Source organism: Bufo gargarizans, chromosome 1 (assembly GCF_014858855.1).
Source record: "Bufo gargarizans isolate SCDJY-AF-19 chromosome 1, ASM1485885v1, whole genome shotgun sequence".
NCBI lineage: Eukaryota > Metazoa > Chordata > Amphibia > Anura > Bufonidae > Bufo > Bufo gargarizans.
The window spans coordinates 189,296,176-189,368,264 of NC_058080.1; positions in this window are offsets into that span (position 1 = coordinate 189,296,176).

Sequence of the window (72,089 nt, forward strand, 5' to 3'; positions counted from 1 at the left end):
TTTTCTCCTGATTTCAAAACTCATAAGGAACACTTACGTCAGGTCTTGCTCATCCTGCGGGAGAATAAATTATACGCAAAACTGGAAAAATGTGTGTTTGCGGTTCCAGAAATTCAATTTCTGGGGTTTCTTCTCTCCGCTTCTGATTTTCGCATGGATCCCGAGAAGGTCCGCTCTGTGCTTGAGTGGGAGCTTCCTGAGAATCAGAAGGCGCTGATGCGTTTTTTGGGGTTTGCCAATTATTACAGGAAGTTTATTTTGAATTATTCCTCTGTTGTTAAACCACTCACTGATATGACCAGAAAGGGGGTAGATTTTTCTTCCTGGTCGGTAGAGGCGCGTAAGGCCTTTTCTAATATCAAGGAGAGTTTTGCTTCCGCTCCCATCTTGGTACAACCTGATATTTCTCTACCCTTCATAGTTGAGGTTGATGCTTCTGAGGTGGGTGTGGGTGCGGTCTTGTCTCAGGGTTCCTCTCCTGCCGAATGGCGACCGTGTGCCTTTTTCTCGAAGAAACTCTCCTCTGCAGAGAGAAATTACGATGTGGGAGATAGGGAGTTGTTGGCCATCAAGTTGGCTTTTGAGGAATGGCGCCATTGGCTAGAGGGAGCCAGACACCCTATTACCGTGTTTACTGACCATAAAAAATCTGGCCTACTTGGAGTCAGCCAAGCGTCTGAACCCGAGACAGGCCAGATGGTCTTTGTTCTTTTCGAAGTTTAATTTTATTGTCACGTTCCGCCCTGGGGTTAAGAATGTGAAGGTAGATGCCCTGTCACGTTGTTTTCCGGGAGGTGGGAATTTTGAAGACCCGGGTCCCATTTTGGCTGAAGGTGTGGTGGTCTCTGCTCTTTATCCTGAATTGGAGGCAGAGGTGCAGGTAGCCCAGTCAGAGGCTCCAGATCTTTGTCTTCCTGGGAGGTTGTTTGTGCCTCTCGCTTTAAGACACAAGATTTTTAAGAAACACCACGATACGGTCCTTGCTGGGCACCCGGGGGCAAGAGCCACAGTGGATCTCATCGCTCGGAGATTCTGGTGGCCGGCGCTTCGTAAGTCGGTTGAGGTTTTTGTGGCAGCCTGCGAGACCTGCGCTCGTGCCAAAGTCCCTCATTCACGGCCATCAAGTCCTCTCCTTCCCTTACCCATTCCTTCCCGTCCTTGGACACATCTGTCCATGGACTTCATAACGGACCTGCCTCGTTCCTCGGGGAAGACTGTGATTCTGGTGGTGTTGGACCGTTTTAGCAAAATGGTGCATTTCATCCCTTTTCCTGGCTTGCCCAATGCTAAGACGCTGGCGCAGGCATTTATTGATCACATTGTCAAATTGCATGGTATTCCTTCAGACATAGTCTCTGATAGGGGCTTGCAGTTTGTTTCCAGATTCTGGAAGGCTTTCTGTTCTCGCTTGGGGGTTCGGTTGTCATTCTCTTCTGCTTTCCACCCGCAGTCAAATGGCCTGACAGAGCGTGTCAATCAGAATCTGGAGACATATCTGCGCTGTTTTGTGGCGGAGAATCAGCAGGATTGGTGTTCTTTTTTGTCCCTTGCTGAGTTTGCTTTAAATAACCGTCGTCAGGAGTCCTCTGATAAGTCACCATTTTTGGTGCATATGGGTTTCATCCGCAGTTTGGGACATTCTCGGGAGAGGGGTCTTCTGGTTTACCTGATGAGGACAGATTCTCCTTGTCTTTGTCATCTATTTGGCAAAAGATTCAGGATAATCTAAAGAGCATGAGTGAGAGATATAAGCGTGTGGCGGATAAGAGACATGTGCCTGGTCCGGACCTGAATGTTGGTGATCTGGTGTGGTTGTCTACTAAGAATATCAAATTGAAGGTTCCCTTCTGGAAGTTGGGTCCTAAGTTTATTGGGCCTTACAAAATCTTGTCTGTCATCAATCCTGTTGCCTACCGTCTTGATCTTCCTCAGACTTGGAAGATCCATAATGTTTTTCATAAGTCCTTATTAAAACCTTATGTCCAACCCATTGTACCCTCGTCTTTGCCTCCTCCTCCGATTATGGTTGATGGTAATCTTGAATTTCAGGTCTCTAGGATTGTGGATTTTCGTGTTGTCCGCGCTTCTCTCCAGTACCTCGTTCATTGGGAGGGTTATGGTCCTGAGGAGAGGATGTGGGTCCCAGTGGCGGACATTAAGGCCACTCGTCTCATCAGGGCTTTCCATAGGTCCCATCCTGAGAAGGTGGGCTCTGAGTGTCCGGAGTCCACTCGTAGAAGGAGGGGTACTGTCACCACCAGACATCTGAGAAGCTCTGACAGATGCCTTTCAGAACCTCCTCCTTGAGCTTCCTTTGTTTTGCTTTCAGTTCATCATCTCGTTAGCCTCTCTCAGCTGTCATGTAGTTGTACTGATTGCATCCCTTTAAATTCCTCCCCATAGAGCATCAGTTTGCGGTTTATATTACTTCCTGGAGTGTGTGTGCATGCTGATCCTACTTCTCAGTCTTCTACAAGATAAGTGTTGTGCATTCATTTGTGTTTTTCTGTTTGCTGACTCCCTCCGTATCTAGTGTAGGGAGCCGGTGGTCGTGTCCCCTCACTATTATAGGGTGTTCAGGTGTTATACAGTCGAGGTACGAGGATATGCGATCATCTACCATTGGGATTTTCGCATAAGCTGAGCAGTCAGGGAGAGAGCCAGGTCTGATGCAGGAGTCTCCCTTTTTGCTCCTTAGTTTTGGATCCAGTCAGTCGTTTATTCATTTTGTGTTTCCTGTACACCTTCCGTGACAGTTGGAAGGACCTTTAACACTCAAGGAGATGGAATTGGTCTTACAATCATTTCCCAATGAGAAAGCTCCGGGGATAGATGGATTACCGATATTTTTTTTTTTTTAAGCATAGTAGTGTCCTAATGCCCCACTTAAAGAGGACCTTTCACCGATTTTTACACTGTTAACTAAGTATACAGACATGTAGAGCGGCGCCCGGGGATCTCACTGCACTTACTATTATCCCCGGGCGCCGCTCCGTTCTGCTATTCCCTCCGGTATCTCCGCTTACTAAGTTATAGTAGGCGGAGTCTGCCCTTGTTCTTCTGTAGCGCTAGCCAATCGCATTGCAGAGCTCGCAGCCTGGGAGAAAATAACCTCCCATGCTGTGAGCTCTGGGCTGCAATTGGCCAGCGCTAGAGCAGAACAGGGGCAGACTCCGCCTACCATAACTTTGGGACTGAAATCTCTGCCTACTATAACTTAGTGAGCGGAGATACCGGAGGGAATAGCAAGAGAACGGAGCGGCGCCCAGGGATAATAGTAAGTGCAGTGAGATCCCCGGGCACCGCTCTACATGTCTGTATACTTAGTTCACAGTGTAAAAATCGGTGAAAGGTCCTCTTTAATGTCAGTTTTTAATGATTTCCTTCAATCAGGAAACCTTCCTGCTTCTATGAAAGAGGCTATTGTAGTGGTCCTGCCCAAACCTGGTAAGGATCCCAGATCCCCTGACTCGTACAGACCAATTTCATTGTTAACATCTGATATTAAGATTCTGGCAAAAGTTTTTTAGCGAACCATCGACAGTCCGTCATTTCCACTATTATTCATAGTGATCAGGCGAGTTTTATGCCTGACATGTCTACTTCGGTTAATCTTAGATGATTTATTACTCAGAGAAGAGTTGAGTCTGCCAGAGGTCGAGCCATCCTTTCATTGGACGCGGCTAAGGCCTTTGATAGCGTTGAATGCAGTTATCTTTGGGAGGTGTTGCGAGTCATGGGGTTTGGGAAGACCTTTATCTCCTGGGTTCAGCTGTTATACAACTGCCCCACAGCTAGGATACAGGCGAATGGGTGAACATCGAAGTCATTCAGATTGGGAAGAGGAACCCGTCAGGGATGCCCATTATCCCCCCTTTTGTTTGCTATTGCAATTGAGCCACTTGCCTGCTTGCTGTGTGCATCTGATAAGTATGTAGGGTTTCCCTGTGGGACTTGGGAGGAGAGGGTGTCCCTTTAAGCTGATGACATGTTAATCTATTTGGGTAATGTGGAAAAGTCTTTAGGTCCTGTCATGACACTTATACGGGAGTTTGGTGATAGGTCTGGTCTCCGTATCAACTGGGATAAGTCCACTCTCCTACCGTTAGATGACTCTGCTGTAACGCTTGTCCCAAAATCTTGTCCATTGCAAATTGCGCATCAGGTCAAATATCTCGGAATAATGGTTACAGCAAATCCTAACAGTTATATTAAACTTAATATAGAGCCGCTCTTAATCACAATGTTGGATAAAATTAAGGCCTGGTGCAAGTTGCTGCTATCTGAAATTGGGAGGAGTAACCTTCTTAAAATGATTCTCATGCCCAAACTCATGTATATATTGCATAATTCTCTGGTATGGATTCCTTGCAGAATATTCATAAAAATTGATAGGTTATTTAGGGATTTGATTTGGCGCCACAAAAAGCGCGGATTAGACTAGACACTCTGCAGAGAGGGAAGGAGGAGGGAGGGTTATCAGTACCGAATGCATAGCTTTACTACATCTCGGCCCAGCTGCAACAGTTGAGGGAATGGGGAGGACCCCTGGAGACGTTGCCTCAGCCAGATTGGTGGCACACATTATCGGTCACAATTCTCCGGTGGCTTTATTGGAAAATAGTGGAATTGTTGGTAAGCTGTTGGGACATCCCACACTTTTTATGATGCACAAGGTTTGGCAGAAATGCCGGGTGCTGTTATCAGTACAAGGGTTTACGCAGTTTTCCCCTATCTGGAGAAATCTGCACCTTCCTGAATTATTACAGTTAGATGGCTTTTCACCCTGGGAGCGCAAAGGAGTGAGATATTTATGTCAACTACAGAGCGCCGATGTTTTTAAGTCCTTTGAACAGTTGAGAAATGAATTTGGTCTCCCACACATGGTCTTCTATCAATTTCTCCAACTACGGCATGCCTTTCAGACACAGACTAAATCCATATCGTTGAAATGCACTATGGTCCCGTTGTTTCAGCAACTTCTCACAACCAGTTCCTCGAGCGGTCTGATATCATCTACCTACAGGAACTTGTATGTGAAATCACTGAAACAAGAGGTTTTAGCAGTCAAATCTAAATGGGAAAGTGAGGTTGGGCCGATCTCAGAAGAGCAATGGAAATAGCTCTTAGCGCTCACTCCGCAACTGTCAGTTTGTGAGGGGCAGCGTATGTCCCAGCTGTTTTTAATACACCGGGTGTATAGGACTCCAGAGTTATTATGCCAGATAGGTGTTCGGGAAGATGCAGATTTTCCTAGATGTGGCATAAGCCTTGCATCCTTGTTACACATGTTCTCGGATTGTGCGGAGCTCAGGAACTTTTGGTCCGCGGTTCTAGCCTTAATAAAAGACGCATTTAATATCACGGTTCCGCCTGGACCGAGAGCATGTGTGGTCGGGATATTAGACATTAGAAATCGTAATCACCGTCTGGGAGTACAGCGTCTGCTATTTCAAGCTAGGAAACTAATAGCCAGATTTGGCTTAGCCCGCAATCTCCGACTAGGGGAGAATTCCTCAATAGAATGTCAGATATAATACGCTTAGAGAAAGGTGTGTATGTTAAAAGACAATGTGTAATAAAGTTTAATAAAGTATGGGATAACTGGGAGAAATTTAGGATGCAGTGTCCGGATTAGCTTCTCTTCTTAGATGGACTAGTGGGTGGGTAGAGGCACAGTTCTTGTGTATGTGTGCTTTCTTTCTCCTTTATCCTATTTAGTTCTGGATGTATGCCGTATGAAGGTGGTTTAGTACTACGTAGGATGGATGTGAAGGGGACTGCTAAACAGATAGGAGAAGTACACCAATGGCTATGCTTTTGTTATATTAATAAGATAACCAATTTTGTAGTCCGGATCCGTTCCATCGCTCGGGTAGGGGGGGAGGGGGGAATTGGGCTTTAGTTGGGTAGGGAGGGATGATCTTATGTTTATAAATTATAATGGATGGGAAATGTAGTTCTGTACCAGGTATACTGTGTAACTAGATTACTTGATCCTGAGTTTTTCTAATATTATGTTAGATGATACGTGGGGTACCCACGACAGTAACTTTTTGTCCTATCTCGTAATGCCATGGTATTATTGTCATCAACTGTTGCATGTATACTGTGCAGACTATTTTCCTTCTTTGTATTTTTGTGATTTTCAAAAAAAAGTCTAATAAAAATTATCTGATTCAAAAAAACAAAGGAAAATGAAGGAAAAGGACCTCAGTTAGGGAGGAAGACTAATGAATCTTTTGATGCATGTGTCTTTACAGAGGAAGAGGTTCTAAGTCAACTGTCTAAAATTAATACAAATAAGTCACAGGGGCCTGATGGGATACACCCAAAGCTTTTAAAAGAGCTTAGCGCTGAACTAGCAAAACCATTAACAGATTTATTTAACCAATCACTGGTATCAGGAGTCATCCCAAAAGATTGGAAATTAGCAAATGTTGTGCCCACTCACAAGAAAGGTAGTAAGGAGGAATTGGGCAAAGATAGGCCAGTAAGCATGACATCAATAGTGGGGAAATTAATGGAAACCATACTTAAGGAGAGGATTGTGGAACATCTAAAATCCCATGGATTGAAAGATGAAAAAACAGCATGGGTTTACTTCAGGGAGATCATGTTAAACTAATCTTATTGATTGGGTGACTAAAATAATAGATGGCGGAGGTGCAGTAGACATCGCTTATCTAGACTTTAGTAAGGCTTTTGATACTGTCCCACATAGGCTTATCAATAAATTGCAGTCTTTGAGCTTGGATTCCCATATTGTTGAATGGATTAGGCAGTGGCTGAGGGACAGACAACAGAGGATTGTAGTCAATGGAGTATATTCAGACCATGGTCTTGTTACCAGTGGGGTACCTCAGGGATCTGTTCTGGGACCCATATTGTTTAATATCTTTATCAGCGAAATTGCAGAAGGCCTCGATGGTAAGGTGTGCCTTTTTGCTGATGACACAAAGATTTGTAACAGGGTTGATGTTCCTGGAGGGATACACAAAATGGAAAAGGACTTAGGAAAACTAGAGGAAAACTAGAGGAATGGTCAAAAATCTGTCAACTCAAATTTAATATTAATAAGTGCAAGATAATGCACCTGGCGCATAAAAACCCAAGAGCAGAATATAAAATTAGTGATACAGTCCTAACCTCAGTATCTGAGGGAAGGGATTTAGGGGTCATTATTTCAGTAGACTTAAAGGTAGGCAGACAATGTCATAGAGCAGCAGGAAATGGTAGCAGAATGCTTGGGTGTATAGAGAGAGGCATTAACAGTAGAAAGAGGGAGGTGCTCATGCCGCTCTACAGAGCACTAGTGAGACCTCATTTGGAGTATAGTGCACAGTACTGGAGACCATATCTCCAGAAGGATATTGATCCTTTGGAGAGAGTTCAGAGAAGAGCTACTAAACTAGTACATGTATTGCAGGATAAAACTTACCAGGAAAGATTAAAGGACCTTAAGGGCTCTTTCACACTTGCGTTCTTTTCTTCCGGCATAGAGATCCGTCGTCGGGGCTCTATGCCGGAAGAATCCTGATCAGTTTTATCCTAATGCATTCTTAATGGAGAGAAATCCGTTCAGGATGCATCAGGATTTCTTCAGTTCAGGACCGGAATGTTTTTTGGCCGGAGAAAATACCGCAGCATGCTGCGGGTCGATCTTAAATCTCTAGGCCTACATTTAAAATCTTCCTTTATGTCCCTGAAATCCTCTCCGGGTATAGAAACATTTGTAAACCTGGTTAATAAAGACATTGCGGCGCTTATGGGAAAGATGAAAAAGGACGAATACCAAGTCTCACCCAACCTTACAAAATTCGAATGGCAAACTCTCATCTCACTTACCAATAATAAAGGGCTTATCATAAAACCAGCGGATAAAGGGGGAGCTATAGTGGTGAGTAACCGCTCGGACTATATAGCAGAAATTTACAGACAACTTAATGACACTGAAGTTTACACTAAACTCACCACCAACCCTATCTTTAAGATAACAAATAAAATTCAATCCATACTTAACTACCATCTTACACAAGGCACCATTAATGAGGAAACTAAATCATTCCTGACTAATACACATCCCATCACTCCAGTATTTTACATTCTAACAAAAATACATAAAACTCTGGATAAACCACTGGGCCGCCCCATAGTCGCCTCTACAGACTCCATTCTTGTACCTTTGTCTATCCTTCTGGAGAAAGTACTGACCCCCCCCCTAATTAAAACCGCCCCCTCCTTCCTGTTAGACACGTCATCATTTCTCAATCTCATCAGACAATTAGGACCTCAGCCCAATACCAGCAGACTAGTCACATGGGATGTCAATAGTCTTTATACGTCCATACAACACAACAAAGGCATACGAGCAACTAGACTAATGTTGCAGGAAGCTAATATACCATCGAATCTCATAGACTTCTATATAGACCTATTGACGCTAGTCCTACAAAAAATTCCTTCATGTTTGAAGATTCCTTTTATGTTCAGAAACAAGGGACCGCGATGGGGGTCACATGCAGCGCCCCCTTATGCCAAACCATACATGGCCAGAGTGGAAAAAGGACACATATATCTACATATTCTCTTTGAACAACATGCAAAAGTCTGGAAAAGCTATATCGACTACATTTTCTGTCTATGGGATGGTCCTCTTGACTCCCTCCTTCTCTTTCACCAGCATCTTAACTCCATCTACCCCGAACTTCAATTTACAATACATCATGATACTCATACTGTTAACTTCCTTGATACCGAAATCACTAAACAAAATGATGGCTCACTAACTACCGATCTCTAACGCAAACCTACAGATCAGAACAACTTGTTACACTACAGCAGCTACCATGCACCCTCTGCAAAGAAGTCACTACCAAAATCAAAATTTGGACGCAATAATAGGTTATTCACTACCGAGAATAACAAACACAAAAGAAAAATCGAAATGACATCAAAATTCCAAGAAAGTTGCCGAATGAGATGCTTATAATGTACCTTGTTACGTTACTTTTTATAAATAAAAAATTTAAAAAAATAAAATAAAATTCCAAGAAAGGTGGTGCCCACTTAAAGTTATTGAAGAAGGCCTAACACATACCACTAGACAGAATAGGCAAGCTAACAAAAGACTACCATTTGTCCACTCATTTTACCCCTACTCTCATAAAGTAACCAATATTATCAAAAAACATTGGAACATCCTAACAAAATCACACCCAAACATCGAAGAGTTTAAATCACCATTTCTACCATGTACCAGACGACCTAAAAATGTAAGAGACTTTTCTAGTCAAAGTGAATATAGTGAATGTACTGAGTGTACCTTATTGTAGTTATTTAAAACATGACATTTATTTCATTTTATTTAAAACAATACTGTAGGTGCACTGCTTTACTAAAAGGGTGTCGTGTATGACTGTCAGCTCTAGTACCATATATGTCAAGCGGCACTTTGTCAGAGGGGGCGCTTGAACAATATCTTGATGGGGGATGCTCGGCCTAGGTTCTTTCCCTATATAAGCTAATTCAGGAAGCTGGGAGAACTCTAACAGGCTGTATTCCGGGCACCCGCCCTGAAAAGGGTGACCCCCAGCCGCTGGAACCTTGGGTCTATTGCTGTCAAGCCCTAACAAAAATCCTTCCTATTATGCAAATGTCCTTTATGACATTTGCATAAGTCAGAAGGGTGGGGTCAGACTATAAAGGGTAGAAGTGATGACCACTGAGCAACAGCTGAGAAAAGGGAAGTGGTCATTAGCCCTAGCAATACTGAATCAAGAGAAATGGAGGCTGTCAGATTCCTCTACGCTCAGCCAATCTCCTTGATTTCCTGACATTAGTCACCTGAGGGGCCATGACACCCAGTGTGTGTCCTGTGCAATGTATGCGTGCCTTGAAGAGCCTTTCGGGGTTAATACAATTGCACTAGATGCAATGATGTTGCATATTAGGAAGCCCAGATCTTGGATCTAAATAAGCAGCTTGAAATACTTAGGGGCATTGCAGACCTGGAGAGAGGCTTAGACCTCACTGTGCAGGCACTGACTGGGGTCAGTGAAATGGAGGTGGGAGGAGGAAGGCAAGATCAGGAATATCAGGTGAGCATTTGGGTTAATGTAGGAAGAAGGGGTAGAGGGAAGAGTGCCAGGGAGGCTAGTCCTGAGATGGCACACCCTAGTAAATATGCCTGTTTGGCTGATATTAGGGAAAAAAGCCCAGGGCCAGCAACACTTCAGCAGGGCGTTTCTCCTAGCAACTAGGAGGATGACCGCTGCAGGAAGGATGGAAAATGGAGTGCAACAAAGGTCAGGCAGATGCTGGTGGTAGGGACTCTATTATTAGGTGGCTAACGAGATGTCTGGTGGTGACATTACCCCTCCTTCTACGAGTGGACTCCGGACACTCAGAGCCCACCTTCTCAGGATGAGACCTATGGAAAGCCCTGATGAGACGAGTGGCCTTAATGTCCGTCACTGGGACCCACATCCTCTCCTCAGGACCATAACCCTCCCAATGAACGAGGTACTGGAGAGAACCGCGGACAACACGAGAATCCACAATCCTAGAGACCTGAAATTCAAGATTACCATCTACCATAATCGGAGGAGGAAGCAAAGACAAGGGTACAATGGGTTGGACATAAGGTTTTAATAAGGACTTATGAAAAACATTATGGATCTTCCAAGTCTGAGGAAGATCAAGACGGTAGGCAACAGGATTGATGACAGACAAGATTTTGTAAGGCCCAATAAACTTAGGACCCAACTTCCAGGAGGGAACCTTCAATTTAATATTCTTAGTAGACAACCACACCAGATCACCAACATTCAGGTCCGGACCAGGCACACGTCTCTTATCCGCCACACGCTTATATCTCTCACTCATGCTCTTTAGATTATCCTGAATCTTTTGCCAAATAGATGACAAAGACGAGGAGAATCTGTCCTCATCAGGTAAACCAGAAGACCCCTCTCCCGAGAATGTCCCAAACTGCGGATGAAACCCATATGCACCAAAAAATGGTGACTTATCAGAGGACTCCTGACGACGGTTATTTAAAGCAAACTCAGCAAGGGACAAAAAAGAACACCAATCCTCCTGATTCTCCGCCACAAAACAGCGCAGATATGTCTCCAGATTCTGATTGACACGCTCTGTCTGGCCATTCGACTGCGGGTGGAAAGCAGAAGAGAATGACAACCGAACCCCCAAGCGGGAACAGAAAGCCTTCCAGAATCTGGAAACAAACTGCGTGCCCCTATCGGAGACTATGTCTGAAGGAATACCATGCAATTTGACAATGTGATCAATAAATGCCTGCGCCAGCGTCTTAGCATTGGGCAAACCAGGAAAAGGGATGAAATGCACCATTTTGCTAAAACGGTCCACCACCACCAGAATCACAGTCTTCCCCGAGGAACGAGGCAGGTCCGTTATGAAGTCCATGGACAGATGTGTCCAAGGATGGGAAGGAATGGGTAAGGGAAGGAGAGGACCTGATGGCCGTGAATGAGGGACTTTGGCACGAGCGCAAGTCTCGCAGGCTGCCACAAAACCCTCAACCGACTTACGAAGCGCAGGCCACCAGAATCTCCAAGCGATGAGATCCACTGTGGCTCTTGCCCCCGGGTGCCCAGCAAGGACAGTATCATGGTGTTCCTTAAAAATCTTGTGTCTTAAAGCGAGAGGCACAAACAACCTCCCAGGAGGACAAAGATCAGGAGCCTCTGACTGGGCTACCTGCACCTCTGCCTCCAATTCAGGATAAAGAGCAGAGACCATCACACCTTCAGCCAAAATGGGACCCGGGTCTTCAAAATTCCCACCTCCCGGAAAACAACGTGACAGGGCATCTGCCTTCACGTTCTTAACCCCAAGGCGGAACGTGACAACAAAATTAAACCTTGAAAAGAACAAAGACCATCTGGCCTGTCTCGGGTTCAGATGCTTGGCTGACTCCAAGTAGGCCAAATTTTTATGGTCAGTAAACACGGTAATAGGGTGTCTGGCTCCCTCTAGCCAATGGCGCCATTCCTCAAAAGCCAATTTGATGGCCAACAACTCCCCATCTCCCACATCGTAATTTCTCTCTGCGGAGGAGATTTTCTTCGAGAAAAAGGCACACGGTCGCCATTTGGCAGGAGAGGAACCCTGAGACAAGACCGCACCCACACCCACCTCAGAAGCATCAACCTCAACTATGAAGGGTAGAGAAATATCAGGTTGTACCAAGATGGGAGCGGAAGCAAAACTCTCCTTGATATTAGAAAAGGCCTTACGCGCCTCTACCGACCAGGAAGAAAAATCTACCCCCTTTCTGGTCATATCAGTGAGTGGTTTAACAACAGAGGAATAATTCAAAATAAACTTCCTGTAATAATTGGCAAAGCCCAAAAAACGCATCAGCGCCTTTTGATTCTCAGGAAGCTCCCACTCAAGCACAGCGCGGACCTTCTCAGGGTCCATGCGAAAACCAGAAGCGGAGAGAAGAAACCCCAGAAATTGAATTTCTGGAACCGCAAACACACATTTTTCCAGTTTCGCGTATAATTTATTCTCCCGCAGGATGAGCAAGACCTGACGTAAGTGTTCCTTATGAGTTTTGAAATCAGGAGAAAAAATCAAAATGTCATCCAAATACACTAATACAAATTTTCCCATTAAATGATAAAAAATGCTGTTCATGAAATGCTTAAAAACGGCTGGGGCATTCATCAAACCAAAAGGCATAACCACATTCTCAAAATGGCCCTCAGGGGTATTAAAGGCTGTCTTCCATTCGTCTCCTTCTCTGACCCTGACCAGGTTGTATGCCCCTCTTAGATCTAATTTGGAAAATACTTTAGCCCCAACAATCTGGTTAAACAGGTCCGGGCTCAGAGGAAGCCGATAAGGGTCACGAATAGTGATACTGTTCAGCTCCCTGAAATCCAGACAAGGTCTTAAAGAACCATCTTTTTTCTTAACAAAGAAAAAACCACGGCAACAGGTGACTTCAAGGGTCGTATGTGTCCTTTTCTCAGACTCTCAGATATAAGCACGCATAGCGACCCTTTCAGGTTGGGAGAGATTGTATAAATGAGATTTAGGCAGCTTGGCGCCTGGGATGAGATTAATAGGGCAATCGTACTCCCTGTGCGGGGGCAAACTCCACTCTCAGAGAAGACATCCGAAAATTCAGAGAGAAAAGGTGGTACAGTCTTAGTAGAAACCTCAGAAACAAACTCCAACCATTTATTTGCCTCGCTTGCCAATCAATGGTGGGGTTATGTTTAGTGAGCCAGGGTAGCCCCAACACAAGAGGAGTAGGCAATCCGCTAAGGACGAAACATGACACATCCTCAACATGAGCATCACTCACAATTAAATGGATATTGTGAACTATGCCCTTTAATGATTTCTGAGAAAGTGGAGCGGAATCAATAGCAAAAACAGGAATATCCTTTCCCAAAGTGCATACCTGGAAACCATGAGTTATCGCAAATTGATTATCAATGAGATTGCCATCTGCTCCACTATCTACAAAAATCTCACAAAAAATGTTCTTGCTCTCTAGTGCCACCCTGGCAGGCATGACAAAACGGGAACTACAAGCAAACGGAAAACCTTCAATTTCCACCTCAACCCTGCCAATAGTAACAGATGGAACATTTTTAAAATATTTTTTCCTTTTTGTTTCTTTATTACTCCCAAAAAACTGCCTGAATCTCCTAGAGGGACAAACATTTGCCAAATGATTTATACCTCCACAACAAAAACAAACCTTCCCATGCAGGCTGAATCTTCTATTGTCAGAGGCAATCAACCCCAGCTGCATGGGGTCCTGCTCAGAAGGGGCTGACAGAGATTGAGACCCCTGCGCAAAGAATGAGACCGCTGCACTGTCCTGGGATTGAGTATGACAGGAAGGAGAGATCTCTCCTCTCTCTCTAAGACGCCTGTCAATACGAACGGCCTGAGACATAGCAGAGTCCAAGGAGATAGGCCTCTCATGAAAGGCAAATGCATCTTTCAATCCCTCTGAAAGACCATGGCAAAATTGACTTCGGAGTGCAGCATCATTCCAACCAGTATCGGCTGCCCATCTCCGAAATTCTGAGCAGTATATCTCTGCGGATTGTTTACCCTGGCATAACAGACGTAGTCTAGACTCAGCCAAAGCAATACGATCCGGATCATCATATATCTGACCCAGGGCTAAAAAGAATTCATCCACTGAACGTAGGGGCCGTGCCCCCACCGGCAGCGAAAAGGCCCAGGACTGAGCGTTATCCCTGAGCAGCGATATAATGATCCCCACCCTCCGTTCCTCATCACCAGAGGAATGGGGAAGAAGGCGAAAATGGAGTTTGCAAGCCTCTCTAAAACGCACAAAATTCTCACTACCCCCGGAGAACGTATCCGGGAGCGAGATCTTAGGCTCAGAACAAACTCCATGAACGCAAGCTGAACCGGTCACTTGAAACTGAGAAAGAGTATTACGGAGATCTGCTATCTCCAATGAAAGACCCTGCAAGCGTTCAGTCAAAAGTGAAACCGGATCCATGCTTGAGACAGTTTTGGCGGTTTATAATGTCACGGAAGGTGTACAGGAAACAAGACAATACAAAATGAATATATGACTCACTGGATCCAAAACTAAGGAACAAAAAGGGAGACCCCTGCATAAGACCTGGCACTCTCCCTGACTGCTCAGCCTATGCGAACATCCCAATGGTGGATGATTGCATATCCTCGTACCTCGACTGTATAACACCTGAGCACCCTATAATAGTGAGGGGACACGACCACCGGCTCCCTACACTAGACATGGAGGGAGTCAGGGTTACCTGGGATCCAGCAAACAGAAAATCACAAATGAATGTACAACACTTATCTTGTAGAAGACTGGGGAATAGGATCAGCATGCACACACACTCCAGGAAGTTGTATAAACCGCACACTAATGCATTATGGGGAGGAATTTAAAGGGATGCAATCAGTCCAACTACATGACAGCTGAGAGAGGCTAACGAGATGATGAACTGAAAACCAAAACAAAGAAAGCTCAAGGAGGAGGTTCTGAAAGGCATCTTTCAGAGCTTCTCAGATGTCTGGTGGTGACATCCTGTAGTTCACTAATACAACTTGCAGAGGTGATGACAGCTATCAAGAAGATCTTGAAAACGATGAACCTGAGAGAAGAATCCTCTAATGTTTTAAACTGATGTTTAGTCAGTGCAGCGAACACTATAGACAACCACAAGGTACAGGCAATGAAATGCTGGACTGAGATTCTTTTAAGTTTCTGACAGAAAACTCTGATTAAAATAGTGAAGAAACCTTGCTTTGTAAATGTGCCTTGATGGTTGCAAATTGCACTATGAGGGTTTTTTAATACATTCCACAAAAACGTCATAAGTCTTCATGCAGCTAGCATAGCATTAACAACCTCTGTGGAAATTCTACGTAAGACAGGTTGTTCTTGCCACCTTCCACACCATGAGATGCAACTTGTTTGGGTGAAGAAGACGTAGAGAGAAATAAAATACACTATCTCCTTCTTCCAGCTCAACTTTAGAGGGGCCATGGTGATTGGTTAATTGATTGATCATTACTGCTTATTAACATGTCTCTGTCTAGTTGTATCTAAGGGGCTTTAACCCATTGGTGACACTGCTTAAATAAGACGTCCAGGAAAGTTTAATTTATGGTACTTCTTTTCAGTTCAGAATTGTTGGTCAGAGAGGTTTATAGGTATGCTTTAATTAAGGAATCTGATAGATTTCCCAGTTTAACTATTTCTAGATCAAAGTGTCACTACAATAATGAGAACACCAAATGTGTATAGTTTCTTTATTGTTTTACTAAGTTTAAAAAATACATATTCAAAATAAAAATCATTTTTTTTTTACATTGCCATGCATTTGGCACCCATAACTTCTTTCTATATTTTCATCTATAGAGCTATGTGAGTGTGTGAGCACTTTTTCAAGGTGAACTTCATTGGTACAATTTTGGGGTACATATGACTTTTTGATCACTTTATACAAAAAAATTTCAGGGGATGATGTGACCAAAGATGGCAATTCGGATATGACATTATTTTTTTCCATTAAGACATTCAGTGTACTTCATATATCTTCATAAGGCCTCGTATTGCTGTCCTTATACTACAGATTTGCAAAATACTAATATCTTCTGTGTGCAATCCGCATTTTTGTCACTCCCATCACTAGTAATGACTATTCTTGTCCACAGAGCAGACAAGAATAGGACATGTTCTATAATTTGCGTGCATACAGATGTAGACAGCACACGGATGTTATCTGTGTGCTCTCCGTTTTTTTTTTTAGACCCTTAGAAATTAATGGATCCATGTGCAGTCCTCAAAAAATGCAGATCAGACATGAATGCAAAACACGGTTGTGTGCATGAGGCAATTTTTTTATGCAAAACTCATTAACTTGCTCCATACACCCCTCCTGCATTTACAGTATGTGGAGCAGTCAGGATAGGGGTAAAAAATATAAAGAAGAGGATGATCAGGCTTACAAACTACATTGCAGTTTGTCACTATGAGTTCAGGGATGCTGTAAGCTCAGTCTTGCACACTTACTACTGCCAGTCGGTGTGGTGTGCCAGACAGGGGAATAGCTAAGGCTTATGGGCCCTGGTGAAAGAGTTCAGCTTGGGGCCCCCTTCGCTCAGTGCTTTTTGACCAGGGGCAGGGAAGCACATAGCCTCCTTGTCACGGCTGTCATGGTCTGGTGGTAGTGGACCGTGACACTTTTGCTGTGCATGCTTGTTGCTGGTTGGCAACGTGTTGTTAGCATGATTTTACACTTCCCCTTTAAGACTGGTGTTTCTTCCCATTTTGGTTTGTTTAGGGTTTATGGAGTGTGCAAGGTGGAGCTGGGTGTGGCCTCATGGCTCTTCTTATACTGTAGTTGTGAGTTTGAGGTTAGTTGTATTACTGCCTTTGCTCCTCTCAGGATGTGTCACCTGTGTGTCCCTTCCTTCTAGATCGCTGTATACACATCGCTGAACGAGCACTGTGTGTACAGCTGAGGAAGCGATATGCCGCAGCTGTCGGGTCTTCCACAGACCTCAATCAGCCCTGCACTGAGGCTGTACAGTGCAATATACTGCTGTACAGCCTCTTTGGAGGTTGTATTTCCCCTGTAACTGGGGCTACAATGTCAGCCCCAGTTACAGGAGAAATCAATAGTAAAAAAAAATAAAAAATTAAGTTAAATGTCCCCCAGAGGTCTTGTATAATCTTCTGGGGGACGCAAAGTGTAAAATAAAAAAAATAAAGTGTTTTGAAAAAAAGTTTTGCATAAAAAAAATATAAATTCCCCCCAAATCAGTTATTTAAAAATTTTTAAAAATAGAAGAAAATAAATAAAATTGACATATTTGGTATCACCGCGTCCGCAAAGACCGACTATATAATAATATCATATTATCTACCCTATCAGGTGAACGCCATGAGAAAAAAAAAAAACATTGTGCCAAAACAGATTTTGTAGTGAGCTCACCTCACAAAAAACATTATGTTAATCAATCAAAAAGTCGTATGTACCTCAAAATAGAAGAAATAAAAACTTCACCTCATCCCGCAAAAAATGAGCCCCCACACAAGTTTTTACTACAATTTTCTTTTTATATTCATTGATTTTTATTCCTTACCATTGTTTTAATATTTTTTTTATTGTCTTTTATGATTCACATATTGTCCCGCATACATTTTGTACCTTATTCCAACCCCCCCTTTCTGTTAGTCCCAGCGGCCACCCCACCCAGTTGATTGGCGCTTTCCCAGGGTCACCTCGGAGGGACATTGGGAGTGTCCACACACCCAATTCCCACACCTTTTTTTACTCATCTCTATTTACCTGCAGACTAGTCTGCAGGGCTGACCCTGCGTAGCAGCCTCTCTACCACCCCCTACTCCTTTCTTTCCCCTCCATCCCCTGCCGCCTCTAGTTACTCCGGGTCCCCTGGACACTTGCTCCACTGGATCCCTGTAACCCTCACATTCTCTCTCTTGCTTCGTATTCCCAAATAACAGTTTATGACCACAATTAGGGTGTTACTATATTCAGGAGAAAGTGGGTAGCAAATTGTGGGGGGATATTCTCCTGTTAGCTCTTGTAAAAAAAAATGGGATTTTTCATTTTCACACCCAAGTATTAAAAATTCGATGAAACACCTGTTGAGTAAAGTGCTCGCTACACCCCTTAAAAATTCCTTGGGTGGTGTAGTTTACAAAATGTGGTCACTTTTTGGGAGTTTTCACTGTGGGGATACCTTAGAGTCTCTTCAAATGCAACATGGTGCCCAACGACCATTCCAGCAAAATCTGCCCTCCAAAAACAATATGGCACTCCTTGCCTTCTGTGTCCTGTCCTGTGCCCATACAGCAGTTTAAGACCACATATGGGGTGTTTCTGCAAACTGGGGTGGGGTGTTTCTGCAAACTGGGGTGGGGTGTTTCTGAAATTTTTAAATTTCACCTTTATTTTGCCTTAATTCCTAAGGGATACCTAAAGTGTTAACCACAATTCTAAAGCCAATTTTGAATAGTTGAGGGGTGTCATTTCTAAAGTGGGGCCTGTAACGGATCTCCTAGAACCCCGACCAGGTACCTCCGTTGATAGATGCTCCCAGTGCTTCCCGAGGACTCCAAGCACTCCGCTCTACACCAAAACCACCACAGGAGCCAGGAACAGCTCTTACAAGAGCTAGTAGTGATAGCCAGGGGAGTATAGCAAATATTCAGCGTATAGCAATCCCCACACACATGAGACGAGGCTCTATGTTGAATGTAAAACAGTAACTCTTTAATGGGTTATTTTTCTGACTTTTATGCAGGTCTCCTAGCAAGGGGCACTCCCCCTGGGGCCCTTGTAGAAGACTGTGACAGTTTATATTTTAGCCAATCACATGCATTTACAGTATTGAAACCTTCCTAGCAATTGTACACAAAAACCCCTTCCCTCTGTCTGTAATGCAATCAACAAAATACAATTACCAAGCATAATGGGCTAACTTAATCACTACCAGACAGAACACACACATTTTTCCCAACACACAGAGAAAACCTCAAACCCACACATCCCCATAATGTATACATCCATGGATAGCTCTGATCTGGGTGAACAACATATCCAAAAATCACCCAGATCCGAGCAGGGGTTTCCGAAATCCATGGAAGTCACATTTGGCCAGCCGCAAGCATGGCTTTCCTGCCCAAAACAGTTCCACAGATTTTAGCTGTGCGGCTGGTCTGTCTTCTCCTTCAAAGTTAGTATGGGCCATAATCCTGGGATCTATATATACAAACCAAAAAAGACAAGGTGGCATTAGCAGGAGGTTCTCAAACCCACATGCAGTCGTGCATATATACAGGGGAGCAAATCCTGCACTTGTGGCCCGTTGCTAATGGCAATCCCCAGCAAAATGCATACGGTGGAGGATGCCCGCGGCGAACCACAAGTACCACAATAGACATCTCACACAAGGTAACAAGTGCGGATGTCATAATCAATATAACAATATAACAAAACAATAACAAATACAGGTGCACTCTGCAGTCTCACTAAACCCTCAAACTGATTTTAAAATTGAGAGATTAGTCAACATGTCCTACGGTGTAGAACATGTCTAAGCCCGGACACCACGTCAAGGTTTCTCAAGTAGCCCGGGACCTAACACTCTCCTACCTGCGCCGTGTGGGCGATACCAGGAGCCAGTGGGCAAATTACAGGAGCATGAGGCCGACTCACAAACAGCTCACCAGTTACCTCCAGCATGTAACCATGCTTGCAATGGGAGGAGGGAGGAGTCTGCGAGTCCCACTCAAGACTGACTGATATGGCCCAGGCCTCACAGGTGCACCTAAATGTGGCCTGTAGATGGAAAACAGGCACATTTAAATTGGAGTTTATACACCTCCAGGAATCTATATATACAAACCAAAAAAGACAAGGTGGCATTAGCAGGAGGTGCTCAAACCCACATGCAGTCGTGCATATATACAGGGGAGCAAATCCCTGGGGCAAGAGGCTGGCAACAAGGCCCCTCCAAAACCCAGTGGCGAGGTTGGTTTCGCCACAGGGCCATTTATGGGTTGGTTCTATTATGTAAGCTACACAAAGTGACTTCAGAATTGAACTGGTCCTTAAAAAGTTTGACTTTGGAAATTTTCGTAAACATTTAGAAAATAGCTTCTAAAATTCTAAACCTTTTAACGTCCTAAAAAAATAAAATTACATTACCAAAATAATGCCAACATAAAGTAGACATATAAGGAATGTTAATTAATGAATATTTTACAAGGCATCACTATCTGTATTAAAAGCAGAGAGATTCAAATTTAGAAAACAGTGAATTTTTTAAAATTTTCGTTAACTTTTAGAATTTTTTACATAAATAAAGGTAAAACATATTGACTCAAATTTACCATTAACATGAAGTACAATGTGTCACGAGAAAACATTCTCTGAATGGCTTGGATAAGTAAAAGCATTCCAAAGTTATTACCACATAAAGTGACACACGTCAGATTTGCTAAATTAGGCCTGGTCAGGAAGGGGGTAAATGGCCCGGTCTGTAAGTGGTTAATCAGATCTGCTCATCCTCTCCTTCTGTATAACCTGCTTTCTGCAGATTGCACTAATTTTTATGGAGACAGGTTCTCTAGAGGGTATTTTATTTTACAAGTGGAAGCATATAGTGACTAACATGCAGAGTCAGATGGGCAATTAGTCTTTAGGAAGCCTCACAGCAGCAGGAAATACGATTCTTAGCTGTGGGAGGCAGCACCTTCTCCAATTTATTTGAGCCCATTAGTAAAGGTTTTTGTGGCTCACATAGTAAACTTGGAAGGAGCAGTTCAAAACATGAATATAAGCGCCCAGTGTACCCTTAATTACTATATAAATTCTATTAGTAACAACACTAATTAATCATTATATAAATTACATCTGCCTGTTTAAACTCCAAAAGTACAAAACAGAATAAATTGACCGTCTCAGAAGTGAAATACACAGGAGGCATTCCAGTTGCATTAAGCTACTCTACTGACAGTAAATGAATTGATATTATTATACACGTTTATATGCAAATTTCAGATGTTCTTATTTCAGTAAGGCCCTTATGCACACGATTGTGGTTTGGGTCTGCATCCGAACCATATTTTTTGCAGGTCGGATGTGAACCCATTCACTTCAAAAAACTCCCAATAATCAGATATTGATGGCCTACCCTGAGGATAGGCCATAATATAAAAGGAGTGAATAACCCTTTTAAGGTGCCCATATACATTAGATTCAGTTAGACGTTTTAGCCAACTGATGATACACGATCATCGCCTGGATAAAAGGAGATCATATTTGTCACTCCTATCTATGTATTGCCCAAAAATGAATGCTTTGACGAGCGCTTGTTATAAATAACTGTTTTTCTGTATTTGCAAATATGTGAAAGAGAATATATAACTTTGTACTATTCTATTCAGTAATGCTGCAAATAATGACTATATTTTCTTTGTGAAAAACAAATAAAACAGATATTTGTTAAAAAAAAAAAAAAAAGGAGATCATATGTGGAATTTCTGTCTCATGGCTGCTCGTAGCTTTTTGTATTTGGGTTACACAGAAAATAGATGAAAGATTGTGACTTCTGAGAATGATTCAGTTGGTGTAATCAAACATCTATGACGGATTGGAACAACTGTAATTGTCAATATCAACTACAATGTGATGCAGAATGATCATTAACCAGACAATGGTTATTCAACCATCAAACAACTTCTATCTAATATATATGGCCACCTTTAAGTTTTTGGTTCAGTGATCACTTGCTGCTGCCGTGGAAATAAATTATGGCAGTATTTTGGTGCCAAAAGGCATTTTTTTGTCACTTTTAAAGAGTGCATCCTTGATGGATTAGTTCTGATCCATTTTGTAAGGGTGCCCATACATAGTGCAGCAGGCCGTGGGTGTCACGAGGGTGTCAAGAGCCACGCCTGACTCCGTTGTACCCGGGGTCAGGAGGTCGCAGCGGTTGGCTGCGCGCTCTATGTAAGATAGGGCTGTTTCCTTATTGTAGCTTTCTGGGTTTGCTTTGCAAACCCTTTTGGCTCACTCAGGGATCCGTAGCTCCTTCTCTCAGCTGTTCCTTGTCCAGCACTCCCAATCCTCCTTATATTCCCCTCTCACACTTCTCTGGTTGCCAGATATAGAGCTTCCTGCCTGGACATCTATTCTGACCCACTGGAGCTGTGTTGCTGCGTTCTCTGATTGTTGCTTTAGAACGCTACCCTCCGGATCCCTGTTGGACCTTTGTGGACAGTTGTTGTCGTCCACCTGGGTGTTTGTGTTTGTCTGTGTTTGTCTGTCCTCTCCCTGGTGTTTCCCTCTTAGTGCAGTGGTGAGGACTAGCGATCCCACCGGCCTGTTCATTATCTAGGGTTCATTTCAGGGAAAGCCAGGGTTTAGGCACGTGATCGCCGCACGGGTGAGGAACCCGTCTAGGGACGTCAGGGCAGTCAGGTGCCAGCCGTAAGGAGAGTTAGGGGTCACCACCTTTCCCTCTCCCTTGGGCAGGACTTTCCCTTTTTCCTCCATGTGCGTGTTGCGGGTCATTACAGTGGGATCCTTATGTGAATTACCGCTAATTGCCGAGCTGCACTTTGTATTTACCATTGTTACTAATGATAAGTACAAGTGCAACCTGGCAATTAGCAGTTACCCACATGCAAATTGTGCAGCCGGACTGCACTGTGTGCAGGCGCCCTAGCAAATCCTGACAGCTCATATTAACTTATAATTAACCTTCCCAGTGAAAAGATCTGGACCCACAGTGATTAGCTGATCACTAGTGCAGCATGCCTGTCTTAAAAACAACTCCTTTAATGACCCATTTAACGTAATGGTAAATTTTTTTAGGATGCTATTACACATGCTGCTAAGCTACGGTAGCTGTGCTGCTATTTGCCAGGCTGTTACTCTGCATCTGTGGTCAGACCATTCTATAGAACATGTCACATATGTAAACTTTCATTCTGTAGCTAAAAATCACTTTCCAATCTAAAAATAATTAACCCTTTTAATATAAAAGATTTACTGTGCATTCGGAAATTCTTCAGACCCTTTCACATTTTGTTATGTTGCGGCCTTGTGCTAAAATAAAAAAAAGTTACAATTTTTCCTCATCAGTGTGCGCTTAATACCTCATGATGAGAAAATGGAAACAGAATGTTTGAAATGTTTGCTAATTTACTGAAAAGAAAAAACTAAGATATTGCATTAATGTAAGTATTTAGACCAGTCACTCAGTATTTAGTTGAAGCACCTTTGCCAGCATTTACAGCCACACCTGGGGATCTTGAGATTTTCTGCCATTCTTCTCTTCAGATCCTCTCAAGCTCTGTCAGGCTGGATGGGGACTCCTTTAGATGCTTTTGCAAACTTTCATATGTCCGTTTGTAAGTTTCTCCCATCTGCACACAGGTTTTTAGGAGCTTAGCCACAGTGACCATTGGCCTTTCTCGCTTGATTACTTAGTTTGGTGGGGTGGCCTGCTCCTAGTAGAGCTCGAAAATAGGTGGGACGCCACCTATAGCTAACAACTCCCAAATATTTGCAATTCGATAAGTTCAAAGAACTGTGATATAAGAATTATTGTGACTCTTCCAAAGGTTCAAAAAAGAGTCCATAATTAAATCGAAAAGTCTACAATTGTGTTATAGCAATAAGAATCGACTATTTTACTAACCGAAGAATTGGTGACTATCAAAAAAATTAATTTCAGAAAATTATCGATAAAACTGCATATGTAGTGCTAAACTATCGACAATTTCTCTTTCTGTGGTGTACCAATCGGCAATTTAGAACGCACCTATATGCTGTCTCACATATATACCTATTAGGGATCGACCAATATTGATTTTTTAGGTCCGATACCGATAATTTGTGAACTTTTAGGCCGATAGCCGATAATTTATACTGATATTATGTGAATTTTCATTTTTGAAAAAAAAAAAATTCCTGCTGAAAATGAATGTTTATTGTTAATGTGTATTTTTTTATTTTTTTTGTAAATCTTTCTTTTTCATTTATACTTAATATTTTGGTGGGTTTTTTTTATTTATTTTTTTACTAACTTTTAGCCCCCTTAGGGACTAGAACCCTTGTCCTATTCACCCTGATAGAGATCTATCAGGGTGAATAGGACTTCACACTGTCCCTGCTGCTCTGTGCTTTGTGCACACAGCAGCATGGAGCTTACTATGGCAGCCAGGGCTTCAGTAGCGTCCTGGCTGCCATGGTAACCGATCGGAGCCCCAGCATTACACTGCTGGGACTCCGATCGGAGGAGGAGGGGATCCTGTGGCCACTGCCACCAACGATCAATAGGGGGGGACGCACTGCGCCACCAATGTTAGTTAATACTGGGGTGGGGGGGCCGCGGGCGCACTGCACCACCAATGTGGTTGATACTGGGGTGGGGGCGGGGGGCGCGGGCGCACTGCGCCACCAATGTTGTTGATACTGGGGTGGTGGTGGGGGCCACGGGCGCACTGCGCCACAATGTTGTTGATACTGGGGTGGGGGTGGGGGCCGCGGGCGCACTGCGCCACCAATGTTGTTAATACTGTGGTGGGGGTGGGGGCCGCGGACGCACTGCGCCACCAATGAAAATAAATCTCATTCATTCATATACAGGAGGCGGGAGCTGGCTGCAGAATCACATAGCCGGCTCCCAACCTCTATGAGCTGTAGCTGCGATCCGCGGCACCTGAGGGGTTAACTACCGCAGATCGCAGCTACAGCTCAGAGGTCGGGAGCCGGCTATGTGATACTGCAGCCAGCTCCCGCCTCCTGTTCAATTTGAATAAATGAGTAAGTTAACATCATTGGTGGCGCAGTGGCCATAGCTCCTCCCCTCCTCTTGTTCCCTGTTCTCCCATTGGCTGCAGCAGCACAGGGGGAGGGAGACACTGCTTCCTTCTCCCCTGTGCTGCAGAGGGAACACGGAGAGCGCTGACAGCAGCGCGATCTGTGTTCCCGATTTGTTATCGGAATATCGGCAAAATAAATGCCGATACCGATAACAGTTAAAATCCTCAATATCGGCCGATAATATCGGTAAAACCGATAATCGGTCGATCCCTAATACCTATACCTCGAGTGATTTTTACCTTATCGTCATTTGTGACGTTTTACCCATTGTTATTTAATTTCTGTACAATTTACGTAACTTGTATGACATTAATCATTTTTTAACGTGATAATTGCATCAATTAAGTAATTTGTTTTGAGCAGTCCTTCAGATATTGAGTGCCATATCTTCATTATACAATTATTCTGCTCCAAGTAGAGTCTTGTTTGTTCCAGACTTCTTCCATTTGTGAATTATGGAGGCCGCTGTGCTTTTAGGAACTTTCAGTGAGCAGAAATTATTTTGTACCCTTCTCCAGATTTGTGCCGGCACATAATTCTGTCTATGAGCTCTACAGGCAGTTCCCAACTTTTGGTTTGGTTTTTGCTCTGATATGCATTGTTAGCTGTGAGACCTTATATAGGTCTTTACATTTCATGTCCAATCAAATGAATTTACCACAGGGAGACGACAATCTACAACTGTACAAACATCTCAAAGATGATCAAGAGAAATGGGAGACCCTTAAGCTAAATGTCAAGTATCATTACAAAGGGTCTGAATACTTACAGCCATGTGAAATTTTAGCTTTTCCTTTTTAATAAATTTGCAAATATCTAAAAAATTCTGTTTTCATTTTTATTAATGGGGATTGAGTGCAGATTGATAGGGGAAAAAGCAAACTGTCACAACATGACACAAGGAGAAAAAAATCCTTATAGCAGTGTTAGATAAATAGTTTAAAACCTTCGTAAATTTATGTTTCAAATGCTTTATTGAATATATATATTCGTCATCATATAAGCATTTTGAGTAGCAATCACTCTTAGAATAACAAATGTATTATGGTCATACATTAAGTATAGAGATAGTACAACAAAAACAAAAACGTACATCAGTGGAGAATCTAGCGGCAATCAGCAGCTCGAGATATAAGAGGCAACAACCTAATAAAAAAACACAGGTAGACATATGGCATAAATCTGTTCCAAAATAGTGCTATAGAGACACATGAAATATCACAGTGTTAGACTACGTTGCACATTGGCGGAGTAGGCCGAGGTAGTCCAAGGCTCCCATAACTTCTCAAAAGCCTCGAAAGTATCCGCCCTAATTGCTGAGAGTCTTTCATAGAGTAAGATCCTATTGACTCTGTCTAAGACTGCCTGGAAGCTTAATGTACTCGACTTCCATTTAAACGCTACGTGAATTCTGGCAGCCATTAGGATGTATTGCGACAGTTTAAATTTAGCGAAGGGTAGTTCAGAAGGTTTGTCTCCTAAGAGGCAGGAGGTGGGTGTAATTTGGTAAGGGCATCCCAAAATTGTAGTGAGTAGTCTCCCAATTTTGGACCAGAATTGCTGAACAAGTGGACACGTCCACCAAATGTGGTATACTGTACCATCCTCGGTGCACCCTCTAAAGCAGAGAGGTGACACATCCGGATATATACGATGTAATCGATAAGGAACTAGATGAGTTCTGTGGAGAATCTTTACAGAAGTCTCCGCTAATGTGGTCTGCCACGAAGTCTTTGTCAGCGTCTGGGAGCGAGAGAACCATTTGGACAATGAACAGTCTAACTGTGTATCTCTATCCCATTCTAACATATATGGGAGTCGAACTCCTTCGGGTGAAAGGTCCAGCATGCTGTATAGTCTAGATAATAATCCCTGCCTATACAGAGAGAAGTTCACAAATCGCTCAAAGGGGGCAAAATCTAAAATCTGGTCAGCAATCTGTAGTGAGTGAAGAAATGAAAAGACCTGATTGGCCCTGAATGATTCACTACCAGGGAGGCCAAATTTGTCTCTAAAATCACTCAGGGCAATCAGTCTTCCCCTGACCAAGAATCTGTGTAGACTTGTGCAGTTATTATCAATCCACCACTTAAAATTAGAGGACTTCAGTCCTGGGGAAAAGGCAGGATTACCAATCAGGTGTAAAAGTGGAGAAAGTTTAGATTGCAACGAATACTTAAATCTGACTGATCTCCATAATAGGAGGGCCTGATATGATAATGGCGAGTTAGAGCGAACCTTCTTCGGAATGGGAAGTGTAGACCAGAGTAGAGCCCTCCACGACCAAGGAGAGAAGAGCGACTGTTCCATCGAGACCCATATTGGATGAGTTTCAGGTTTTGTATGTGTCAGAAAGAGCTGGGCCAATCTAGCGGCTCTGTAGTATTTTAAAAAATCGGGAACTGAAAGGCCTCCCTGAGTTTTGTGCCGACACATTGTAGCCCGAGCTATACGGGCACGCTTGTTACCCCATATGAATTTCAGCACATCTCTCTGTAAGTCGTGGAGATCCCCACTCGGGACCGGTAACGGTATTGACCGGAATAAATATAAAAGCCTAGATAACACCACCATCCGGACTATATGTATCCTGCCTATCCAGGATATCAGCAATGTGCTCCAAGTCTTAAGGTCTGCTCTAATAGCCCGGTACATAGGGACATAGTTCATTTTATACATTAGGTGCGGAAGAGTGGGAACAATTGTGCCTAAATATGGTATATGACTCGGTTGGTAGTGGAACTGAAAGTTTTTTAAGAGTGTTGATTTTAGGGGGTACGGAGTATTGCATAACATAAGTTCGGATTTTTGATGATTTATCCGGAGTCCGGAGGCCCTAGAGAAGTTGTCTAAAAGTCGTAGTAGGTTTGGTAGGGAGACAAGGGGGTTAGTTATAGAAAGGAGGAGGTCGTCGGCGAATAGGCTCAGCTTGTATTCCTTATCTGCAACCTTAACACCCGTCACATTCTGGTCTTCTCTAATGGATATGGCTAGGGGTTCCATAGCCAGGGCAAAAAGTGCTGGAGACAAGGGACACCCCTGGCGTGTACCTCTAAGAATCTGGATCGGGGCAGGATTTAGGGACGGGAGTTTAAGATATGCTACTGGATTCGAATATAAAGCCCTAACCGCTTGTACAAATGGGCCCTCAATACCCATAGACCGGAGAACTGAGTGCAAGTAATCCCACGTGACAGAATCAAAGGCCTTCTCTATATCAAGGGCCAAAACAGCTAATGGTGTATTACCTTTGTTTGCCACTTGAATCAGGTTGAGGATTTTGCGGATATTATCAGGGGCTTCCCTACCTGGGATAAACCCTACCTGATCTCTACCAATAATATTTGGGAGTAGACAATTGAGTCTCCGAGCAAGTATAGACGTGAGAATCTTGGTGTCCAAATTCAGCAAGGAAATTGGTCTATAGTTGGAGGGAGATAAGTGATCTTTTTTGGGTTTTGGGATTACCGTTATGTTAGCAACCAAAAATCAGGGTGCGGAGTATTACCTTGCATTACATGGTTGCAATATTTGGTGATATGCGGCGTTAGGATGGGAGTGAATTTTTTATAATAAAGGGCAGATAGCCCATCCGGTCCTGGGGCTTTACCTAGTTTCAACAATTTGATGGAGAATTCTACTTCTTCATTAACTACCGGTCTGTTTAGGTTTCCCACCGCCTCCGGAGAGACCCGTGGCAATCCAACAGAGGCTAGGAAGTCACTAAGGTTCTGGTTCTGGATACCGCTAGGTTTAGCATACAATTTTTGGTAAAATGCATGGAAGGTCTGATAGATGGTCTCGGGGTTGGAGGATATTTGGCCAGCCTGTGACCGAATCTGAAATACCTGATTAATGGTTTGCTTTGCCTTAAGTTGTCGGGCCAGCATTTTGTCAGGTTTGTTGGCGAACCTATAGTAGTAGGATTCAGTCCATCTTAGTGCCTTCTCTGTTCGATCCGTGAGGATCATGTTTATTTGGAGCTTGGTACTGTTAATTTCTCTAATTAAATATAACGAGGGCACCCTCTGGTGTGCTCTTACCAATCTGCTAAGCTTGGACTCAAGACTCAACAACGTCGCCTGCCTTTCCTTTTTCAGACGCGAAGCTTCCTTAATGAATTGACCCCTTATAAAGGCCTTGTGGGAAAGCCATGTTAGTACGGGGTCTACGTCGGGGTCAGAATTATCTATCCCTTATAGCAGGTCTGGTCAATAGTGACTCATTAAGTCTCCACGTAAACAATCTGCTGGTAGGGGTAGATGGGGTAACATCCGCTACAACCATATCATGGTCTGACCACGACATCACCTGGTGCCTGCAGTAAGCCAACTGTGGCAAGAGGGAGGAGGAGATCAGAATCATGTCAATGCGTGTATAAAGATGATGGGCGGGAGAATAGTAAGTATATCCTCTCTGAGTACCATTATATTCCCTCCAGGAATCTGCTAATGTAAGAGACATCATGACATTCGTAATCTGGCGGCCCAACGCAGCTGATCGTGGGGTTCTGAGCTGGGAGGATCGGTCCATTGAAGGATTCATTACAAAATTAAAATCCCCTGCCCAGATTATCTCATCATACCGTAGTGCTTCTATTAGCTGGTGCATGTGGCCAAAGAAAGCAATTGGATCTTCAGTAGGAGCATATACATTAATTAAACACATAGCTTTCCCTTTATACTCCCCTAACAAAATAACATATCGTCCCTCCTGGTCTATAAACTGGTCAGTAACCTGGAACGGAAATGAATTATGCAGCAAAGTAATCACTCCCCTACTTTTGGTACAGAAAGTGGAGGAGAAAAATCTTGAGTATTGAGGGTGAAAGTATTTGGGATGCGAAGAAGGGGTAAAATGTGTCTCTTGTATACATATGACATCAGGTTTATGCCTATGGTATATTGAGAGAGCCATTTTACGTTTACCTGGGGAGTTTAAGCCTCGAGCATTATGCGACAATAGTTTACACATTATCCCAACAATATATAGAGTAGCTCAACATAGCTGGCCGCCTACGCTGTAGTGGGCCATCAAACATATGAAATAGATTCTCCAAGTGCACCTTAGAACTGAACAACAAAAACATATAAAACAGAGTTGTAAAGCAACAAAGATGGCTAGGCCTAATGTGGCCTGCAGTAACTCGTGAGCCTACTGCGAAAGTCAGGGGAACAATATCCATCCCTAACTCCACACGATAAGGCTCAGTATCGGAGGTCAGCATGACAGTCCGAATCGCTGGGACCCAAGCATATGTCCTGAGTCTTATTCAAGCAATGGGTCAAAAGCGGTACATCTCAGCATCGAGACATACAAAGAATGCAGCGTGTGGCCCTGTCGACACAAAAAAAACATAACTGCACCTTCAATGGGCCGGCGACTTGGCACTGGTGGGCACCTGAGTCCAGACTCTGGCTGGACGCTGCGGTTTCGGGGGTACCGTCGATCTGTCCAGAGCATCCACCTTTAATCCGGCTTGACGAAGCTTCTCGATCCCCTCATCCGGGGTGTGAATCGTGTGCAAACGCGAATTAAGCTGAAAAGAGAGGGCAAATGGGAACCCCCATCTGTAGCGTATTTGCGCTTGTTGTAGTGCCTGTGTAACCGGCTTCATCTCTCTGCGCTTTCGGAGCGTTGTGGGGGCCAGGTCCGCGTAGATGTGGACCTCCGGCGGGAGATCAGGTAGAGCCGCCATATTGCGCGTTGCAGTCAAGATCATGTCCCTCACCTCTGGATAGTGCAATTTTAAAACAACGTCCCGAGGTATATCGGGAGTACGTGGCTTCCCCAGGGCTCTATGGATACGATCCATCCGCAGTTGATTAGGCGGAGACTGAGGGAGTAGGGCCGAGAATAGCGCTCCTACCGTGCCCGATAGGTCCTGGAAGGACTCCGGTAAGCCCCTGATGCGCAAGTTCCCTCTCCTAGACCTGTTTTCCAGATCTTCTATCTTCGCTTCAAGAGCTTGTAGCTGGAGCGAGTGTGCGTCAATGTCTCTCCTGTCGGAGCCCATGGCGTCTGCCAGCTCGTCTGTTCTGGACTCTAGGTCCGAGACCCTATTGCCCAGGTCACCAATCTGGCGGGAGAATTCGGCAACCGCCTGAGACAGTTCAGTTTTAAATAGCGCAGCAATATTAGCATAGAGGTCCGCCTGACCCACTTGTGAGGAACCCGCATCCACAGGTGCTTCGTTTTCAATTGAAGACGCTGGACTCACCGGGTAAGCTGCGCCGTCGACCATGATGGATTGCCTCGTGGTCCGGAAAATTTCCGGTATGGTTTGTGATGCAGCCGGGGTTCCCGGTATTTTCGGTCCCCTCTTGCCTCGGCAGGCCTTCTGCGACCCTTGCATGTTCACTCAGGGCTTGTGGAGACGATTGAACGTCGCTAATGACGGGTAAATGCCAGCGGTCGGAGCGGAGCTCACAGAGACATGTCTGCTCCGCAAGCCTCGCGCCAAAACCTTCGTAAATTTATATTGAGAGTCGGCCATTTAAAAATGGCGCCTTCTCGCGAGCGGACCGGGCACCATAGGGACTAATGTTGCAGACTTTTAACAGTTAAGATGCCGTGGTCACGCGTGACCACACTATCAGGACACGCTAAAACCCAAAAGTGTGCTCTTCCTGGTTTGCTCCAGCAAGGATCGGAATAGTGTGTTTTTTATAATTCCACCCCATTTGGAATTTTTTTTTTCCTGCTTCCCACCATATTGTATGCAACCGTAAATGGTGCCATTAGAAAGTGCATCTTGTCCTGCAAAAATCAAGCCCTCATTTTTTACTCCCAGCCCTCCCAAAACCATAACTTTTTTATTTTTTCTATTTGAATGAAAAAATAAAAAAGTTATGGCTTCGCGAGGACTGTAAAAAATGAAAACGGAAAAACACACAGTCTTGAAAGGGTTAAACTACAGCAACATAAAGGTTGACCTAGTCGCAGAACTAGAATGATTGAGAATAATTATAAAAATACATTTAGCAAAATGAGAAAAATAAGACTGGCACTCAAGCATATGTGTACCATATGGAACAATGACAGTTTATTTGATATATAATCCGTTAGATAGTCTCAATAAAAGATATAAAATACAAATATAAAACAAATAAAATAGTATAAAACACTAAATGACTCTAAATGGATCCAAAAAATGAGTCACATAAGGTTACAGTGGTTCATGCCTATAGCGATAGTTTTGACAAACATAATATTGGATAACAGTAATAGAATGCCTAAAAGGGGGGCTGGGGGGGAGAGAGGATGGATCACTGTGTGTCTTTCTTGAACCGCATATAAGGTCCCTTAATTGGCTGTAGAGAAAGGGAAATCCAAATAATGTGGTGGAAAGATCCCCCTCTAGGTTCTGGGGATACCGTTTTAATAAAGATGAAATCACAATATGTTCCTAAGAATAAGTCCAGGTATTCAACTTGAAAGATGGTTAGTCCAAAAATGCACAGTAAGGACTATGTTGATCCAGTCATGCAAAAATTAGACTTGGTTAGTCAGATGGGATATAGACTGACTCTAGACTACGTTAGTCAAATGTGGATCTATTTGTTAGGTAGAGATAGTAGATAATTCCAATGCTAATGTTATATTATACGGTACTTGGCGTCTTACCGGGGATGTTCTCTCGAAAACCGGTGACTGTTGGTTCCGTACCATATCAGGTAATGCTACTACTCACCGCGCTGACCGTCTCTGCGATAAATCACCGGCGTCCTCGCTTGCCGCTGGCTATCACGTGGTCCAGATCAAGAGTCGCGAGAAGAGACTTTCAGCTGCCGTCTCCAAATTGAAGATGAACAATCCTGGAAATATAAGACTTCGGAGCGCTCCGATTTTGTTTGGTAAGTCCGAACAAAAATGTAACTTGGTGTTTCCAATGGATGAGAATATGCAGGGGTAAATCACGCCAGACACGTTTCGGGGACAACTTTCCCCTTTCGACCCCCATTAATTCGTCATATCCTTTTATATTCCCTCCAGTAATCATCAAAAGCAGGACTGGAGCAAGGAAATGATCCTTGCGGTTTTAGTTGCGTTTTGCATGCGTTTTTTTCTCACCATATGTGTTGTCTGCATATTGTTTGCACATTACTGTAATCAAGCTGTAATCAAACCAATCACAGGTAACTGTTACCAGCAGTTGCCTGTGTTAAACAGGCTGCACAGCCGGTCACATGATGTGTCCGGCATCATGTGACCACTGACGTCACCATGCTACACGGCCCTGCGTTATCACTGATTGGCCGGCACTCCTGCCTTTAGAGGCCTGGCCTTGTTGTCATAGAAACCAGATGCTGGGGGCGCTATCTACTGAAAAGTGCATCTGTCAGCCCCAGAGCTAGTATTATTATTGGGGGTATTATCTGCCACTATGGGCCACTCTTTATTATGCTTTTATAAGACACAGTATTTGAGGGCATCATGCTACACAGCAGGGACAGTAATGGGTTGCTTTGATAGCAGCAGCTTGTCTGCATTGTTAGGTCTGGTGTCTCTCATCTGCCTCTTGACAATACCCCATATATTCTATATGGGGTTTAGATCAGAAGAGTTTGCTGGCCAATCAAGCACAGTGATACCATCTTTATTAAACCAGGTATTGGTACTTGTGGCAGTGTGGGCAGGTGCCAATTCCTGCTGGAAAATGTATTTCCATAAAACTTGTTAGCGGAAGGAAGTATGACACGCGCTAAAATTTCCTGGTAGACAGCTGTGCTGACTTTGGCTTTGATATAACACAGTGGACCAACGCCAGCAGATGACAAACCATCACTGACTGTGGAAACTTCACACTGGACCCCAAGCGACTTGGTTTGTTTGCCTTTCCACTCTTCCTCCATACTTTGAGACTTTGATTTCTAAATAAAATGCAAAATTTACTTTCAGCTGAGCAACAGCCCATTCCTTTTTCTCCTTAGCCCAGGTAAGACACGTCTGTTGGTCATGAGTGGCTTGACACAAGGAATGAGACTGGATACCCATGTCGTGGATACGTCTGTGTGTGGTGGCTCTTGAACCACTGTCTGCAGCTGCATTCCACTCTTTGTAAATCTCCCCTAAATTCTTGAATGGTATCTTCTTGATAATCTTTTCAGGGCTTCAGTTGCTTGTGCACCTTTCTACCACACTTTTTTCTTCCACTCAACTTTCCATTAACCCCATCAAGACCGGGCCTATTTTCATTTTTACATTTTTGATTTTTCCTCCTCATGTTCCAAAAGCCATAACTTTTTTATTTTTCTGTTCACATAGCTATATGAGGGCTTATTTTTTGCGGGACAAGATGCATTTTTTTTAATGCCACCATTTAATTTACCATGTCTTGTATTAGAAAAAAAGATTATTTGTGTGCCAAAATTGAAAAAAAAACTCAATTCCAACAAGGTTTTTAGGGTTTTGACATCACAGCGTTCACTATGCAATAAAAATTACCTGACGTTCTTATTCTGCGGCTCAATACAAATGCAGCGATACCAAACTTAAACATTTTTTTTTTTTTATACATAAAAAAAAATGTAAACCTTTTCTTTGCATCGCTACATTCTGACAGCTATAACTTTTTTATATTGTGGTCTACAAAGCTTTATAAGAGCTTATTTTTCTGCGTAGTTTTCATTGATGCCATGTAGTATACACAACGCTTTGATCACCGTTATAAAATTTTTGGGGGGGACAAAATTACTTTTTTTACTTTATTTAACTTTTTTGTTTTTTACAACAATTAACCCCCATAGTGGCCTTGTACATGGGATCTTTTGTTCGTCTCTCCTATTCACCATAATAGAGATCTATTGCGGTGAATAGGATTTTTACACACTCCATTCTGCGCTATGCTTCGTGCATAGCTCAGTATGCAGAAAGCCATGGCAGGCCTGGATCACTTCAGCAGCGTCCAGGCTGCCATGGCAAACTATCGGAGCCCCGCGATTTCACTGCAGGGGCTCCGATTGGAAGGAAGATGAAGCCGCATCACTTCACAAGTGCAGCGATCAGCCTTGATCGTGGCGCCTAAGGGGTTAAATGGCAGGGACGGCGTGATCGGCACTTCCTGTCAGTGCGGCCGGATGCTGGCTGTATCATACAGCCGGCAATCGGGAGTATGGAGCAGGCTCACTGCAGAGGCCCGCTCCATACATCCCCTGGCACACAATTACGTACCTGTACGTCAAAATGCGTAAAGGAGTTAATATGCTTGCATACAGGACTCTGTGAACAGCCAACTTCTTTAGCAATGACCTTTTGTGGTGCTGTCAAGTCAGCAGTCTTCCCCATGTTTGTGTAGCTTACTGAACCAGACTGAGGGACCATTTAAAGGCTGAAACCTTTGTAGCTGTTTTGTGTTGATTAGCTGATGTGTGTGACACCATGAGTCTGCAATATTAAACTTTTTCATAATATTCAAATTTTCTGAGATACTGACTTTTGGGCCTTCATTAGCTGTAAGCCATAATTTTCAACATAAAAAAATGCTTGAAATAGATCACTCTGTATGTAATAAATCTATAAAATATATATTTTAAGTTTTAAATTGAATTACTGAAATAAATTAATTTTTAATGAAATTCTAATTTACTGCTGCTGTCCTCACTGCATCTCTCCTATCCTATAAGCCCTTAAACTATATATATATATATATATATATATATATATATATATATATATACAGACGTGGACAAAATTGTTGGTACCCTTTGGTCAATGAAAGAAAAAGTCACAATGGTCACAGAAATAACTTTAATCTGACAAAAGTAATAATAAATTAAAATTCTATAAATGTTAACCAATGAAAGTCAGACATTGTTTTTCAACCATGCTTCAACAGAATTATGTAAAAAAATAAACTCATGAAACAGGCATGGACAAAAATGATGGTACCCCTAGAAAACACAGAACATAATGTGACCAAAGGGACATGTTAATTCAAGGTGTGTCCACTAATTAGCATCACAGGTGTCTACAACCTTGTAATCAGCCATTGGGCCTATATATATGGCTCCAGGTAATCACTGTGTTGTTTGGTGATATGGTGTGTACCACACTCGACATGGACCAGAGGAAGCAAAGGAAAGAGCTGTCTCAAGAGATCAGAAAGAAAATTATAGACAAGCATGTTAAAGGTAAAGGCTATAAGACCATCTCCAAGCAACTAGATGTTCCTGTGAGTACAGTTGCACATATTATTCATAAGTTTAAGATCCATGGGACTGTAGCCAACCTCCCTGGACGTGGCCGCAGGAGGAAAATTGATGACAAATCTAAGAGACGGATAATCCGAATGGTAACAAAAGAGCCTAGAAAGACTTCTAAAGAGATTCAAGGTGAACTTCATGCTCAAGGAACATCAGTGTCAGATCGCACCATCCGTCGTTGTTTGAGCCAAAGTGGACTACATGGGAGACGACCAAGGAGGACACCATTGTTGAAAACGAATCATAAAAAAGCAAGACTGGAATATGCCAAACTACATGTTGACAAGCCACAAAGCTTCTGGGAGAATGTCCTGTGGACAGATGAGACAAAAATCGAAGTTTTTGCCAAGGCACATCAGCTGTATGTTCACAGACGAAAAAATGAAGCATATCAAGAAAAGAACACTGTCCCTACTGTGAAACATGGAGGAGGCTCTGTTATGTTCTGGGGCTGCTTTGCTGCGTCTGGCACAGGGTGTCTTGAATCTGTGCAGGGTACAATGAAATCTCAAGACTATCAAGGAATTCTAGAGAGAAATGTACTAGCCAGTGTCAGAAAGCTTGGTCTCAGTCGCAGGTCATGGGTCTTGCAACAGGACAATGACCCAAAACACACCGCTAAAAACACCCAAGAATGGCTAAGAGGAAAAAATTGGACTATTCTAAAGTGGCCTTCTATGAGCCCTGACCTCAATCCTATTGAGCATCTTTGGAAGGAGCTGAAACATGCAGTCTGGAAAAGGCACCCTTCAAACCGGACACAACTGGAGCAGTTTGCTCATGAGGAGTGGGCCAAAATACCTGCTGAGAGGTGCAGATGTCTCATTGACAGTTACAGGAAGCGTTTGATTGCAGTGATTGCCTCAAAAGGTTGCGCAACAAAATATTAAGTTAGGGGTACCATCATTTTTGTCCATGCCTGTTTCATGAGTTTATTTTTTTACATAATTCTGTTGAAGCATGGTTGAAAAACAATGTCTGACTTTCATTGGTTAACATTTATAGAATTTTAATTTATTATTACTTTTGTCAGATTAAAGTTATTTCTGTGACCATTGTGACTTTTTCTTTCATTGACCAAAGGGTACCAACAATTTTGTCCACGTCTGTATATATACACTGAACAAAAATATAAGCGCAACACTTTCGGTTTTGCTCCCATTTTGCATGAGCTGAACTCAAAGATCTGAAACATTTTCTACATACACAAAAGACCCATTACTCTCAAATATTGTTCACAAATCTGTCTAAATCTATGTTAGTGAGCACTTCTCCTTTGCCGAGATAAACCATCCCACCTCACAGGTGTGGCATATCAATGTGCTGATTAGACAGCATGAATGTTGCACAGGTGTGCCTTAGACTGCCCACAATAAAAGGCCACTCTGAAATGTGCACAGTTTTGCCTTAGGGCTCTTTCACATCTGCGTTCTTTTCTTCCGGCATAGAGTTCCGTCGTCGGGGCTCTATGCCGGAAGAATCCTGATCAGTTTTATCCTAATGCATTCTGAATGGAGTGAAATCCGTTTAGGATGCATCAGGATGTCTTCAGTTCCGTAATGGAACGTTTTTTGGCCAGAGAAAATACCGCAGCATGCTGCGTTTTTGCCAAAAATCCTGAAGACTTGCCGCAAGGCCGGATCCAGAATTAATGCCCATTGAAAGGCATTTAATCCGGATCCGGCCTTAAGCTAAACGTCGTTTCGGCACATTGCCGGATCCGACGTTTAGCTTTTTCTGAATGGTTACCATGGCTGCCGGGACGCTAAAGTCCTGGCAGCCATGGTAAAGTGTAGCGGGGAGCGAGGGAGCAGCATACTTACCGTCCGTGCGGCTCCCGGGGCGCTCCAGAGTGACGTCAGGGCGCCCCAAGCGCATGGATCACATGATCACATGGCACATCATCCATGCGCATGGGGCGCTCTGACGTCACTCTGGAGCGCCCCGGGAGCCGCGCGGACTGTAAGTATACCGCTCCCCCGCTCCTACTATGGCAACCAGGACTTTAATAGCGTCCTGGCTGCCATAGTAACACTGAAAGCATTTTGAAGACGGATCCGTCTTCAAATGCTTTCAGTACACTTGCGTTTTTCCGGATCCGGCGTGTAATTCCGGCAAGTGGAGTACACGCCGGATCTGGACAACACAAGTGTGAAAGAGGCCTTACTGGGGTGGGGGGGGGGGGGGTAGGTGTCAGAAAACCAGTCAGTATCTGGTGTGGACACTATTTGCCTCACGCAGTGCAACACATCTCCGTCGCATAGAGTTGATCAGGTTGTTGATTGTGGCCTGTGGAATATTGGTCCACTCCTCTTCAATAGCTGTGCGAAGTTGCAGAATATTAGCAGGAACTGGAACACACTGTCGTATACGCCGATCCAGAGCATCCCAAACATGCTCAATGGGTGACATGTCCAGTGAGTATGCTGGCCATGCAAGAACTGGGATTTTTTCAGCTTCCCGGAATTGTGTACAGATCCTTGCAATATGGGGCCGTGCATCATCATGCTTTAACATGAGTTGATGGTCGTGGATTAATTGCACAACAATGGGCCTCAGGATCTTGTCACGGTATCTCTGTGCATTCAAAATGCCATCAATAAAATGCACCTGTGTTCGATGTCCATAACATATGCCTGCTCATACCATAACCCCACCGCCACCATGGGCCACTCGATCCAGAACGCTGATGTCAGCAAACCGCTCACCCACGTGACACCACACACGCTGTCTGCCCTGAACAGTGAAAACCAGGACTCATCCGTGAACAGAATGCCTCTCCAACGTGCCAGACGCCATCGAATGTGAGCATTTGCCCACTCAAGATGAACTTCAGTCTAGAGATGGCCTTGCGGTTCGCCAGGCGGTCGTTCCGCGGTGAACTTTGCGCATACGCGATTTGCCGAACATGTGAACATATGGCAATGTCCGCCGGTGCCATATTCTTTAGCATTGCGCCGAACTTTGACCCATGACACATCAATCAGGTGGGACTGGACAGCCAATTGAGACGTTTCAGCACATGGACACACCCCCACCCGATAACAGAACCCGATCTGGCAGCCATTTTACATTCTGTGTTTTTGCCAGTGTAGGGAGAGGTTGCTTTGTGGAGCAGGGACAGGCTGTTAGGGACACCAAATGCTAGCTAATAGGGCCACAAAAGTCCTTTTAAGGACTGGTATGGGTGTGCTATCGATAGGTGTGATATACTGAGGGGTGTGATATACTTATAATATACTTTCTAACATAGAAAGTATATTATAGTGCATTTGTATTGTGCAGCAGTTGTGTACAGTTCTGCTGTGAAACCTCAGCTATATAGAGGGACAAATGCTATTGGAACAACTATTTGCAACAGGTGTGATATACCTGTTGCCCAAAAAAAGACTTATTGAGGAGTGTAATCTATCTGCTTCCACAAAATACTGATTGACGGCTATGATAAACCTGTTGCCCCAAATAAACAGGGTGGTGTGATATACATGTTGTGGCAAATAAAATAATTAAGGGGTGTGATATATCTACTTCCACAAAATACTGATTAAGGGGTTTTTATACCTGCTTCCACAAAACACTGATTGAGGGGTTTAATATACCTCCTTCCACAAAATACTGATTGAGGGCTGCGATATACTTGCTTCCACAAAATACTGATTAAGGGGATTGATATACCTGCTTCTACCAAATATTAATTGAGGCCTGTGATATACCTGCTTCCACAAAATACTGATTAAGGGGTTAGATATGCCTGCTTCCACAAAATATTGATTGAGGCCTGCGATATACCTGCTTCCACAAAATACTGATTAAGGGCTATGATAATCCTGTTTCCACAAAATATTGATTGAGGCCTGCGATATACCTGCTTCCACAAAATACTGATTAAGGGCTATGATAATCCTGTTTCCACAAAATATTGATTGAGGCCTGCGATATACCTGCTTCCACAAAATACTGATTAAGGGGCTCGATATTCCTCTTTCCACCAAATATCGATTGAGGACTTCGATATACCTGCTTCCACAAAATACTAATTAAGGGATTTAATATACCTCCTTCCACAAAATACTGATTGAGGGCTGCGATATACTTGCTTCCACAAAATACTGATTAAGGGGATTGATATACCTGCTTCTACCAAATATTGATTGAGGCCTGGGATATACCTGCTCCCACAAAATACTGATTAAGGGCTTTGATAAACCTGTTTTCACAAAATATTGATTGAGGCCTGCGATATACCTGCTTCCACAAAATACTGATTAAGGGGTTTGATATACCTGTTTCCACCAAATACTGCTCTTCTCTAGGGACTTAAGCACAGGGTCATTTTGAAAATGACAGGCAGAGGAAGAGGCAGGTTGTTCCGCAGGGGTGGTAGGGGTTGGGCAGGTGCACCAGGCCGGAGCCTAAGTGGGAAGTTGGAGAAGGCACATGCGATTACTTCAAAGGATGAACCAGAGTTGTTTGAGTGGCTCATTCAGCCTTCCGCTTCTGCACCCTCCTGTTCCTCTGTATCTGCACCCTCCTCACTCTCTGCTGTGTGCACTTCCAAACTCACCACCACCACCATAACCCCCCCCCCCACTCGAGTCAGAGAATATTTTTTTCCATCCATTCCCAGACCTTACCAATGCGCAGCCATTCTTGACATCGGATGAAGAAGAGGAGGTAGCAACGGCCGCCACCCAGCGGACTGATGACAGTACCCAGATCAGCCCAAGGAGGGAGGTCCCCGCTGTTGCTGCCCACTTCGAGATCTCTAATGTCAGTGATGGTGAAGGTGATGATGACGTGTCGATGGACGTCACATAGGTGCCCACAAGAGAGGAAGATGAAGGGATTCAGAGGGAGAGACAGAGCAGCAGAGAGGGAGGAGAAGCAGGCAAAGCTTGCAGGGCACAGGAGGCAAAAAGCAGACTGCAAATGTATTTGAAGTGAGCCATCCACCATGCACGATCACTTCTGGCGCCTCCAGGACGCTGGCACATGGCTCCGCAGAGTGGGCATTTTTCTTTACGTGTTAGCTGCTGACAATAGTGTTGCCATCTGCAGCCAAGAGCCACACCTGCAGTCACAGGCTGATCAGTGGCTAACCCCGCTCAATTTGGCAGTTGGTAAAGTGGTGTGCGACAACCTTGCCAATCTGCTAAGCGCGTTGAAACTGAGCAAAATGAAACATGTGCCATGCATGGCACACATCCTTAACTTAGTTGTGCAGCGATTCGTTGCCAAATACCCCAGGGTCCAGGACGTCTTGTGCAGGCCAGAAAAATCTCTGGCCATTTTAGAAGATCCTACACGGCCATGGCTCGCCTTGCTGACGTTCAGCGGCGACACCACCTGCCCATCAGATGTCTGATTTGTGACAGCCCGACACGCTGGAACTCCACCTTGTATATGCTTGATAGGGTGCTCCAGCAGCAAAGTCCAGTTAACGACTACCTGTACGAACTCTGCTGCAGGACAGGTTCTGGGGAGTTTGGTTTCTTTTCACCGTGCCAGTGGCTGCTCATGCGCGACGCATGCAGACTTCTGTGGCCTTATGATGATATCACTAAACTAATCAGTCGCAGCCTGGGTGCCATCAGTGACATCGTACCTTACGCCTTCTTTCTGGATCATGCATTGCGTCGTGTCAGTGATCAAACCATCGAGGAGCAATGCTGAATAAATTCCCAGGGGGGGCTACTCAATCTGAGACAAGTCAACAGGAGTCTGAAGAGAAGTCAGAGGAGGATGGTGGCTGGAGGGAGGAGGAGGAGCAAGAAGAGCAGGCTTTGAGGGGGACTTTAAACTTTTCGGGGATCCCTGGTGTTGTCCGTGGCTAGGAGGAGGAGACAGAGGACGACATTCTCCTGGGCGATGAGCAGGAGCCAGGGCGCTCCACTGCTTCCAATTTAGTGCAAATGGAGGCCTTCATACTCCAGTGTTTGAAGAGGGACCCCCGTATAAAAAGCATAAAGGGCAAGGACCAGTACTGGGTGGCAACGTACTTAGACCCCCGGTACAAATACAAAATGGCAGACATGTTACCAGCATCACAGAGGACTGACAGAATGCAGCATTTCCAGGCCTTGCCACGAGAGATGCTGCATTCTGCTGTTGCGGGCACTAGCAGAGGAATTTCCACCCACAGCGAAACAGGTGCGGGTATTAATACTACCGCGCCTGCAAGAAGAGGGCAGTTTGAAGATGTGTTGGTCACTTCGGATATGTGGTCATTCTTGCACCCAACCCATTGACAGCCGCCCTCTGGATTCAGCCTCATGGAACGCCTAGACCGACAGGTGTCCGACTACATCTGGTTAACGGCCGATGTGGACCGTTCTGAGAAGCAAGGAACCCCTGGACTACTTGGTGTGCAGGTTTGACCTGTGGCCAGAGCTGGCACAATATGCCATGGAACTCTTGGCTTGCCCCTCATCGAGTGTCCTGTCCGAAAGGACGTTCAGCGCAGCAGGGGTGATCGTGACCGATAAATGCACTCGCCTAGCTCACGACAGTGTGGACTACCTCACATTTCTAAAAATGAATGAGGCATGGATTTCGGAGGAATTCAACACCTGTGACGACCACGTAATTGAATTTCCTCATGCCAGCCCACACATATCCTCCACCACCCAAAACAAAGAATGGTCCCTGTCTTATGTATATACAGCGGCATAAAATGCCTTTTCTGTCAGGTGAATGTCTAATTTTTGAGGCCTCAACTCCAGTGGCCTACAGTAAAATTTTTATCCAGTGACCGCCTAATGTACCTCCAGCCACATAATTACAAGTTCTTTTCTGTCAGATGAATGCCTAATTTTTGGGGCCTGCACTGGCCTACAGTAAAAATTGTATCCGATGACCGCCTAAAGTACCTCCAGCCACATCATCACAAGTTCTTTTCTGTCAGGTAAATGCCCAATTTTTGGGGCCTGTACTGGCCTACAGTAAAATTTTTGGTCCAAACAGTGTCATTTATTTTTACACTCTTCATACACAACATGGCATAAAACAAAAGCCTGCTTGTCTGGGCTCTACCTAAACATAATAAACATCGTATCCCTAACTCGGCTATACAATAGCGTTCCCACATGGAACCAGGTGCGGCTTATTCCAGACATACAGTCCACCAGCCCCCAGGCTGTAACAAATGAAGTACCTTTGGAGGGGGTTGTGGTCTAACAGTCCTCCCGACTCTGACCTTTCAATGCTTGTTCCCAGGCGTCGCTGTGTCCCCCAAAGTCCAGGCTATTGCATAGCCTCGTAGCCCCTCAGCCTTGCCTAGCTGAGACCACACTGACAGAGCCTCACCAGGCCTCTGTCTGCACACTCTCTAGAGTGAGACTGGGAGCCACACCCAAGTCCAGCAACAGGATTAAATACCATCCCTGGACATGGGCATATTCCAAAATCCCGCACTGGAGCATAGGAAACAGGCACCCACCCAACACATTGCCTGTTCCCAGTAAAAGCCCGCCCTGAAATAGCTGAACCAGCTACACTATCTATATGGTGTCCCCCAACTACTTTAGTGGACACCTGGACTAGGGCTTTTACTCCACCAAGGCCGGGCCCCTCTGTGACATGCTCCTGGTGCAAACAACACCTCAATGTTCACATTGCCACACCGCCTAATGTACCTCCAGCCACATAATCACAAGTTCTTTTCTTTCAGGTGAATGCCGAATTTTTGAGGCCTGTACTGGCCTACAGTTAAATTTTTATCCGGTGACCGCCTAATGTACCTCCAGCCACATCATCACAAGTTCTTTTCTTTCAGGTGAATGCCTAATTTTTGGGGCCTGTACTGGCCTACAGTAAAAAGAAATTCCAGTGACCGCCTAATGTACCTTCAGCCACATAATCACAAGTTCTTTTCTGTCAGGTGAATGACGAATTTTTGGGGCCTGTACTGGCCTACAGTAAAAAAAGAAATTCCATTGACGGCCTAATGTACCTCCAGCCACATAATCACAAGTTCTTTTCTGTCAGGTGAATGCCTAATCTTTGGGGTCTGTACTCCCGTGATCTAAGATTCTCCTGCCATTAAAGTCAATGGGGCCCGCCGCAAACCATCCCGGACGATGTTCGTCAATTACTACTGCAGTCAGGTCCAGACCCCGATGAGGACGACGAGCATGCAGATGACCTTCCCTGAGACGGTTTCTGACAATTTGTGCAGAAATTCTTTGGTTATGCAAACCGATTGCTGCTGCAGCTGTCCAGGTGGCTGGTCTAAGACGATCATGGAGGTGAACATGCTGGATGTGGAGGTCCTGGTCTGGTGTGGTTACTCGTGGTCTGCGGTTCTGAGGCTGGTTTGATGTACTGCCAAATTCTCTGAAATGCCTTTGGAGACGGCTCATGGTAGAGAAATTAACATTCATTGCACGGGCAACAGCTCTGGTAGACATTCCTGCAGTCAGCATGCCAATTGCACGCGACTTCAAATGTTGCAACATCTGTGGCATTGTGCTGTGTGATCAAACTGCACATTTCAGAGTGGTCTTTTATTATTGGCAGTCTAAGGCACACCTGTGCAATATTCATGCTGTCTAATCAGCACTTTGATATGCCACACCTGTGAGATGGGAGGGATTATTTCGGCAAAGGAGAAGTGCTCACTAACACAGATTTAGACTGATTTGTGAACAATATTTGAGAGTAATGGGTCTTTTGTGAATGTAGAAAATGTTTCAGATCTTTGAGCTCAGCTCAGGCAAAATGGGAGCAAAACCAAAAGTGTTGCATTTATATTTTTGTTCAGTGTGTGTATATATATATATATATATATATATATATATATATATATACAGTTGCAAGAAAAAGTATGTGAACCCTTTGGAATGATATGGATTTCTGTACAAATTGGTCATAAAATGTGATCTGATCTTTATCTAAGTCACAACAATAGACATTCACAGTCTACTTAAACTAATAACACACAAATAATGGTAATGTTACCGTGTTTTTATTGAACACACCATGTAAATATTCACAGTGCAGGTTGAAAAAGTATGTGAACCCTTGGATTTAATAACTGGTTGAACCTCCTTTGACAACAATAACTTCAACCAAATGTTTCCTGTAGTTGCAGATCAGACATGCACAACGGTCAGGAGTAATTCTTGACAATTCCTCTCTACAGTTTCAGTTTCAGTTTACTGTTTCAGTTCAGCAATAATCTTGGGATGTATGGTGTGAATCGCTTTCTTGAGGTCATGCCACAGCATCTCAATCGGGTTGAGGTCAGGACTCTGACTGGGCCACTCCAGAAGGCATATTTTCTTCTGTTTAACACGTTAAGGACCTAGGACGAGTATACTCATCCTGGAGCACTGATACTTAGCGCTCCAGGACAAGTATACTCCTCCTGGCATTTAACTGTCACCATGTCTGCAGACATGGTGACAGCGCTGAGTGCCGGCTGTTACACACAGCCAGGCACCCAGGGTCAATGCCGAGGGGGGTCCTGTGACCCCCCTGTATAGGCGATCGCTGCAAACCGCAGGTCAATTCAGACCTGCGGTTTGCAGCGCTTTCTGTAGTTTCTGATCCCTGCGGTCCCTGGCGTTGCGGCAGTTGCGGGAGGCGGGCTGTGCGGCAGGCGGGATCGCGATCCCCCGCCCGCCTCCCCCTGAATATTCATTGGTGGTCAGTGGTTTATACCAGAGTGTCAGCACATTGCTGACACTCTGGTATAAACGGCTGACATCGCTGCTGTACCTTTGCAGCCCCCAGATGGATGGGGTGACAGAGGGAGGGAGCTCCCCTCCTTCCCCGTCTGCTCAGTTGTGGCAGACGGGGAAGGTTCCCATGGCAACAGGACGCCTTCTCAGGCATCCTGCTGTCCATGGTGCTGAACAAATCTATGCTAAAGACATAGATCTGTTCAGACAGTGTAAGTAAAATACAGGACAACACACTATATGGTTTATTGTACTGTATTATACAGACATCAGACCCACTGGATCTTCAAGAACTAAGTGGGTCTGGGTCCAAAAAATGTAAAAAAAATGAGAAAAAAGTAGATAATAAAAACACATTTATCACTGAATAAAAAATAAATAAAAAAAATACACTACACATATTAGGTAGCGCCGCGTCCGTAACGACCTGATCTATAAAACGGTCATGTTACTTTCCCCGCACGGTGAACGCCATAAAAATAAAAAAATAAAAACTATCAGGAAATTGAAATTTTGCCCACCTTACTTCCCTAAAAAAGTTAATAAAAGTGATCAAAAAAGTCGCATATACGCCGAAATAGTACCAATCAAACCGTCACCTCATCCCGCAAAAAATTAGCCCCTACATGAGACAATGGCCCAAAAAATGAAAAAACTATGGGGACACTATAACATGATTTTTGTTTTTTGTTTCAAAAATGATATTATTGTGTAAAACTTACATAAATAAAAAAAAGTATACATATTATCGACCAGCTCTATAATATTATCATTAGCTAACCCCTCAGATGAACACCGTAAAAAAATAAAAATAAAAACGGTGTAAAAAAAGCCATTTTATGTCATCTTATGTCACAAAAAGTGTAATAGCAAGCGATTAAAAAGTCATATGCACCCCAAAATAGTGCCAATAAAACCGTCATCTCATCCCACAAAAAATGAGACCATACTTTAGATAATCGCCCAAAAACTGAAAAAACTAGGGCTCTTAGACTATGGAGACACTAAAACATATTTTTTTTTGTTTCAAAAATGAAATCATTGTGTAAAACTTACATAAATAAAAAAATTGTATACATATTAGGTATCGCCGCATCCGTGACAACCTGCTCTATAAAAATACCACATAATCTAACCTGTCAGATTAATGTTGTAAATAACAAAAAAAAACGGTGCCAAAAAAGCTATTTCTTGTTACCTTGCCTCACAAAAAGTATAATATAGAGCAACCAGAAATCATATGTACCCTAAACTAGTACCAACAAAACTTCCACCCTATCCTGTAGTTTCTAAAATTGGGGTGCATCAGGGGGGCTTCAAATGGGACATGGGGTACAAAAAAACTGTCTAGCAAAATCTGTCTTCCAGATGGCATTCCTTTCCTTCTGCGCCCTGCCGTGTGCCCGTACAGCAATTTGCGACCACATATGGGGTGTTTCTGTAAACTACAGAATCAGGGCCATAAATAATGAGTTTTGTTTGGCTGTTAACCCTTGCTTTGTAACTGGAAAAAAAAAATATTAAAATGGAAAATCTGCCCAAAAGTGAAATTTTGAAATTGTATCTCTATTTTCCATTAATTCTTGTGGAACACCTAAAGGGTTAACAAAGTTTGTAAAAATCAGTTTTGAATACCTTGAGGGGTGTAGTTTCTAGAATGGGGTCATTTTGGGGTGGTTTCTATTATATAAGCCTCACAAAGTGACTTCAGACCTGAACTGGTCCCTAAAAATTGGGTTTTTGAAAAGTTCAGAGAAATTTCAAGATTTGCTTCCAAACTTCTAAACTTCTAAAATATAAAATATCATTCCCAAAATGATGCAAACATGAAGTAGACATATGGGGAATGTAAAGTAATAACTATGTTTGGAGGTATTGCTATGTATTATAGAAGTAGAGAAATTGAAACTTGGAAATTTGCTATTTTTTACAAATTTTTGGTAAATTTTGTATTTTTTTATAAAGAATTTTTATTTATTTTTTTACTTCATTTTGCCAGTGTCATGAAGTACAATATGTGCCAAAAAAACAATCTCAGAATGGCCTGGATAAGTCAAAGCGTTTTAAAGTTATCACCACATAAAGTGACACTGGTCAGATTTGCAAAAAATGGCCTGGTCCTTAAGGTGAAAATGAGCTCGGTCCTTAAGGTGTTAAGCCATTCTGTTGTTGATTTACTTCTATGCTTTGGGTCGTTGTCCTGTTGCAACACTCATCTTCTGTTTAGCTTCAGCTGGTGGACAAATGGCCTTAAGTTTTCCTGCAAAATGTCTTGATAAACTTGGGAGTTCATTTTTCCTTCGATGATAGCAATCTGTCCAGGCCCTTACACAGTAAAGCAGCCCCAAACCATGATGCCCCCACCACTATACTTTACAGTTGGATTGAGGTTTTGATGTTGGTGTTCTGTGCCTCTTTTTCTACACACATAGTGTTGTGTGTTTCTTCAGAACAACTCAACTTTGGTTTCATCTGTCCACAGAATATTTTGCCAGTACTGCTGTGGAACATCCAGGTGCTCATGTGCAAACTGTAAACGTGAAGCAATGTTTTTTTGGGACAGCAGTGGCTTCCTCTGTGGTATCCTCCCATGAAATCCATTCTTGTTTAGTGTTTTACATATTGTAGCTTCACTAACAGGGATGTTAGCATATGCCAGAGACTTTTGTAAGTCTTTAGGTGACACTCTAGGATTCTTCTTCACCTCATTGAGCAGTCTGAGCTGTGCTCTTGCAGTCATCTTTACAGGACGGTCACTCCTAGGGAGAGTAGCAGCAGTGCTGAACTTTCTCCATTTATAATCAATTTGTCTTACTGTGGACTGATGAACAGCAAGGCTTTAGGAGATACTTTTATAACCCTTTCCAGCTTTATGCAGGTCAACAATTCTTAATCGTAGGTCTTCTGAGAGCTCTTTTGTGTAAAGCATCATTCACATCAGGCAATGCTACTTGTGAAAAGCAAACCTAGAACTGGTGTGTGTGGGTTTTTTTTTATAGGGCAGGGCAGCTGTAACCAACACCTCCAATCTCATCTTATTGATTGGACTCCAGTTGGCTGACACCTCACTCCAATTAGCTCTTGGAGATGTCATTAGTCTAGGGGTTCACATACTTTTTCCACCTACACTGAGAATGTTTACATGGTGTGTTCAATAAAAACATGGTAACATTTAATTATTTGTGTGTTATTAGTTTAAGCAGACTGTGATTGTTTATTGTTGTGACTTAGATGAAGATCAGATCACATTTAATGACCAATTTGTGCAGAAATCCATATCATTCCAAAGGGTTCACATACTTTTTCTTGCAACTGTATATATAGTAAGAAGGTATCTGGAATCATCGTGGATGGAAGGTATGTGGCACTGAGGTTACTGGCCTCAGTGAAGATTAAACAAATCGGTCACAAAATACACATATATTTGCGTTCACATATAGTGATCCTATGTTAAAATAACACACTACAGTAACATACCCACTCAGTGTACATCAACCCACATGAACAAAAGATAAACTGAGACTAAACGGGTTTAGTAGCAAAATGTAAATATACTTTTTTAATAATTCTCATAAAAAATACATTGTATAAAAAAGTGGACTACACCTGAGGGGACACGACACAATAAACCAGTGGGTAGAGGGCAATAAAACAACCACAATTGGCTAGATTATACAGTAGGTACACTGATATATACAGAAATCACACAAATATCACGAGTATCCAGATCATATCAAAAAGTGCAAGTGCATACCTCTATAAGTGCAAAGGAAATGACTATCAATGCCCTATTGCTATGATTGCTAATTGACACCTTGAGATTTAGCATGGCTGTCATATCTGATCCGGGATGGTTCTTACTGGGAGTAGTCAAAGTGCTGGGTGGGTGACTACTCCCCATGTTCCAGGCCCTGTTTTGCCAGGCATAAAAACCAGCCAGCACTGCCAGGTGTGGTGGATTTAACTCCCTCTGACAGTGGAGCTCAGGAGTCTGTGTGCTGTGAACTGAGGGCTGTGTTGGGATTTGAGGTTTGAGCTGGGCTGGAGGACCCAGGCCCCTCTAAAGGCAAACAGGCCGCCTATGGACTTGATGAGGCTAAGCTGCTAACAGGGTGTAACTTAACACCCAGGAGAAAACGTGACTTTTATTGTTTATGGACTTTCCTTGTGTGTGAACAAACACCAAGCCACCTGCGTTTTGTGATACACATTAGGCTACTTTCACACTAGCGTCCGGGGCTCCGCTTGTGAGTTCCGTTTGAAGGCTCTCACAAGCGGCCCCGAACGGATCCGTACAGCCCCAATGCATTTTGAGTGGATGCGGATCCTCTCAGAATGCATCAGTCTGGCACCGTTTATCCTCCGCTCCGCTCAGCAGGCGGACACCTGAACGCTGCTTGCAGCGTTCGGGTGTCCACCTGACCGTGCGGAGGCAAACGGATCCGTCCAGACTTACAATGTAAGTCAATGGGGACGGATCCGTTTGAAGTTGACACAATATGGCTCAATTTTCAAACGGATCCGTCCCCCATTTACTTTCAATGTAAAGTCAAAACAGATTAAAAATCCTCCTCTGTTATCCTATCGAAAAAATAAAAATATCAGAGATTATCTGGTTAAAGCAGATGTAGGCCCCAAAAGAAATACTATACAGCGATCATTGACGCAAGCGGGACTAGGATGTTTCCCGTGTCTCAATTGCGTCAATTGCCGTCATATTTCTAAATCCAAATCTTTTGTACATCCATTTACAGGAAAAGAGTACCCTATTAGATTTCACCTTACATGTTCTTCATCATACGTTATTTACATTCTAGCATGTCCGTGCAATTTAATATACGTGGGGGAAACATCAACGGAACTGAAATTAAGGTTAAATAATCATAGAAATTTAATTAGGAAAAAACGCACTGATCTACCGGTTTCCAGACATTTTGGATCCCTTCATCACACTGAACGGGATCTAAGATGCTGGATAATCGATCATATTGCACTACCCAGAAGAGGTGGTGACCGTTTAGCAATTTTGAAAAAAAGAGAATTGCGATGGATATATGTTCTGGATAGCTTGCATCCCAGTGGGCTTAATGTAGAATTTAGGTGAGAGATCTGTGATTTGGGGTTGAACTTGATTCTCCTTGTATTGGCGGTCCTCCTGTTTAAATTTTGTATAATAGTGCCTTGAAATGGTGAAAGTACAAATTTGTAACCTATATGAAATATATCAATTAATTTGTAATTAATTTGTTAATTTTTCTTTGCCTTTTAGAGTAATTTTAATCTTCAAAAGATCAGATGGGGATCCTTGCACTGGACCTCTTTGATGGTGATGACGCCGAGCAATAACATCTGTGTTCTCTCGTTGCGCAATTCCAGACATTAAATTTTGGTATTTTTGTGTAGTGCTTTCCTTTGAGAGAGAACCCCCCCTATGGCTGCTTTATTGCCGGCAATGTGGTTGGCGGTGCCAGCGGGGTACATTGATGTGTCCCCCTCTGACACATGCGACCTAGTGGGCTGGATCCATCTTGACAGAGCTGGAACCTTCCCCACATGCTGGACTACGTAGAATGCACCTACCGCGGCTTGATATATTGTTGGGGAGGCACCTTGCACAATTTACATACCTATGGTATACACTTATGGAACCGCAGGGCAGTGCCTTTTAGTAAAATGGCGGTTTCAGTGTAACTATGATGAGCGCATGCGTCACATGAAAGCGCTATGACAGACATGATGACGCGGGTCTGGACATGCGCAATGAATCGATGGAGACGCTCAATGGAGCGCGATGGTGTTTGCGGGCGCCATGGCTTCTAGAGGTGCGATTTCTACGATCTTCATCCGGCACACTTTTAAACTACTAAAGATGTTATTTATATGTATTTGGAAATTGTGTATATTATACATCTATTTGATCTACGAGCAGGGACACTGTTCTTGTATTGTGGATCTCTTAGCACATGTCACTTTATGCACATGCACTTTGTTTATTTTTGCACATGTATCAGATGTATTCAATTTAATCATGATTGTAACTACATTGTGATTTTGGTCACTTAAGATATGTCTTTATATGCCCTCATTTTCACAGTTTCTATGCTGGAGGAAGGCTCTTGTGATACGAAACGTTGCAAGTTTGCCATATTATGGGTGAATAAAAGTTCACATATTTCACTTTTATTCAGGAATGCAGTCCTATTTTTTCTATTATATATATATATATATATATATAAATGAAAAAATTGGACTGCACTCCAGGCGTATCTTCAAACAATGTGTGTTTATTCACCCATATGTGGCATAGCGACGTTTCGGCTCCAACTGAGCCTTTCTCAAGCCTTGAGAAAGGCTCAGTTGGAGCCGAAACGTCGCTATGCCACATATGGGTGAATAAACACACATTGTTTGAAGATACGCCTGGAGTGCAGTCCAATTTTTTCATTTGTACGATCGGGTAAGCACCTGCTGCCATACTTGGACTTTGCACCCACCTTGTACGTTAGGTGGTGCCGCCTGTGGTTTTTCTTTTTCTATATATATATATATATATATAGTTCCCTTCCTGGCTGCAATCTTTACATTTGCAGCTCAGTGTATGCTTGCTGTGTATGCCTAGGAGCTCTGTGTAACAAGTCAACGGGAGATGAATTACAAGGAGCAGTGAGCGCTCGCTATTGAAAAGGCAGGAGATAGGTAACAGCTGTTCTACACAACATAGGTATAGTTATAATATAGCTGTCCCTATATAGTATAGAACAGCTGCATACCGGCATACAGAGGGAACATACAGTATATACAGGCATGGCCGTAAATGTCGGCACCCCGGAAATTTTTCAAGAAAATTAAGCATTTCTCACAAAAAAGTATTGCAGCACCTGTTTTGCTATACACATGTTTATTCCCTTTGTGTGTATTGGAACAAAACCAAAAAAGGGAGGAAAAAAAGCAAATTGGACATAATATCACGCCAAACTCAAAAAATTGGCTGGACAAAATTATTGGCACCCTTAACTTAATATTTGGTTGCACACCCTTTGGAAAAAATAACTGAAATCAGTCGCTTCTTATAACCATCAATAAGATTCTGATACCTCTCACCCGTAATTTGGGACCACTCTTCCTTAACAAACTGCTCCAGGTCTCTCTTATTGGAAGGGCACCTTTTAAGATCTCTCCACATGTGTTTAATGTGATTTAGATCTGGACTCATTGCTGGCCACTTCAGAACTCTCCAGTGCTTTGTGCCATCCATTTCTGGGTGCTTTTTGACGTATGTTTGGGGTCATTGTCCTGCTGGAAGACCCAAGATCTCGGACGCAAACCCAGCTTTCTGACACTTGGTTCTACAGAATTGGTAATCCTCAGATTTCATGATGCCTTGCACACATTCAAGGCACCCAGTGCCAGAGGCAGCAAAAGAACCCCAAAACATCAATGAACCTCCAGCATATTTCACTGTAGGTACTGTGTTCTTTTCTTTGTAGGCCTCATTCCGTTTTCGGTAAACAGTAGAATGATGTGCTTTACCAAAAAGCTCTATCTTGGTCTCATCTGTTCACAAGACGTTTTCCCAAAAGGATTTTGGCTTACTCAAGTTCATTTTTGCAAAATTTAGTCTTGCTTTTTTATGTCTCTGTGTCAGCAGTGGGGTCTTCCTGGGTCTCCTGCCATAGCATTTCATTTCATTTAAATGTCGACGAATAGTTTGCGCTGACACTGATGCTCCCTGAGCCTGCAGGACAGCTTGAATATCTTTGGAACTTGTTTGGGGCTGCTTATCCACCATCTGGACTATCCTGCGTTGACACCTTTCATCGATTTTTCTCTTCCGTCTACGCCCAGGGAGATTGCCTACAGCGCTATGGGTTGCAAACTTCTTGATAATGTTGCGAACTGTGGACAAAGGCAAATCTAGATCTCTGGAGATAGACTTGTAACCTTGAGATTGTTGATATTTTTTCACAATTTTGGTTCTCAAGTCCTCAGACAGTTCTCTTCTCCTCTTTCTGTTGTCCATGCTTAGTGTGGCGCACACAGACACACAATGCAAAGACTAAGTGAACTTATCTCCTTTTTATCTGCTTTCATGGGTGATTTTTATATTGCCCACACCTGTTACTTGCCCCAGGTGAGTTTAAAGGCGCATCACATGCTTGAAACAATCTTATTGATCCACAATTTTGAAAGGGTGCCAATAATTTTGTCCAGCCAATTTTTGGAGTTTGGTGTGACATTATGTCTAATTAGCTTTTTTTCCTCCCTTTTTTGGTTTTGTTCCAATACACACAAAGGAAATAAACTATTTTCTAGTCAGTCACCTTTGTGTGTAGCCTTCTGGCATTCTCTTTCTTTCCTTTTCACTGATGCTCTTTGATATTATGCCATGTATGACGCTTTTTTTCCTTAGATATTGTCATATTTAAGATGACTGTGATACTTTCTAAATCTCTGTAGCACTGTCTGTTCAAGGCATGTGCTGTGACCTGTGCAGAGGTCATTGTGCAGGGAGATGGTGAACTGTGACCACCACCTATTGTGAATGGTGTGAACTTATATATGGATGTTACCTTTCATTGTAATCCTGGCAGTGATGATAATCAGATGACTGTGAAAAGTTATACAGTCCTGATCAAAAGTTTAAGACCACTTGAAAAATGGCAAAAAAACATATTTTACATTGTTGGATCTTAACAAGGTTCCAAGTAGAGCTTCAACATGCAACAAGAAGAAATGAGAGTGAGACAAAACATTTTTTTGAGCATTCAATTAATTGAAAATAACAATTAAAGATGTGGATTCATTGTCATTTTCTGTCAGGTGGTCACACGTTGTGATGGCAAAGGCAAAAAAACTCTCCCTTTTTGAACGTGGTCGGGTTGTTGAACTGCATAAGCAGGGTCTCTCACAGCGCGCCATCGCTGCTGAGGTGGGACGCAGTAAGACAGTCATTTGGAATTTCTTAAATGATCCTGAGGGTTATGGAACAAAAAAGTCAAGTGGAAGACCCCAAAACAATTCATTAGCACTGAGCCGGAGGATCTAATTGGCTGTTCATCAAGACACTGGACGATCCTCGACCCAAATTAAGGCCCTTACTGGTGCTGACTGCAGCCCCATAACCACCAGACAGCATCTGAGACTGAAGGGCTTCAAAAACAAAAAACGTCTTCAAAGACCTCGTCTCCTTGAATGCCACAGAACTGCTCGTTTGGACTTTGCAAGAGAGCACCAAACATGGGACATTCAAAGGTGGAAGAAAGTTTTATTTTCTGATGAGAAAAAATGTAACCCTGATGGTCCTGATGGTTTCCAACGTTACTGGCATGACAAGTAGATCCCACCTGAGATGTTTTCTACGCGCCATAGTGGAGGGGGTGCCATAATGGTCTGAGGTTCTTTTTCCTTTAGTGGAACAATGGAGCTTCAGGAAGTGCAGGGGCGTCAAACAGCCGCTGGCTATGTCCAGATGTTGCAGAGAGCATTCCTCATGACTGAGGGCCCTCGTCTGTGTGGTAACGACTGGGTTTTTCAACAGGACAAAGCTACAGTACACAATGCCCGCAGGACAAGGGACTTCTTCCAGGAGAATAACATCACTCTTTTGGCCCATCCTGCATGTTCCCCTGATCTAAATCCAATTGAGAACCTTTGGGGATGGATGGCAGGGGAAGTTTACAAAGATGGACAACAGTTCCAGACAGTAGATGGCCTTCGTGCGGCCGTCTTCACCACTTGGAGAAATGTTCCCACTCACCTCATGGAAACGCTTGTATCAAGCATGCCGAAACGAATTTTGGAAGTGATAAACAATAACGGTGGAGCTACTCATTACTGATGATGAAACCGCCCTAAATTAGGGCATTTAAGATACACTCTGGTGTTTCAAATCAATGTACCCCCAGGGGGTTAATATCCACGCGTGGCTGAGAGACTGGACACTGACACAGAAGTTGGTCAAAGCAATCTCTCACTTTTGCTACATGGGGTAAGCGTATATACATCTTCAGAAGAGGGCAGTCCTCATTGAGGCTAAAACATTGTTTTATTGGTCAAAAAGGAAGAAGAGATAAGAGAGAGGAGATAGCACCCTGGCTTCTGCGCACTGGATCGTACTTTGGAATGTGAACTAATGTAAACATCTGGTTATCATCGCCATTTTGTAATGGAGTTTATTCTAACAAGAATACTGCATACGTCATATGTGACACTTCAAAGAGGTGCTTCTCTATAGGCAGTGAATAATATATACATATCATAAAGCCATATGATTGGCTTACGCATTCCACCACACTCTATGGGACACTTGTAGAAAGATGAGAAATCAGACACTTCCCACAGCACAGCTCTTTGCCCCCCTCTCTCTCCTCTCCAGTCTTGAAACAAAGAGGGGGGTGGGTGGGCACTTGGAAGTAGAAAAAGTTAACTCATTACAATCCTAGATATACAAAATATAGAATAAAATTCACACATCTTTAACAGTCCCCCTTGAATTTCATTCTCTCCCTAAACCTAAACATCTGTCCCAATGCTCCGCCTCCTCTTCACCAGCTTCCACGACAAGCCATTCCTAGCGAACAGCCTCCCGTGACACTGGATTTGAGCAAAGGGAAGTCAGATGATCTTTCCCTAACTGGCGTTGACATTATATGGGGGGGACTGGAGGTCATCAGTGCTCCTGATTTTCTGGATCGAAGTTTTCATACAATTTTCCATATTCTTTTGAGTCATGATCAACAGTCACACAAGGGAAAACCAGTCTCAACACTTCCTTGAAATCAATCCAATTATGCTTTTCTTTGAGCTTCACTGTGCATGTGGTCAACAACACTCGGAATGGACCATCAAACCAGGGTTTTAGGACTTTTCTAACGTGTCTTTTTCTACCACCCAATCTCCGGACACAAGTGGGTGGGTTCCTGGTACTTTATCAAAACCTGGAAGTGAAGCAAAAACTCAAAAATGTACTTTAGTCAAATGCTTATACAAAACTGATCACATAATCTGTCAGACAAGCATGTTGCATCTGATGCTGTTGTGGGAAATAAAATCCTATTCTAGGGGCTGACCCAAAAAGGACCTTATAGGGACAAAGGCCTGTCTCACAGTTAGGCGTATACCTTACTAAAAGATGGCTACCAGCAGGCACTCTATTAAGGCTTTGAATCTTTAACTTAGCATCCCGTTCAGTTCCTTTTTCCTACTCTACTGCTGCTTTGTGGATGGTACGAAGCATGTAAGGCCTGTCCTACACCCAAAACCTTCGTCATCTCCTGCATCACTTCACCTGTGAAGTGAACACCTGTGTCACTTTCAATGATCTAAGGTACCCCATACTTGCACACAACTTCGGCCATAATCTTCTTTACTTCTTTGGGTACGGTTTTGGCCATCCTGAAAACAAGTCATCACATATCAATACATACTCATACATGCCCACCATGGGTAGTTGAAAGTAGTCTGCAAACGTTGAAACAGATACAAAAAGCAAGACGTGTTTCTTGGGTACCTTAACCACCTTGCCCACGTTGTTCTGGGCACAAGTCATTTATCCTTGAATATGTCTGACTGTTACAGTGCTGAACCCTGGGACGTACCATATGCTACGTACTAAATCACACATAGCAGTTTTTGTCTGGTGCATCACTTTCGGGAGACAGGAGGAGTTATTTCAGGGACCTGAACTGTGGCCACTTAAGACAGGGGTCTGCTTAGGTAATTTGGCAGCCATTTTTGCCGCCTGAACTGCCGTGGCTTTCCCCTTTGCCTCCTCTGCATCAGTTTACAGTGGCCTTTCGTTGCTATCATCACCCCTTATGTTAGTGACAAGAGGGCTTCCATCAGAGACCTCACTGCTTCCCCATTTTCGATGGGTTTACCTGAAGCGATCAAGGAGTCTCTGGCTTTCCATATGGGCCCATAGTCATGGGCTATCCCAAAGCACACCTGGAATCAGTGTAAATGGTGGCTGTTTTTCCATCTGCATATCTGCAAGCCATCTTCAGAGTCTTTTAGCTCCACTTCTTGAGCAGACATGTGTGGTAGTTCACGTTTATTCACCACTGCCCAACCTGTGTAGTACCTGCCATACTGGCCATACCTCGATCCATCCACAAAGAGCACATGATCTAGATTACCTAATGGCTGATTTACCAAATCCCACTACCTCTTGTGACATCATCTGCAAACAGTCCGGAGCCTCTTCCTTTGAATCTGGAAGAAAAGTTTAAAGTGCGGACCCCTAACTCTTCCCTCCCCCCTTGATCCAGAGGCAACAGGGTGGCTGGGTCCAAAGTATTACACCTTTGGAGAGCAACATTGTCAGGCAACAAAATGGAACAATAATGGGCAACAAAACAATCATTTGGATTGTACGTTCATGAGGATAGATGTAATATCACCATCACTTTGTGGTTCAGAACTATCTCAGAGCTTTCATCAAGCATAGCTAGTACAACTACTACGGCTCTGATGCAGACAGGGGCACCTCTGGCCACGGGATCAAGTCTGACTGAATAATATGCTACGAGGCGTTATTGCTGGCCATGCAGTTGGGTGAGGACAGCTGAGTCATGGCCACTCACTTCATAACAATACAATCTAAATGTAATAATCTGATAGGCTCAGTGTGGGGGAGCACAAAATTGCCAGTTCTAGGCATAAAAAGCATCTACCACCTCATCTGTGAGGCGGTAGGGACTAAAGGACAAATCAATCACAGTGGAGTGAGTAGGGGTAATGGGAACCTGAGCCGACAAGGTGTGCGTGTGTGTGTGTTGGGCACGATGTGGGTGTTAGAAACTGTGGCTTCATTAACGGCATGTAGGTCATGTACCATCCAATGGTGAGTGGTTTGCTTTTCTCAGCTTCTGGGAGTACTGATACAAACATGGACCAGGGAATTTTATCACTAATGGCCAACAAACAAAGTTCTTGGTCGTTGAGGGCACTTGTAAGCGTCACAGTGCCGTCCTCCTGATGTGAGATACCAGCATGTACTTTTGCAAACAAATCTGCACCTAGGAGGCAACAAGGAGCGTTACCACTGACCAGCAAACGGGCCAGCGCATCTTGGTTAGGGGCAAATCTAATATGGATGGTTTCTGTTGAAAAAAAAGGGAGTGTACTACTTTCCCATCCACTTCTACCCAAAGACTGGTGTCCTTGGAGAGTAAATCAGGGGAGGCCATGTTTGCTGTGCACAACTGTCTTGGCTGCTCCAGTATCAATCAAAAACGGGACTACTTCTTTATCACCCAGAGTGAGGGATATCATTGGGCCAGACTGAATCTGCTAAAAATGTTTAAAAGTAGAGCCGATACTGGATTTCCTGTTTCCTAATCTTGATCTAACCCCCCCCCCTCACCTGTCTGTGTTCTCCTTATGACAAAAAAAACATGGGTGTCTGTGGGGACGGACAGTGATCCGGGCATGGTCAACATAGAATACAATCCTCTCGTTTGGTGTGGACGAGGAGTACCACACACACCACAACACTCTCTCTTCTGGGATCTGGGTCCCACAGACTCTGCAGGCCCACCATAGGGTGGCAGACTTACTTTTCCCTCACTTCAATGAGGCGTTATACATCAGGGCTGAAGCAATGCCAAAGGAACACTACCTATGGTTGGCACCACTGAACCACCCAATGCCGCTTGATGTTACTCTGCATTTTGGCTTACAGAAGTATCCAACTTTTCCTATCGCAGAATTAATAGACTGGAAAACAAAACAGGACTTCTCATCTTCCATGGGAGTGTCTCATAACTAGGGGATGGACACAAGGGCTGTCGTTGTCTGTAACGTCCACCCCTATCTTCCTCCCTCCACTCTGAGTCATCTAAATCCACCCCCTTCAGTCCGACGCTGTGGTCCTCCTTTTGCCAGTCAGTAATCTGCCAGCTATCTATAAGAACAGAGCTCTGATGTTTAGCACAACACTTAACATGTAACACGTAACTTCAAACATTGAAACAAACAGATCTGACAATACAGACATGAACACACAAAGGGCCCATAAGAAACTTTTCATTGACTTCAATTTAAAAATAAAATAAATAAATAAAAATGTACAGCTTGATCAATGCTGTTGGCACCAACAAAAACCAAAAACTTCCAAGAAAAATAAAATCCTCAATGCGCATTTTATTTAAAAAAAAAATAAAAAATACTGTACTCCATACGCATTCATATTTTCATGTTTTCATGTACTCATTTTCACAAACAGCTCATAACCACGTAAAAACTGAATTGCATTCACAGCTCTGCTAAAAACCTCCATCAGTCTTCACACATATTTGCCTCAACTACAACTCAAAGCCACACCCATTCACATTCCACTGAATCACTTATGTCTTCCAACCCACATTGTTTCATCCCAAAACTTGCAGCACAGACAAACACAGCTTTCCTGGAAACAGATAGCCACACCACACCCAGAATTGCTGATGGTCTGTCGCTGTAAGACAATATACATGTTATAATCATACAGTAATTTTGTTAAAAGCTGGATTCCCACAGTACACTGCTTGGGAAAGAAGAAAGAAGAAAGAAAATTATTGAACAATTCTTTGTCTTGTATAATATATTACACATCACTTACTCTGCATCATTCCCTCATTCCCTCCCCCCTTTTTCCTTCGCCAGCTCCCCTTATCTCAGGAATGTTTCTGTTAAGGTGGGGGAAGTGAGTCTCTGTAGCTCACACTGGATACAACACCTATCCATTAACTGACCATCTTTTACTGCTGTAATCTCTAGGATATTCCCTATTTAAACACACATATTATTAGGGTAACAAAACTTAACCGGTTCATTTCGGAACATTTAACACAAGCGCCGTTCTGATTGCAGACACTGGGGCACTTTCTTTCTTTCTTGTTAATGCCATCAATTAACATCCTGACACTGCTCTGTTTTATTCACTCATTAGAACTCCCCCCTCAAAATCACGGGAGTTCTGATGCCCACAGTCTGTAAGCTCTAACTTCACAGATTCTTACAGATTTACATCCCTGTTGCCAGGGGGCGACTGTGACAACCACCCGCCAATCCCGTCGTACTAAGCCACAGTTGCCATACAGGTCTCCACTAGAGACTTCTGGAGGCGAATCCACTGTGAGCACAGAAGACGTTTAAGATTGGTTGGTGGGCCCAGACAGGATGCAATCACGTTTGCGTATTGAATCGGGGCGAAGAGACCCCGGCTAGCTAATCCTAAATTGACGAAACGGTTATTTGCAACCTAGCTAGTACATTAACAATTTATAAAAATAACACAATTTGGTAGTATGTCTTCTGAGGACAGAGTTCTTAGCATAGATCAGGTCATCAAGTAACAAGGGCAAAACTGGAACGATGAAATCGTTAGTTTTTATTCTAAAACTACACACAAAAATATATATATTAAAACTGACAGATAAATATACCTCACTGCAACCAGCACTCTGCCCTGCCTTTATGCTGGATGTTGAATAAGGCATTGGTGTACATTTTGGCTAAAGCGTAATAAGCCACTCACCACGTCAAGGTCGCCTTCATGAGTGGTCCCTAACACTAGTTCCTACCTTTTATGGGCCATGACAGCCACATAAAGTCCAGGGAGCGCAGGTACAGCATGCACGCCAAGCACACTCTGCTTTTGACCCCGTCCGGTGCCATTACAGCTTTCATCGGATCCAGGGATGCAAGTACTCACATGCATGCTGAACCCACTATATACTTCTCCTGGAGCCTAATGGCTACTGGTAGGTGCTGTATAAGCAGACTCAGTTTTATACTGACTTTAAAACCAGCCTCCAGGGGGCAGATCAACTGGACAGGTGTGCTTGACTGCTTGGAGATCGCCACGCCTCCAATACGTACTACAAAGAGAAAAATATGGAAAATTCAGCCCGCACAACCCCTAGCAGGTGCAGATTGCTATGGCGAAATAGAGATATAAATGTAAAAACACAAAATGCAATCGCACACTGCAACCAGCACTCTGCCCTGCCTTTATGCTGGATGTTGAATAAGGCATTGGTGTACATTTTGGCCAAAGCGTAATAAGCCACTCACCACGTCAAGGTCGCCTTCATGAGTGGTCCCTAACACTAGTTCCTACCTTTTATGGGCCATGACAGCCACATAAAGTCCAGGGAGCGCAGATACAGCATGCACGCCAAGCACACTCTGCTTTTAACCCCGTCCGGTGCCATTACAGCTTTCATCGGATCCAGGGATGCAAGTACTCACATGCATGCTGAACCCACTATATACTTCTCCTGGAGCCTAATGGCTACTGGTAGGTGCTGTATAAGCAGACTCAGTTTTATACTGACTTTAAAACCAGCCTCCAGGGGGCAGATCAACTGGACAGGTGTGCTTGACTGCTTGGAGATCGCCACGCCTCCAATACGTACTACAAAGAGAAAAATATGGAAAATTCAGCCCGCACAACCCCTAGCAGGTGCAGATTGCTATGGCGAAATAGAGATATAAATGTAAAAACACAAAATGCAATCGCACACTGCAACCAGCACTCTGCCCTGCCTTTATGCTGGATGTTGAATAAGGCATTGGTGTACATTTTGGCCAAAGCGTAATAAGCCACTCACCACGTCAAGGTCGCCTTCATGAGTGGTCCCTAACACTAGTTCCTACCTTTTATGGGCCATGACAGCCACATAAAGTCCAGGGAGCGCAGGTACAGCATGCACGCCAAGCACACTCTGCTTTTAACCCCGTCCGGTGCCATTACAGCTTTCATCGGATCCAGGGATGCAAGTACTCACATGCATGCTGAACTCACTATATACTTCTCCTAGAGCCTAATGGCTACTGGTAGGTGCTGTATAAGCAGACTCAGTTTTATACTGACTTTAAAACCAGCCTCCAGGGGGCTGTCATGGCCCATAAAAGGTAGGAACTAGTGTTAGGGACCACTCATGAAGGCGACCTTGACGTGGTGAGTGGCTTATTACGCTTTGGCCAAAATGTACACCAATGCCTTATTCAACATCCAGCATAAAGGCAGGGCAGAGTGCTGGTTGCAGTGTGCGATTGCACTTTGTGTTTTTACATTTATATCTCTATTTCGCCATAGCAATCTGCACCTGCTAGGGGTTGTGCGGGCTGAATTTTCCATATTTTTCTCTTTGTAGTACGTATTGGAGGCGTGGCGATCTCCAAGCAGTCAAGCACACCTGTCCAGTTGATCTGCCCCCTGGAGGCTGGTTTTAAAGTCAGTATAAAACTGAGTCTGCTTATACAGCACCTACCAGTAGCCATTAGGCTCCAGGAGAAGTATATAGTGGGTTCAGCATGCATGTGAGTACTTGCATCCCTGGATCCGATGAAAGCTGTAATGGCACCGGACGGGGTTAAAAGCAGAGTGTGCTTGGCGTGCATGCTGTACCTGCGCTCCCTGGACTTTATGTGGCTGTCATGGCCCATAAAAGGTAGGAACTAGTGTTAGGGACCACTCATGAAGGCGACCTTGACGTGGTGAGTGGCTTATTACGCTTTGGCCAAAATGTACACCAATGCCTTATTCAACATCCAGCATAAAGGCAGGGCAGAGTGCTGGTTGTAGTGTGCGATTGCATTTTGTGTTTTTACATTTATATCTCTATTTCGCCATAGCAATCTGCACCTGCTAGGGGTTGTGCGGGCTGAATTTTCCAGATAAATATACCTGCCAGTTGAACAGATTGGTTTGGATAGAAATAGGTAAGAGGTGGAAGGGAATAGAATGTATGTAAGTTCAGAATTACCGTGGTAGGGTCCAGTAATAGGCAAAGTCTTTGAAAGGAATAATCCAAGATGGTGGGGTGTGCCCGTGTCCCGCGGGCGGTCGTGATGTTAGTCGACATCAGATGGTAGAATAAGGACGCAGGACCTGAGTGTGTCACAGTTTTTACCTACTCTGAAGCGGGGAGTGGTTATGACATGTTCAGGTCCAGCCTTGTGTAATTGGAACAGGGGCAGTCCTTTGCCCTATAGGGAGAAAATCTGGCAGAATCTTTGCTTTGCCCATTTCTCCATATCCCGTAAGTCCAATCAAGAAATATAGTTGATATTGATAATCAGTACAATTTTATGCATCATCTGATAACAAATACGACTAAAAGATAATACAGGGTGCCTGAGAACCTTTATATCTCAGAGCGGGAATCTCTGATTTGCCCGCGGGCTTCCTAGAAGGTGGGTTAGAAGAACCAAAACCATCTCTGAAAAGATGGTTCCTTTCACATTTCCATAACCCATGAAAATATGGGAAAAATATGAAGCTTATGGATTGAAGGGGACTTTCAGGTCATCTTCCTTCCTGTACCAACCAGCTGTGTGATAAGGATCTGTCCTTTTCTTTTGAAGCTCGCTGCCCAGGCTAAAGGTGTGAGACCCCTGCTGGTATTGGAGACACTATGGCTGCAGAAAGACCAGGTTTAGTAGGTTCTGTCATAAGAGAACTAGATTGATGGCTACTCAACTTGGCATGGGGCAGGAAAGGTTTGTCACAAAGTGGTGATAATGGCACCTCTGCTCTGTGAATTACTCCTTTAGAGAAAAGAGAAGATTCTTAGTGAAGGCTCTTTGGTCTTTGTGATTGCGAAATAAGATAGGGCCAGGGGCTATCCATAGTATTTAGTATATTGGGCAGACTAGATGGGCCAAATGGTTCTTATCTGCCGACACATTCTATGTTTCTATATTTCTATGTTGATATGGCACATTTGCGATTTCCTAGTATCGCTGTGGAGTCTACACTTTCTCTAACATTCTTTGTCACATTTTTAACTTTATTTGTCACATTCTTAACTGTCTTTGTCACATTTTATTTTTTTTCTTTTCAATTTTCCTTCTTCATGTGAGTGGGACTGACCCATCTCAAAACAACAGTATTTCAGACTGACACACACACAAAACAGAGGAGTGATTAGCACCTTTAACCCTTTCCTCCACAGACAAAGGATTCACCCTCCCCTCTGGTTGGCTCAAATCTGATTATCACGTCTGACTAGTCAGCTGGGACTCCCCGCACGTCTTCCCCAAGACCAGGGGTCAGGCGGGCTCCGTCGCATCTTCCTGGGGTCAGGTCAGGTGGAGAATATCTCCGCAGTCTTCCCCTATCTCAAGGATCTAAGGGTCATACGACTTCACGCATCTTCCTAAGGTCAGGTCAGGTAGAGAATATCACCGCAGTCTTCCCTTATCTCAAGGATCTAAGGTTCATACGGCTCCACACGTCTCCCTGCCAGGTCAGCCGGAGTTTACTTTGTCCCACACCTCGGCGCAACAGCGCCCCCTTCCCAACCAGGAGCTTACTGTCCCCTCCCTTTGTCTGTGGTCTTACCGTCTGTGCTCAACTCACTCCTCACATAAATCACAGACACACACAAAACATATACACACCAGAGTGATCTATCATTTCAGACTATTGGTTCTATACACTCCAAGCTTTCAGCATTACAGCCGACTACTATACTTACATTGGTACCACCTCACAGCAGACTGAGCTATCTGAGCATGACGAAGTAACTAACAGAAAGGCAGATGAGATAAAAAGTTTTCTCACCTTTCTTTGAGGTTGCAATCCTCTCTCCTTTGCCGTTCGTCAAGCTCAGGGGCCCGTCTTGTCAGCTGTCTGATGCTACGTTCGCTCAGGAGTCCCTTTGTGGTCGCCATTTTGATGAAACCGCCCTAAATTAGGGCATTTAAGATACACTCTGGTGTTTCAAATCAATGTACCCCCAGGGGGTTAATATCCACGCGTGGCTGAGAGACTGGACACTGACACAGAAGTTGGTCAAATCAATCTCTCACTTTTATTACATGGGGTAAGCGTATATACATCTTCAGAAGAGGGCAGTCCTCACTGAGGCTAAAACATTGTTTCATTGGTCAAAAAGGAAGAAGAGATAAGAGAGAGGAGCTAGCACCCTGGCTTCTGCGCACTGGGTCCTACTTTGGAATGTGAACTAATGTAAACATCTGGTTATCATCGCCATTTTGTAATGGAGTTTATTCTAACAAGAATACTGCATACGTCATATGTGACACTTCAAAGAGGTGCTTCTCTATAGGCAGTGAATAATATATACATATCATAAAGCCATATGATTGGCTTACGCATTCCACCACACTCCTGTAGAACCTGTAGAAAGATGTAGAAATCAGACACTTCCCACAGCACAGCTCTTTGCCCCCCTCTCTCTCCTCTCCAGTCTTGAAACAAAGAGGGGGGTGGGTGGGCACTTGGAAGTAGAAAAAGTTAACTCATCACAATCCTAGATATACAAAATATAGAATAAAATTCACAAATCTTTAACACTGAGTTCATGTTTGGAAGTTGGATTTCAGTTTTTGGGGGGTTTAGTTTTTTTTTTTGGAGGTGTGGTCCTAAACTTTTGATCAGCTGAAAAACAGCCTGTTTCAGTTTATTCGTTGTTTTCATTAAATTGAATGCTCAAAAAAATGTTTTGTCTCACTCCCATTTCTTCTTGTTGCATGTTGAAGCTCTACTTGGAACCTTGTTAAGATCCAGCCATGCTAAATATGATTTTTTGCCATTTTTCAAGTGGTCTTAAACTTTTCATTAGGACTGTATGTGCAGATTAGGAAGTGTCAGCCTATTGCAGGGCTCAGTGTTGAAAACAATAAATTGCTGTGTGGCAGGATGCATTATCCTAATAAAAAAAGAATAATCAAGGGATTACCTGGTTGGAAACTATGCCCAACTAAGAGCCAAATGAATGCCAGAACCCAAGTACAGCAAAACATAGCACAGCGTATAACTCTACCTCCGACGGGTTTGCCATCTTCCGAGCAAATTGGTGCTGTCGCCAGGTCAGAGATGCACATGCACCTGGCTGTCCACATGATGTTTAATAAAATGTGATTTATCAGACCAGGCAATCTTCGTCTGTTGCTCCATGGTCCAGTTCTAATGGCGGCATGCTTATTGTAGACTGTTTCAGTGGTAGACAGGTGTCAGTATAAGTGCTCTGACCTGTTTGCAATGTATTGTTATGTTCTGACACCTTGTTATCATAGCCAGCAATAACTTAAGCAATTTGGTCTACAAATGTAGTTCTGTGAGATGAAACCAAAAGGCTAGCTTTCCCTCCCCATGCGCTTCATCAGTGGACCACTTTTTATAGGTAAAAACTAGGGATTAGCGAATTTCATATTTTGAAATTCGAGTTCAGGTTGTGGTATAATCTAAATTGCATTATGGATTCCGTTACCATGGACCATAATGCAATTCTATGATGGAATGCATAACGGAATGCCTTTAGAGGCATTCCGTTATTCATTCCGTCATAATAGAAGTCTATGGCCTCTCCTGCATAACGGAAACCGTACAGATCCGTTATGCTGGACATAGACTTCTATTATGACGGAATAAATAACGCAATGCCTCATTGTCCGTGGTAACGGAATCCATAACGCAATTCAGTTTATACCACAACCCGAACTCAAATTTCAAAATATGAAATTCGCTCATCTCTAGTACTAACCACTGTATACCAGGAATTCCTTACAAGACCTGCTGTTTTTGGAAATACTGTGATGCAGTCATCTAGCCATCACAATTTGGTCCTTTACTTGCTGCCTAATATCTCCAAGTCCTGGACAGGTGACAATTGTTACAAGATAATCAATATTAGTCACTTCATCTGTCAATGGTTTTAGGCTGGATTTCCACCTTCATGGTTTTAAATGCAGTTTTTGATGCCAAAGTCAGGAATGGATCACACTGAGAACACCTATAAAGGAAAGATTCGCGTCATAGGCTACTTTCACACTAGCGTTTTTGCTGGATCCGGCAGGGTTCAGCAAAAAACACTTCCGTTACTGATAATACAACCGCCTGCATCCGTTATGAACGGATCTGGTTGTATTATCTGTAACATAGCCAAGACTGATCCGTCATGATCAGAGAAAACGGATCTGTCCCCATTGACTTGCATTGGGGGTCATGCCGGATCCCAGGATGGAAAGCAAACTACAACATGTTGTGGTTTGCTTTCCGGTATGGGAATGCAACTAAACGGAACGGAATGCATTTTGGAGCATTCCGTTCTGTTCAGTTCAGTTTTGTCCCCAATGAATGGGGACAAAACTGAAGCATTTTTTTTCCAGTATTGAGCCCCTATAATGGATCTCAATACCGGAAAATTAAAACGCTAGTGTGAATTTTGTGAAAGTAGCCTTATCCGATTTTTCTAATCAACTGCATCATAAAACCTGAATGTGTAAACCCAGCCTTAATGTTACAGATTATCAATGTATACTTTCTGAAGGCATACTGAAGGCAGTATACAGTTTGACCTAGTCACATCAAAACCTGTGGGCCCTGCAAGCATCTAGTAAGGAACTTTGGCACTGTTTAATTGCCAAGTTCTTTAAATAAGGTCAATAGCTGTCAAGTAGAAGGCTCACCATCAATCAATGCTGAGCTATATGCTTCTCACCTGGAGATCTGTGGAATCTGCGGCCAAATCTGTATGTGTTACATGCAATTATTGCTGTGGATTTGCAAGCTGTGTTTTCTTGCTTCAGGTTGGGGGCTACATGGTAATCTTGGTCGTGACCAAAGATCACTGTGTAGCAGTGCAGCCATTGAACTGAATGGGGATAGCAGTATAACTCATTGCTGCAACGACTGCAACCCCAAAATTGAAAAAATAAAATCTAGCACTGCTGGATTTTTTTGCAATTGTGGGCTTGGGGTTGTGGCAACTTGCAAGTCACGCTGCGACTGTGACGGGTGTAGCTGCCAAGATCGCCATATAGCTCCAGCTTTACTGTGGGCATGTATAGATAAATAAATAGCACATAAAAGAATGGCAAATCTTTGTCATGCTATGTAATATCCAAAATAACTGCACAATATATTCTAAAGCTTGTATAATATTGCATATTGGTCTTCTAATTCATGACAGTTTTTTATTATTCCATTATATTATGTCATGTAATTTATTTGTGCTGCTAAATACCTACAAGTCTCTTCAAAGTGTTCAACATGCAAGCCAAGTCATGTCTTCAAACCTTATTATCTCATGTCCTTAGAGAATAGCAGTAGTAAGAAGCATTACCTGGTACAACCTCAATGGTCAGCCACCTGCCGTACGGAGCAGTTTTTGTATACCATTCATCCTGAGGTTAGTGAGCAGAATGCTTGTAATCTTTTGTTTCTTGGCCACTGTAGGAATTTTGACTAACTTACTTTTAATGTATAGTATAAGCGCCAATTTAAAGAAGATGTCAACTGCAGAACTTATAATGACGCACCTTTGTGTTAGCAACTTGATGCAGCTGATTTCCCGGATTCTGACCATGGTCATTCCAGATCAAGAAGTGATTTGTTATCCTATGTCATGTCCTTGCAAAATTTCTGTTTTACTTTTATGTATTGTACGAAAAGGGAGTATTTCATTGACACTCTTTCTTGGCCTGTTTCGTCTCCTGAAGATAAAAAACAAACCGCTCCTTGTTCTGATAAATATTCAAGTACATGTGGCTCTAGCAGCAGCCTGGTTGATTTTGATTGCAACTTGTTTCCCGTACATATTATTTATACCAGCCAACCGACCACTGTTCCAGAACCTCACGAGAATTTGTGTTTGCTCTTTTTGGAAAAGTCTGACAGACAAGGATTTAGGAATGCAAATTTTTGACTGGGTATGTACCACTGGCAGTCTCTACTGTATACTCGCCATAATGTGCTTTTGAACCATTAAGATGGTGTTGATTCTCCTAAAACACCAAAAGACAGTATTTGTGGATGGAAAGCTGTGCATATCCAGGACCAGATGGAGGGAATTCACTGCCATTAAAGCCATTATTGCCCTCTTGGTTTGTTGTGTATCTTGCAATTCTGTCAGCCTTGGTCTTAGACTCAGTTCACAATTTCCTGCCTATGATATACATAGGATAACCTCACATACTTATAATCTGGTTTCCCCTGTGATCTTGGGATATCCATACTTTATGAAATTACCATGCATGAGCTGGCAGTGCCATAGTCAGAACCAAGAGCAGGTGCTCGCAATTTCATAGCAACTTACAGTCGTTCTATTAATGTTCTCTGTGTTGTCTATTTTATTAATACTAGCACTATCCTTTGTATGTCTCCATATACCTGAATATGTATGTTTCTATGTATGTGAACAACCTTAACCCTTTCAGGCCCAGCGCCGTACATGGCGTACGGCGCTGGTCAGGTGTTTAAAGATGGTGCCCGCTCCTGCCCGCTGCGGGCGCCATAGCCGCGGGTGGCTGCCTGCTTCTTCTAGCTGACATCTGCTACTAATGTCCGCAAACCAACAGTAATGCCGATCACGGACATTTAACACCTCAGATGCCGTGGTCAATTCTGACCACGACTTCTGAGTGCGCTTAAACTTAAAGTGCGCACTTTTGGTTGCGCTCCGGCTCCCCCGTGTGATGATCAGAGGAGTCGGAGCATGTATGCAGCAGCCCCTGTCTTTATGAATGACAGGAGGCTGCTGCATAATATTTCCTATGGAGCCCTTGCCTGTAATAGGGCTCCATAGGAAACTAGTAAAATCATCATAGATTTCAACGCAAGTGCATTGGAATCTATGATAATAACAATAAGATGATTGATTGTTATTGTTCCCTATGGGAACTACAAAAAAGTGTGTAAAAAATAATTGATTTGGGCGTCACTCTATATCAGGCAACACAGACAAGTTGGATTGTATATCAGAAATGTTATATTTTTATATATATATATATATATATATATCTCACTTTAAATTTACAACATGCTGCATAAAATTCACACACTAAAACTATATTAAAACTCTATGCACTGGAAAATCTTGAGGGGGGCTGTTGAGCTGAAATAGTCCAAACACTTGTGGCTATAAGTTATAATTGTAACTATGAGCTTGCGTCAATTGTAGCGAGGGTAATGTTCACAAAAGGATCATTAACATCCACAGCTATGGTAATAATCAATTGCTGTACTTTATAGAGTACATTACCGCTCCTGTGTCCAGCCCATTTATGCACCCATATATATATTTATATATATATATATAAAAATATAAAATTTCTGATATACAATGCAACTTGTCTGTGTTGCCTGATATAGAGTGACGCCCAAATCAATTAATTATCTCTTATTCTACCAGCAACAGGGAGTGCTGCTGGGCAGTGCACCTACCTAATAGTGGAACAGGAAGTGAGCCACAAATTTCTTGCAATTTAAAAAATAAAAAAGTTAAAAAAATAAAAATACTAAAATATTAAAGCTCAAATCACCCCCCTTTCCCAAAATAAAAATAAAAGAACTAAAAAAATAAAAAAATACACATAATGGGTGTCGCAATGTACGAAAACGCCCATAGTATAAAAATATATTCCCCATACAGCAAACAGCAAAATGGGAAAAAAGCATCCAAATGGCAGATTCGCGGTTTTTTGGTCGCTTCATTTTCTACAAAAAAAATAAATAAAAAGTGATCAAAAAGTAATATACACCCCAGAATTGTATCAATTAAAAGTTCAGATCGCCCCGCAAAAAATTAGCCCCATACAGCTCCGTACACATAATTACAAAAAAGTTATAGGGGTGAAAATAAGGCAGCAAAAAAAAAAAAAAAAAAAAAAAAGATTTTTTCCAACTTTTTAGTTTTTTTTATCACTATCAAAACACAAGAAAAACTATAAATATATGGTATTGCCGGATTCGTAATGACCTGTAAAATAAAAGTAACTGGTCAGTTTTATCGCACATCGAATACCTGCAAAACTGTTGTGGAATTGCTTTTTTTTTGTTGCAATTTCACCCCATTTGGAATTTTTTCCTGCTTACTACCACATGATATGCAAAAACAAGCCATCATATGGGCAGGGAGCGCAAAACGAAAACTCCAAAAAAAAAAAAAAAACTCCTGGCCTTAAAATTATTAAATGGAAGATGCTGTTTACCAGATCTTATACGTGTAACATATCCTCAACATCAACTCTTGTTTTCCTTCTAAATAAAAAGTATATTATTATGGAGTCTATCATTGATGGTAAGTGTGTATGTACAGTATTTTAGTTGTCAGTGATTGCCAGAATTTGTAATATTTTCTCTGGCACATTTCTGCCTTACAGTTCTTTCTTCAATAGTAGGGTTGTATTTCTTATTTTAATTTGTATTTGCTAAATTTCTCTTTATCAGGAAATAAAATGGAGTAAAGTTCTACAATAAAGACGTGTAGTTAAAAAATATGTAAAAC